Source organism: Diceros bicornis, chromosome X, assembly GCF_020826845.1.
Source record: "Diceros bicornis minor isolate mBicDic1 chromosome X, mDicBic1.mat.cur, whole genome shotgun sequence".
In the NCBI taxonomy this organism is placed as follows: domain Eukaryota; kingdom Metazoa; phylum Chordata; class Mammalia; order Perissodactyla; family Rhinocerotidae; genus Diceros; species Diceros bicornis.
The window spans coordinates 138267943-138335083 of record NC_080781.1 but is presented as its reverse complement, the minus strand read 5'-3'; the positions used below and the strand labels follow the sequence as shown (position 1 = coordinate 138335083).

Here is a 67141-nt window from a genome sequence, read left to right as displayed (position 1 = left end):
CTACAGCCTCTGATCTAGGGAGGACCAAGTCAATGTTCCACTGAGAGGCTGCTGGTCCCAGCCCATGTTCTGAGTTTGTTCCCTCACTGGTGCTGCTAAGTGCCAGTTGGCCAGCTTAGTCGTCAGCCTTTTTCTGAACAGAAGGGACAGGGACCACAGAGTTCCCAGAGGCTCTCCCCAACATGAATCCAAATGCAAAGACAAATGGACAGTAAGTAGGATTTATTGGTGGGCGTAAGGAGGAGGCAGTGCTGAAGCTCTCATGAGTGCAGGGCCCGCCATTTGTCCAGGGGGCCACGATTAGGGATGTATTTGACCCCACAGCCATCCGGGATGAGCCGCTTTTCAGCCACCATGTCTTCAAATTCATCCGCATTAAACTTAGTAAAACCCCACTTCTTGGAGATGTGGATCTAGGGAGAGACAGAGGTGAGTCAGGAGGCCTGGAGACTAGGGCGAGAAAAGGTGGGACCCAGCCTGCAGTGCTACTTACCTTCTGGCGGCCAGGGAACTTGAACTTGGCCCTGCGTAGGGCCTCAATCACATGCTCCTTGTTCTGCAGCTTGGTGCGGATGGACATGATGACTTGGCCAATGTGGACCCTAGCCACTGTGCCCTGGGGCTTTCCAAAGGCACCCCGCATACCTGTCTGGAGCCTAGATTGGGGACAGCAGGAGATCAAGACACGAAATGTCCACTGGAAAGGGCTGTCTCCAAGGTCCCTTAGGGCAACCCATACCAAGCAACAGGCTGCATACACTACCAAGGAGGCTGCTGTTCGCAGCCACTGCACACCATGCTCCCATGGGGAAAAGAGCACGGTCGGCTTAATTGACTGCAGAGAACCCTCAAAACAGAAATGACCAAAAACACACCATCCAGAGTCCCTACAAGTTGCCACTGGGCTCATCTGAAAGCCCTCCAACATGCAACCACCCGAATTTCCTGCTTGCTGGCAGATAGCTGTCACCAGGTTCAAACAAGCAGCTATGCCCTCAGAAGAACCTCCCTCCACCTGCTGCTCAGGGGCTGCATAGGCATAATGCTTTTTGTGTTTCTGGGAGCCAGTTCTGTTCATCTACGCAGTGGTGCAAGGGGAAAGCATCCACTGAAATACACTTGCCAGCCCTTGGCCTACCTTTGCTATGGGTGGTTAAGTCTGTTTATGTGGGGCCACCTCTTTGCCCTGACAAAAATAATCAAGCCCAACAAAGGCCTCAAGTTACGAGAAAATACCTGAAAAGGCCAAGAACCAGGACCCAGCTCACCTGTCAGCCCCGGCACAGGACAACATCTTGTTGATGCGGATGACGTGGAAGGGGTGGAGCCGCACTCGGATGTGAAAGCCATCTTTGCCACAGCTTTTCACCATGTACTTGTTGGCACAAATACGAGCAGCCTCCAGGGCTACGTAGGGGGAAAGGAAGGCAGCAGAGTGAGACACGAGGACACACAAGTACTTACCACGGCCCTCCCTGGCTCTCGGAGGACATCTGTATTGGCCGGGTGAATTTTGTATAGAGGCCTACAACTGGGTGCTCATGATTAACGAACTGGTAATTCCAGTAATTTGCATTCTGGGTCTGACTGAGAGAATACACAGAAGGGACTAGGCCTCACCTTCGGAGGAGAGCTGCTCATATTCATCTGACACCATGTGGCCACAGAGTGGGAACTCATCGACTTTTGCCTTCTTCCGTCCCAGATCAAAAATGCGGATCTTGGCATCTGAAAAAAAGCCCAGATAAGTGGTGGTCGGGGGGGGGGGGGGGGGGGGGGGCGCGGCATGGGAAATCGGGTCAGTGCAGCCAAACCAGTTTCGGAGCTCTTCCACTACTTACCAGGGACACCTCGGCAGAAGCGAGACTTTGGGTACGGCTTGTTCTTACAATACCGGTAACTGCAAAGGGGGAAAAACCCAAGTTTGCTAGGGATTCACAAGTGAACTCGAGAACAGGCACTTTGAATGCTCCCTCAAGTGAAGACCAAAGGACTGGGCAAGAGAGGGGTGACACATCAATCTCTAAACTGTCTCCATTCCTAGAAATTGCCTCTAAAGCACGACATGGTCTGAACAATGTGTTGAAAACGCAGAAGACATGCATGCTAGAAACACGGAAGTAAAAATATCTCCCTTTTTCCCTTATGGAACTTTAGACTTGCTCTAAGGCCAACACTTTGAAATAGTATCTCATTTCAAGGCACTGCTTACTACAAATTTGCTGCCTAACAGTAACACAGTTCATGCCATCCACCTAAAGACTTCTGGGCACGTGGCATTAAATCCGCCTCCGAGCCACGTGAAGGGCTCCCGGCGCCCCCTGCAGGGCACATGAGGCGGCTGAGCCCACTTTTCTGGGACAGCCCTTGGCGTCCGAGGAGACCACACGGCATGTCGCCCGGAAATAAACTGCGAATGGCACACAAAGGTCCCGAGAAGGCAGCGAGCATAAAAAGGCAACAACTTTCCAGGAAAGAAGGCGGGACGCAAGCTGGACGTCACTTCCAGCCCAAACTGGTGCAGCACATGCAGTCCACGGTCAATCCGCCAACCCAACAAAATGGGGGAAGGGCTAAACAGCGGCATGAACTTTTAAAGAAACGAATGATATAAAGACCTAAAACGACTCAGAAGGCACTGAGGAAAACGTGGAGTCTGTTCTCAGGACTGGAAAGCCGCACTAGGGAGGCCCCATCCCACAGCTGTTTTTAGCAGCCAAATACAGTTTTCTCTCCCTTTTCCCGGCAGCGAAACTGAATGGATACGGCACTCACCACCGGGCAGGGCGGCGGCCCATGGCGACACCAGGATCTTCACTGGCTAAAACAAAACAAACCAAGTCGGAACAGAAGACGAGAACAGGCCGCAAACCAACGGAGAGAAGCTGTAAACTAACCACCCAAGACCAGAGCAACAACTACTCACCGCGCCGAAGGGAAAGAGGCGCTCCCACGCCTGCGCATGCCTTATATAGGCGGTCTGTCTTCGCGCGTAGGAACCATAGAGTCCCGGCGAGGGCGAGTGGACGCTCTGTCACACTTCCCGACCATAGAGGTAGCGGCGCTCTGCGCCTGCGTGCGGGCGTGGCCCGGCACATGCGCAGAGCGGCGAGGTGGCCGGCCATGCTATCGCGGGGGGCCAGCTGACGAATGGGGCGTTGCCACATCCACAGGACAACCCAGCTTGTGGCCGGCCATGTTGGGTGTAGAACTCTTTCCCGAGGCTTTCCTGTAACTCTGAAGGACGTATGTTCCTAGAGTTGAAAAAAGGAAAGTACTCCCGAGTGGGGCTCATGACAGCCGCGCGCGTGTTCCCGGGAGTCGCGGAGACTGGAACACACTGTCCGTGCCTCCCTCTGGGCTCCAGGACCTGGCGGGGACGCACCTTACTGAAGCCTCAGCCCGCGTTCCTTTGTTGACGGAGAGGCCGGAGCGAGAGGCCCGCCCCCCCGTTCGCCCTGCCCTAACTGAAGAGTCCGCAGTAGGCTTTGCTGTGAGCCGTGCGCCATGTCCCGGTTCTCCGGAGGCCTAGGACAATCTGCAACCTCACGCGAGAGAAAGTCCGAGGAAAAGCCTCCACCGAGATCCAGGGCCCCCGAGCACCGTTGAGCCCGTCCTGCTCACCCTGACCCAGCAGAGAAAAGACTTCTGCTCCTCAGGGTGTCTTGGAGGAGGGTGGCAATCCCACCCAGATGGCAAAGTAGCACTGTCGCTCCTCCGGCTGCGCTCCAGTCCTGGCCTCTGAGAGCTGCCTTGCTCCACGCTCCTAGGAGCTTCCACCCTCCCAGGGCCCAGAATGTGCCTCCCCAACCCCACCCCGTGCCAAGGGTGTCTGGGATGGTTCTCTGTAAACCTTCGATCCCACCCAAACACACACACAAGAATAGTATCCAGAGAGGTGGGCAGAGCTAGTGCTTGAGTCACCAGGCATCGTGTGTCCACCAGAAGTGCCCACTCTTCCAGAAGTGCGGACAGCATGAAGGTAACAAAGTCTTCCCCGTGTCACTTGACAGATGTGGCCTGGCAGCGAGGGGATCCTATTCAAGCACACCTATATTTCTCCAGGAGAACTGTCACTTTAATAAACGGCCACAGGTCACTTTGGGAAGGTTTAGGAAGATTTGTGGTGTATCCTTCCAGCAGTGGGGCAGAGGAGTCTGCCCAGAGGACCTAGCCTCCGCTTGCATCTGGGGTCACTGGGTCTGGAAATGGTGAGAGGCTGTGACTCACGGCTAGGGCAACTCAAGTCAGGTTTTTGGCTCCCAGATCTAGAGCCTTTAGGGTTGTATACATTAAGCAGTGCTGCAGCAGGCTGCCCATCTATTTCATTTTTACAGACACTGATCTTTTCACAGCTTCTCAAGGATACAGGTGTTCTTGCTCTAATAGCTCTCTCAACACCTCACTTAAGAGCTGCTTCTGGACCTTCCCATGGAACATAGTCGAGGACTGGTATATTCAGGTCGAATGTGATCAGTTTACTCCAGAATTCCTCTACCTCATGCCAGGGCAATGCTGGCACTGAAACCGATGAACATCAGGCCACCAGTGAGTCCAAGTTTCCGTCAATCAACCAAGCGAGGTGCTAGACTTCTGACCAGCTGCATGTGCTAACACATTCAATCTGGAACCTCTGGTAACTGCACCTCTATCAGTGAATCCAGCCCCGTTGAGTCTCTTAGCTCACCTCCTTAGTCTAACACCCTAAGAATCCACTCCCACAAATATTCAAATAAGGTTCAGCTGGTAGATGTCCATCAAGTCTTGGAAATTTTTATTGATGTGTGAGCTGTTTCCTCCTGGGTCAGACTTTGTGTCTGTCCCCATGGAGATGTAGAGATTTGACACTAATTAAGGGCCTAATGGCAACAGAGGGTGGTTGCAGAGGGTATGGAGGACAACACATCTAGGCACCTGCCGTAGGCCAGGTAATGACACAGTCCGCAAGGGAGAGAACACCAGTTCCCCAGACACCAGAGGGAGTCACAAAGGGACTGGGGGCTTCTTGATTGTCAGCTTCAACTGAGGCCAACCAGATGTCCCAATTCCAGGTTTCAGGGTCCCACTCCTCCAACCGCTGCCCTGCCTTTCACATGAGGAACGTGGGGAGGCTAGGAGTTCAACTGACATTGGGATTCTGTAACCCTCACAATTAAACGATGCATTTGATTTTCAGCACCGTCAGCCCTGCAGGTACAGGAAGTCAGAGAATTTTTAGGGCTGTCTGTCGTGAAAGTTCTCTGGTTGTCATACTGTGACTTGAGCTGAGAGGTAAGGAACCTGAGCCTGTCATTTTTTCTCTGTGTACTCTCAGGTGCACTCGGGAATCGTCCCACGCCGCAGTCTTTATAGCCACCGTTACCGCCACGACAGTCCAGGGCAGCAGCCGCTCCAGCTCCCCAGGCACTTGCTGCAGTTGGCCCTTCACCCCAGTCAACCACAGGTGAGAGCCTGATGAATCGTGAGGCCCCTGCAGGCCACAGGGTGCCTCACACCCCACTTCCCGCTGGTGAGGAACTCGGCCCTGCACTCCAGCCCAAGGGCGGCATGACCATACCAATCCCAAAATTCCATCTTTGTGGGTCCGTCTTCTGGGACCACTTCCAGTACCAATTCTGTATCAGTCGGGTGTGAGTCAGGGTACAAAAAATATACAAAGTTTCTCAACAGAGGGAATTGAATGTGAGCGGTTGGTTACCCAGGGATTGGAGGGCTGAAGTGACAGAGATAATACAGGAAGAAGCTGCCGCCCCTAGAGCAAGGGGAAGAAGGCAAGAGGTTTGCGGCTTTGGAGGCCTAGAAGCCAGGCTGGAGGGGCGTTGAAGAGTCAGAGTCCAGATCTCTGAGTGAGGGCTGCTGCAATTTCTCAGGGAAGGAGGACGCAACATCATCAGCTGAGAGGTGGAACAGGGCAGGAGGTAATTTCCAAGGCACCATCTTCCAGGTCACTGATTCTTTCTTCAGTGGCATCTATTTGTGGTTTAATCCATCTGTTGAGATTTTTATTTCAATGACTGTGTTTTTTCCCCTTTACTTCTAAAGTTCTTGTTCTTTTTCAAATCTGCCTGGGCTTTTAAACTTATTCCTTTTTTTTTATTATTTTTTTGGTGAGGAAGACTAGCCCTGAGCTAACATCTGATGCTAATCCTCCTCTTTTTGCTGAGGAAGATTGGCCCTGGGCTAACATCTGTGCCCATCTTCCTCTACTTTATATGTGGGACACCTGCCACAGCATGGCTTGATGAGCGGTGCGTAGGTCCGTGCTCAGGATCTGAACCTGCGAACCCTGGGCCGCCAAAGCAGAGCATGCAAACCCAACCACTACACCACCGGGCAGGCCCCTAAAGTTATTCTTATCTTTTCGATTCCTTCTTTTGTATCTTTATTGTGTTGTGTCTCAGAGGCTATTGAAGAGTTGGGGAGTTGGAGTAGCTTTATATCACAATAGTGCAAACAATTTGTAATGATCCAAGAGAACTGCTCTCTGATCTCGTAAGAATTCAAAGGTATTGTCACTCTGTGTTTCAGAGTCCCCCCTGATTAAGCACAAGAGTGGAAGGTGGTTCTTTTTTTTCTTTTTTTAAACTTTATTTATTTATTTATTTTTCCCCCCAAAGCCCCAGTAGATAGTTGTATGTCACAGTTGCACATCCTTCTAGTTGCTGTACGTGGGACTCGGCCTCAGCATGGCCGGAGAAGCGGTGCGTCGGTGCGCGCCCGGGATCCAAACCCGGGCCGCCAGCAGCGGTGCGCGTGCACTTAACCGCTAAGCCACGGGGCCGGCCCAAGGAAGGTGGTTCTTTTTCTCACCTCTTGCCTTTATGATGTGCTGGCCCAAGGCCTGGGGGATATTCACCTGGGCTCACCTCTGTAGAGCAGAGCCCACAAAAGGGGATCAGGCTTGGAGCCCAACGTCCTTAATCTACGCCCTGCCTCGGCCACTTGCCAGCTAGTGATTCAGAACAAGCTAGCTACTCAACCGCCCTGTGTTGTGTTTTCCTCATTTCCTCATCTGGAGAATGGGGATAACAGTGCTACCAACCTCCGAGGGCTGCCATGAGGACGGGATGGGTGAGTCCAGGCACGTAGCAGACACTCACGGCCATTACCAAAAATTGTGTTATCTGGCCTCTGACGGTTACACCCTGGGAACGTCGACAGGGCCTGTCCTCTCTTTGACGGACCTGCTGATTCTCCATGAAGGTGGGAGGTGTCTTCAATTTGAGACTGCTGACCCATCTTCAGCAAGGCCTCTGGGAGTCCTGGGTGAGGGGAATCCTACGGTGAGGTGTCCCCTTCCAGGGAGGGTGAGTTTGTTCTGCCAGGAGCTCAGCAGTACAACCACGATGAGGGGCGGTTCCTCTCTCACCCAGGGGTTCGCTGAAGCCCCTCTGGCTGGTGCGGTGTGGGGGGAAGGCAGCCCCTGCTCATGGATGCTGGCGGCGGGGTGTGGGGGAGTTCTTTGCCTGCTCACTCAGACCCACACTCGGATGGGCCCACTTCTTTTTATATCTCTGTCCTTCCTTTTCGCCGTGGAAGTGACCCTTCAAGAGCACTGGTTTTAGGTGGGATCTCAGTTCTGCTCCCTCACCTTCTGAAGCCCGTTGTCCCCGAGCGCCTTGGAAACCCAGCCTGGCAGCTCCTCGAGGGGCCCCAGCCACAGCCCCCCGCTCACCCCTCTGTTTTCATTTGCTCTGTTTCCCCGGGGATTTCCCTCAGTTACCTGTGGGACACCTATGCATTTAAATAATGTAACTAAACTCTTCTCATTACATCTTTCCTTGTCTTTCTCCCAAACTGGACTGGCATCCCTGGAGAGCAGGGACTGGGTGTCTGAGTCCTGGCCTAGGCAGCACAGAGTCATGTGACCAACACACCCCTCCCAGGCCACAGTGACTGGGCCAGCAGGCCAGCCTGCCAGCCTGAGTCAACGGGAATTGGCAACGGAGAGTCGGAAATTCCACCCCGAGTCTCCCCTCACTCTGGTCACACATGGAAGGAGGCCTTTGTGCCCAAGACACACAACCCAGAAATCATCCATTGAGAGTTTAATCAATTTGGTCATATCAAAATGTATAACTTCTTGACTGCCCAAACCAGCAAGCCTAGTCTTTCAAGACAAGAGACAGACTGAGGGAAAATATTTGTAACATGCGTAACAAAGGACCAACAGCCCTGGTGTATGACAAGTAGGGTCTTTGGGGGAGGCAATTACGTAGTGTCTGTTAACATTTTAAATGCCCGTAGGTTTTGACCTGGAAATTCCACTTAGAGGTAATTATCCTACAGGGAGATTGACACATGTTCAAAACTGGTAGTTGCAGCATTAATATGAATAGCAAAAAAAAAAAAGGAAGAAGAGAAAGGGTAAAAGCACATCAGTTGGGGATTCATTATGTAGATGGTAGTACACGTATTTTATCAAATACCATGCTGCCAGAGAAGAAATGAGCTAGACGTTTAAAACGTGGACGGACGTGGAAGGCTTTCGAACACATATTGCTAAGTAAAAGAAAATCCCAATTAAATGTATAGGGTGTACGGGTTTTAAAACTGTGTGAATAACCATGTTGGGGATTGTGTAGAAGAATATAGTTAGAAGAGAGAAACAAAATTGTTAACGGTCTTGCTTAAAATAATGTTGTTTTGTATAAATGTTCAATTATGTGCTTTAAAAATATGCAGGGTGGTAATGTAAAATGGTACAGCGCCTGTGAAAGGCAATCTGGCAGTTTCTTTTCAAGCTAGGCATCCCCCTCCATAGGACTCAGCGATTGCACTCCTGGGCATTTATGCCAGAGAAATGGAAACTTATGATCACAGGAAGACCTGTACGCGAACGTTCATAGCAGGTTTATTTGTCGAAGCCTAAAACTGGGAGCAAGCAACATGTCCTTCAGTGGGGGACTGTTGAACACACTGTGGTAGATCCGCACCAAGGTCTATAGCCAGCAACACACAGGAAGAAGTCCTGCACTATTAATACATGCAACACTTTGGATGGATCTCAAGGGCATTATGAGTGGGAAAAAAAGCTCACCTCAGGTTACGTACTGCATGGTTCCATTGATGTAACAGTCTCCAAATGACAAAATTCTAGAGATGAGAATACGATACTGGTGCCATGGGTTGGGAGGAGGAGAGGGGAGGCTGTGGCTATGAAAGGTCAACAGGAGGGATCCTTGTGAGGGAACAAGCCGGACATTGATGGCAGTGGGGATCACTTGAATCTACACGCGTGGTGAAACCGCACAGAGTGCGCGCGCACACGCCCAAACCCACACCCAGACACGGATGAAACCCGGAGCAGCTCTCGGATGGCACCAATGCCGTTTCCTGCTGTGCGATCGCCCTAGATGCGCAAGATGCTGACCCTGGGGGAACCGCGGGAGGGGGCCCGGCCTCTCGGACGTGTTTTTATGTAAGTTCCGGTGAATGTAATCGCTTCAAACTACAAGCTCACACCAAAAGCACACAAGCAGGGCTTAGGCTGTACAGACAGGACGACTGGCGCGACTCTGCAGGGAGAGCCCCCGCTCTACCCGCGGGCACGTCTAGGACTCCCGCAGCCGGCCCGGCCCGACGGCGCAGAAAGGAGCGCGTGGGGGCGGCTTGTTTTGATTGGGCACAAGGAGTGTCCGTCAGACCAGAGGGGCTGGGCTTCCTCGGCGGCCTTGTGCGCGTGTCTCGTCACGAGCCGAGCCGAGCCGGGTCATTGGCGGAGCTAGCCGGAAAGGGTGGGCAGGAAGGCGGGGCGGGGCTTCCGGTAGGTGCTCTGAGCGGGCGTGAGGGGACGGATGCGCGGGCGGCCAGGGCTGGGCCCGACACGCCCGGACGAGGATCCGGCTCGCTTGTCACCGCCCTCCGCCCCTGGGCTCCGCCCCCCGCCCCTGCGGCCAGAGTCCCCGTTCCCCGAGACCCGGGAGCCCACGCCCTCTCCCCGCGGGAGGCCGAGGAGAAGCCTCGCCTGAGTCCAGGCCCCGAGAGACCGTGGGGGCTCCGTCGGGCGCCGCTCCCGGCAGGACTCTCCCCCACCATCCTGAGGGTGTCCGGCCCTCTAGACGGCCAGAGACAGTGTATGGGGGTCGCCAGGGGCCTGGTGAGGGGGGAAGGAGGGCGGCGACCCCACCGGGATGGCAAAGGGCACGGTCACTCCCTCTCCAGCTCCGCCCAGTCCTAGCCTCTGAGAGCTGCCTTGCTCCCCGCTCCTGGGAGCTTCCACCCTCCCAGGGCCCAGAATGTGCCCTGCCTCCACACACGCACACGCTCACTCCTTGCGCGGCCCACTGTGTTTCAGCGCCTCCTGAGTGTGTCCGGGGCGGTTCTCTGTAAACTGTGGCTCCCCCCTCACCCCCGTACACACAAGCGTAGTCTCCATCCAGGGAGAGGTGGGCAGAGCTGGGACCAGTACCCGGGGACGTGGTGCCTGCCAGAAGCGTCTGTCCGCGCTTCTAGAGGTGGGGACGGTGGGAAGGTAAAAGAGTCTTCCCTGTGCCATGGGACAGGTGTGGCCCGCTGGGACGGACTCCTGCCCAAGCACCCCGGTTCCCCAGGACGACCTGTGGTTGTGGCCATCAGCTCTGCCCGCCTGCCTCTCGCCTGGGGAGGTCAAAGTGAGCCCCGCAGAGAAAGCGCCTAGCTTCTCTGGAAGTGGGTGCGACCAGGAACCCTGCATCCCGGTGGTTCTCACGCCGGAGGGTGCGTGGGAACACCTGGTGGGCTTGTTGAAACCTGGGTCGCGGGGCCCCACCCCAGAGCCTCTGATCTTGAGGTGGGGCAGATCTGAGGTGGGGCCTGAGAACTTGCGACTCGCACAAGCTCCCGGGTGGTGCTGTGCTGCTGGTCCGGGAACCAACCACGCTGTGAGAAGTGCTGCTCTGCAGGCCTGAGATTCGTGGGTGTGTGCCCCCTGCCCTACCTGGGGCTGGCTTCTTGCAGGGTCCCGGCAGGTCTGGGGAACGCCAGCAGACTGCCAGCCCTCGAGAGATCTGGGGCTTCCCATTAAGCAGCACTCACCCTTCCCTGCCTGGGTGCGCTGGAGGCGCCGCAGCCCACAGCCCAGGGGAAAAGGTGTAGGGTTTGTACAGACAACATCGGGACATGTAGGAGGGAGGGGCGGAGATCAGGAGATCAGAGTAGTGTCTGGGAGTGGGGACGGAAAGAACTCGCTGATGAGGCACAGGAAAGACCCGAACGCGGAGCTCTCGAGTGGCAAAGGAACATGGGCCCCGAGACCGAGAACGTGGATTTGGGGGAGCATGGAGACCAGAAGGAGCGTTGTCTGCCGGGGAACTGCCCCAACAGTTGTCTGGTCTGTGGATGTGGCTGGCCCTCGAGATGGTGGGAAGCTGCCGCCGCCACCACCTTTCCTGCCAAACGTTCCTCACCAAGAGGGTCTCGCAGCTCCTGGGTGAGGCTGCCCGGCGGCACCCCCAAGCCCCCGACCCGACATACACACACCCCTCGCTTTGGCCAGTCTTTGCGGTGGCTGGTCTTTGTTCGGTTCCACGGTGCCTGTCATCTAGTTGGAGCAGCAGGTGAAATGCAGTGCCAGTCACCAGCCGCCATTTGTCCCCAGAGCGAGCGGTTGTGGGGCCCCAGCGCCGGAGCCTGTTCTGGCTGTGGGGTCAGATGGCGGAGTAGCCTTTGGCTTTCCTCTTCCTCATGGGTCACCGGGCTTTTCCTTGTCGTCTGGTTCAAGCTCTCTCTGCGTTAGTGATAGGAGCCCTGAGTCACATCTTGCTGCTGTTTTTTTCCCCACTTTGTCACTTGTCACTTGACTTTGTGGTTTGAGGTTTGTGTTTGGTCAGGCAGACGATTTTAGTGTTCATGTCATCAGACTTTCCAGGCTTTTCCTTACGGCTTCTGGGGTTTATCGACGGCTTGTTTGCTTCAGACTTACTTAGAGTGGCCTTCTCCATTTAAAGTCGTGCATTAGTTACCCGTTGCTGCAGAACACATTACCCCAAACGTAGTGCCTTAGCACGACTACCACTTGCAATCCCCCAAGTGTCTGAAGGACAGGATCCTAGAGGGCTTGGCTGGGAGGTTCTGGCTCAGGGTCTCTCACAGGCTACAGTCAAGACATCAGCTGGGGATGCAGCCATCTGGTCCCCCGGGGGTGGCGGTGGGGCCTGGGCTCTGCTTCCAAGATCACTCACGTGGCTGTGGCAGGGGCCTCATGCCTCCCCACGGGGCCTCTCCCTAGAGCTGCTCAGGGCAGGGCTCCCCCAGAGCCAGTGACCCAACAGAGACGGAGCAGGAGAGGGTGGCTCCAAGGTCGGAGCCGCAGTCATTTTATAACTTCATCTCTAAGTGACACCCCCTCACCGCTGCTGTACTTTTATGGGTGACAGAGGTCAGCCCTGGAATGGTGCGGGAGGGAACGACACCCACTAGGGCGTAGGTGGTTCACGTTCACGGCGAATGAGAGGGCTCTGAGGAGTGTCCTTGCTCCTGAACCTGGGTGTGGGACTCCTGGTCCGGCACCGACCCCTCAGGAACGCGTCCTTTGCCTAAGCCTGTGTTTGTAAGGGCAGAGAGTGGCTCTTTCCGTCTTTAAAGGGTTGCAAACAGAACACACAGACAGGAAGAAGAATACGCGACAGAGCCCCTGTGTGGCCCGAAAAGCCCACGGTGTGTGCTCTCTGCCCCTTGCAGAGGGGTTTGCAGCCCTGGTGGCGGTCCCAGCGAGTTGTGCAGCTCCGGCACAAGGGCAGGAAGCTCTTTCTCATCGCGGCAGCCAGCCCGCAGCCAGCCTGTTCAGCGCTAGTGTCGCGTGAGTCCCCACCCAGGCCCTGGCCCCAGGATGTTCCCCGACCTCCAAAGTCCCCACTCCCTCTCCTCCCCAGGGGCTGGAGCGGCGGCAGCTGCCCTGCCTGAGGCGGGGGTGACCTCTCTCTGCACCCAGGCACGGTCCCTCCGCTCCCCCCCCTCCCCTCCCTTCCCGTCTTCCACCATGCTGCCAGCAAAATGGGTGGGGGCAGGGAGTGGAGTGGTGTGGGCCACATTGTGGACGTGCAGGCCGACAAGCCCCTTTTCCTCAGTGACGGTGTCAGGTAGCCCTGTGCTGGGCTCTGGTGGCTCAGGTGGTGGCAGACGCCGGCCGGGGTGGGGCAGCCGAGTGTCCAGTTGGTCCCGGGAAGGAGCTCCCGCTGAGGCCAAAGGAGGCCCTTTGTGTCTTGTTTCCCTGGATACGCGCCTGCCCCAGCCTTCCTGACTGGGACTCGGAGATGACTTCCCGTATGGACAGCTAATCTTCGACAAAGGAGCCAAGAACATACAATGGAGAAAGGAAAGTCTCTTCAGTATGTGGTGTTGGGAAAACTGGACAGCCACATGCAAAAGAATGAGACCAGACCATACACCAAAATGAACTCAAAATGGATTAAAGACTTGACTGTAAGACCTGAAACCATCAAACTCCTAGAAGAGAACACAGGCAGTACACTCTTTGACATGTAGGGGAAACAAAGGAAAAAATAAACAGATGGTACTGCATCAAACTAAAAAGCTTCTGCACGGCAGAGGAAAAGATGACCTACCGACTGGGAGGAGATCTTTGCAAATCATATATCCGATAAGGGGTTAATCTTCAAAATATATGAAGAACTCATGCATCTCAACAACAACAAAAAGGCAAACAACCCAATCAAAACATGGGCCAAGGATCTGAACAGACATTTTTCCAAAGAAGATATACAGATGGCCACAGGCACATGAAAAGGTGCTCAACATCACTAATCCTCAGGGAAATGCAAATCAAAACCACAATGAGCTATCAATCACCTCAGTGCCCCTCAGAATGGCTATTGCTAACAAGACAAGAAATAACAAGTGTTGGCGAGGGTATGGAGAAAAGGGAACCTTGTGCACTGTTGGTGGGAATGCAAACTGGTGCAGCCACTATGGGAAACAGTATGGAGGCTCCTCAAAAAATTAAAACTAGAACTACCATATGATCCAGCAATTCCACTGCTGGGTAAATTCCTCTTTTGGATAAATACTTCCAAAGAACGCTAATTTGAAAAGATATATGCACCCCTACATTCATCACAGCATCATTCACAATGGCCAAGACACAACCAAACAACCAAAGTGCCCATCAACGGATGAGTTGATAAAGAAGATGTGGTATGTATACACATGGACTACTAGTCAGCCATAAAAAAAGACGAAATTGTGCCATTTGTGACAATACAGATGGACCTTGAGGGTATTGTGCTAAGCAGAGTAAGTCAGAGGGAGAAAGAGAAACACTGTTATGACTGCACTCATGTGGAAGATAGACAAACAAACGCACACATAGACATGGAGAACAGATTGGTGGTTACCAGGGGGTGGGGGGTGGGGCGAAAGGTGTAAAGGGGGACCTTTCTACGGTGACGGATGGAAACTAGACTTTTGGTGGTGAATGCGATGTGTGTATACAGAAGTCGAAATCTAATGACGTACACCTGAAATCTATATAATGTTATAAAGCAATGTGACCTCAGCTAAAAAAAAAGAGAGAGAAATGACTTCCCAGTGACGTGCTTGGTGGCTCTGAATTTGTCACACAGGTTCTGTGGGCGGTGAGTGCTTTTCCTGTTGGCTCTCGCTGCTGGGCAACACTGGGGCCATTGGCGACAGCTCCTGGCACTGTCTGAGGCCACCGTGCACCTCTTGAACCCGAGGACGGGGGGGTTTTGGGGGAACCGGGCTCTCGGTCTCCTGGGAGCAGAAGCAGAAGACTGAGGCAGTGCTTGCTGGGCCTTACCTCAGGGCTCGTGGCCATGGCTCGTGGGGACACCCCTCAGCCAGGGTGTCGGGCCACATGGCCCTGGGGCTCCCCTGGAGACGCTCAGGCCCGGTGAGACGCAGCCCCACACTCCTGGGCCACCTGACCACTGTCCTCACTGTCCCCCTGGCCTGTGACCGAGTAGAGCCGCCTTCCAGTCCCTCGGCCCTGGGCAGGAGGCACACCAAGGAGGGCTCAGCTTCCCTGCAGTCTTCCCTCTGAAGCAGCCTGCCCACGGAGGCCTGGGGGGCCGGATGGGCACTGGGTCCCCCTGGACCCTGCTCCCCAGCGCCCTTGCCCGGGGGAGCTCCTGCGAGTGGCCCGCTCTGGGGATGGGCACAGTCATGGCAGCAGCCAGACCCTGTCCCCACCCACCCGCCAGCCCACCTTCAGTGCCCATCTTTTTTTTTTTTTTTTGTGAGGAAGATCAGCCCTGAGCTAACATCTGATGCCAATCCTCCTCTTTTTGCCGAGGAAGATCAGTCCTGGGCTAACACCCGTACCCATCTTCCTCTAATTTATATGGGACGCCGCCACAGCATGGCTTGATGAGCGGTGCGTCGGTGCGCGTCCGGGATCCGAACCAGCGAACCCTCGGGCCGCCGCAGCAGAGTGCGCACACTTAACCGCTGTGCCACCGGGCCGGCCCCAGTGCCCATCTGTGGTCCTCACCCTCTCCGCGCAAGGACATGGGTGTTCTTCTCGCCGAGCACGGGGGCGTCTGTGCCCGGCCCATCCTCAGCAGGTGTGCAGACCCAAGGGCCACCCCCAACCCCGCCCACTGCTCTGCCATCTCTCAGCCCTGCTGCCCTGGCTGCGGCCTCATGGGGACCCGCCGTGACACCTGTGGGGGGTGGTGGAGGCGGCCGAAGCCAGCCTGACCTCTGAGCGGCACAGGGTCCTCCTGCCAGGTAACGCCCTCCCCGGAGACGCCTGCGGCCTGGGGAGGAGACTGGTGCCAGCAACTGGGCCTGCTCCCTGGGAGACATGTCCGCAGCTGGGCCGGGCCCGGGGCCCTGGGGTGGGATGAGCCCGCCCTGAGCGCAGCGCAACTGGAGGGCCCCGCGGCCGGCACCTGTCGCTCCGCACGCTCGCTGACCCTGACTTAGCGGCCGCCCTCTCCTCGGCCCACTGGCTCCATCGGGGTTCCACGGGGGCTGCCCTGGAGGGCCCTGGCCCCGTGCCCTGGAGTGGGGTGAGGCTGCCCGTGCTGGGGGGCCCTGCGGGAACCCCAATGGTCTCCAACTAACATTCCCCTTGTTGAAGTGCGGGGACTCCCTCACTGGCTGGTGGGTGGCAGCCCCACCCTGAGGGGTTCGGTGCTCCCCTTTCCTCACCTGGGTTCCCCCAGGAGGCTGGGGGGACAGGCATCAGGGAGGATCGGTTGTGGCCGGGGCAGGGGTGGAGGCTGGCTGTGGGGTGGGGGCGGTCAGCTCCGCCACCCCCTGCCCTGCCCTGCCTGGACTCAGACCAGGCAGGACCTGCAGGAAGCAGGGCTGCTCCCAACTGGGGCGACCAGCCGTTCCCTCCCCAGACTTAGTAGGTGAGATGGGGCCAGCCCGGGGAGGGCGTGTGGCCGGGAGCTCTCCTCTGTTCCTGGGCCCTGCTGGGGCCGGGCCACCACCCCTGCTGCCTCTGGGCGGGTGGCCAGGCCCCGACACTCGGTGCCGTGCGTGAGCCCAGCTGAGGGCCCAGGCCGTGCACCTCCCTGTCTGCTCCTAAGCAGCCGGGGTGTCCTCAGGGGATTTGTCCAGTGGGGTCGGGTGCCAGGCCGTTTGCCTCCAGCAGGATGGGGTCCCAGTGCAGTGCTCCTTTTCCTGGGGCCATCTGCCTGTCCTCCCCCGGAGCCCTGGCAGAGGCGGCGCCTGGGTCTCACTCCCTCCTGCTCCCTGCCTGGGCGGGCCTCAGGCTCAGGCCTGGTCTGACCCGTAGCCTCTATCCAGGGCTGTCCCCAGGGGCCTGTCCCCCCCTCCCCCCCGCCCCCCCGAGGTTGCCATCTTCCGCCCTGCTGCCCCACATGTGTCACGGCTGTCTGGGCGTGATGTGGCGTCTGGAGAGGGGACAGGATCTCCCGGTTAGGGTTAGCTCGGCTCAGCTCTGGGGCCCTTTTCCTGATGGGGCCCCAACAGGCGGGGGCTTGGAGAGGATGGGAGGCAGGACTCTCTCCTCTTGGCGGGATCGGCACAGGGAGGGGGCAGGAGGCTCTAGAGGGTGACTCAGGGGAGGGAGGGCCGCCCGGTGGGCGAGGGGAGAAGGGGGTGTCTCAGGGGGCCCTCTATCCCCCGCCAGTGCTAGACCTCTCTGGGCCTGGCTCTGCCTCCTCCTGCCCCCTCTCCAGCTGGGCAGCTTCTAGAAGCTTCCAGAGCGCACCTGCCTCCCTCCCCTCCCAGCCAGCCAGTGCAGTGGGGGAAGAGGTGAGCCAGGGGGCGGGGCCTGACTTCTTGTAGCTGTGTCCCGCCTGCGCCTGCTTTCCGGGGGCAGAGTCTCCAGCGACTGGCCACCAGGAGCGTGGGGCAGCATCCCAGCCCCAGGTACAGTAACAGTGAGGATCCAGTGCCACTTTCCTGCAGTTTAGTGGTTGCCCTTGCTGTGCCTGTTCCCCTTCCCATGCTGAGGACGTGGTGTGGTTAGAGCTGTTGGTCTTGGCCTTAGGGAGCTGCCCACTTGCCACTACCTTGTCCCCTCTCTCTACCCCTCTGTGACTCATGCGCTTTCTCACTAGGCCGTGGGCAAGATGTGATTGTGCCCTGGGCTCTGGGCTCATGCTGGTCCAAAAAGTGCTTCCAGAATGGGGCATGGCCAGCATGCCTGGAGCTGCCCAGTTGGGGAAGGAGACACAAGGCTGACGCTTCACTGGCTTTTGGGCCCTTCCCTGCATGTGGGGGTCAAGGTTGCCTGCTACCCAAGGCAGGGAGAGGGGTGACTGTGCGGGCCACAGTGGGGACATCAGATCTGTATGCAGAGGGCTGCAAAGCTGGGAGGACTTAGGTGGGGTGTTGGGCGATTTGTTTTGTTTTTTAGAGTAAGAGATGCTTGGGCAGGACATGAGAGGTAATGGACAGGATGTAGATGAGGGGATGGTTAAGAGAGAGTAGCCAGCCTGGTGGTGTAGCGGTTAAGTTCGCGAGTTCCACTTTTGCGGCCCGGGGTTCGCCAATTTGGATCCTGGGGGGGCCTACTCACTGCGCATCAAGCCATGCTAAGGCGGTGTCCCAGACAGAAGAGCTATAACTCTGCAACTATGATACACAACTATGTACTGGGGCTTTGGGGAGAAAAGGGAAAAAAGAGGAAGATTGGCAACCGATGTTACCACAGGGCCAATCTTCCTCAAAAAAAAAAAAAACAAAAAAAAAGGGGGCTGAGATCTCCCCAGTGCACTGATGGCAGTAGGGAACCATGGCAAGGCCAATTCAGGGAGGGAGGGCAGGATAGGCGAGGACACCTGAGGCCAGGGTGGGCATCAGGCAAAGTCTGTGGCCAGCAGGCAGTGCCTCGAATGTGTCCACCCACTGCCCCCTCCCACTGCCCCAGCACTTTGCCTCCTACAGACTGGCCATGGCCTGGCCTTCCCCTAGGATAGCATCTGTTCCTGGTACAGCCTGGGACAAGTGTACCAGCACCAGGCCCTGTTCTGGGGGCACTACACACCCCTTGCCCCACGTTGGTCTGAACCCAGGGAGGCATAGAGGAGGTGAGTGCCGATGGGGCCTCCTGGAGTCAAGGGGTGGGGCGAGGGTTGGGGGCAGCAGGAGCCCATGGATGCTTGGGCAGTGGAAGGGGCCGGGCCTGAAGGTCCTGCAGTCTGTGGCCTGGGCCAAGGCTTTGATCCACCCTGCAGGCACCCTTGCAAGAAAGGTAGAGCCACCCTCAGGAGAACGGAAGCAGAACTTTATTCCTCTTGGCTAGGGAAGAGAACTAGCGGGTGGGTGTGCACAGGACCCCCACCCCTCACCCCTCCCGGAACCAAAGAAGACAGGCAGAGCCACCAAACAGCTCCCTCTGCTCGCCTTTCTCCTTTGCCCAAGTGGAGGCAGGTGAGCGCAGGGCAGGGGAGGCTGCAGTGACAGGGTGGCCAGGGCTGGCCAGGGCTCCAGGGCTGAGGAGAGGAAGGGGGGCTGCTCGGGTGGTGGGGCAGGGGCAGGGGCACTTCTCGTCCTGGGAGTTGTCGGCCGGCATGGACACAGAGCTCAGGGCACGAGGACACGGTAGGGACTGCCTGGGATGTGCTCGTCGCCCCACTTGACCACCAGCGTGTACTCCCCCTTGTCCTTGAGCAGGTAGGAGACGCTGTAGAGCCGGCTGCCCACGTGCTTCACCAGGATCTCCTCGCAGGGCGTCCGGGGGCCGTGCACCCCCACCAGCAACATGTTGTTGCCTGGGGCAAGGGAAGGGGCCTCAGTCCCAGGTCCCAAGTCCCCTCCTTTCAGTTGCCACTGCACTGAACTCCTTCTCCTGTCCTGTATCCTCTCCTTCCCCTGACCTATTCCAGGGTGACAGCCCTTCCTAAAGATCTGCCAGCACTGCCACCCCCCAGGCCAGGACAGAAAACTCCAGTGCCTCTGAGGCACTTTCCTAAAGGGTAGAGGAGATGGCAGGGAGACCCCAATAGGAAGTGGCTCTAGAAGTGACAGCCACACCCCGAAAAGCATTCCCAGCCCACCTCACACCCCCCCTTCCTGTGTTCCCAGGCACTGGCCATCCTGTCTTATTTCTGGCCTTCTCTTTCTGGAAGGGCTGGGGCTGGGGGCCGGGGCCTGGGAGCCCACCTGCTTTGCTGCAGTCCACTGTGAAGCTGCTCTTCTGGCCCACGTAGGCCTTGCTCAACCCCAGGCCCTTGGCCAGCACCTTGCTGGCATCGGTGGGACCTGGGAGCGGTGCCCCATGCTGAGGGGCACTGGCAGTCTTGGTCAGGGAGTCCACGAACACCGATGATGTCTCATGGAGGCTGTGGTTGCTGACGAGACGGGGACCTGTGAGGCAGAGAAGGTAGGGCTAATAGGTGGCCTGAGTACCTGGCATTCGGTTGGGCACCAGCAGTCTAGTGCAGGGCTCACCTGTGACTTTGGCTTTGAAGGGGCTGCCCCCAATGTGGTAGGGACCGCCATACTTGATGGAGATGAGGTAGCTGCCAGGTGCCATGGGGGTGTAGGTAACGCGGTAGCCCTCAGGGCACTCCTGGCAATCCATCTTCACCTTGGAGGGCCCGTCGATGGTTACTGACAGGGCACCAGCTCCCGCGTTGCTTGTGTTCACGATAAACTCAGCTGGGCTCCCTGGGAGCACGGGAGGTCAGGCAGAGCTGGCCCGGCCCGTTTCCCCACCCCCATCCCCCTCCCTCCAGCATAGCCTTGTCACCTCTGTACACCTCCTGTCGTCACTGAGAGCTTAGAGGAGGGGCCCTAGAAGCCGTGTCCACATACCAGAAGCTGTACCCACTGACCTACCTGTGACGCCGCCTTCCAGGCCGGCACCATAGGCGGACACCAGGCCTGGGTCCCCTCCATGCCCAGGCTCCCCAACTCGGATCTTGAAGGGGCTTCCAGGGATGTGGGTGCCATTGAACTTGACATCAATCAGGTAGACACCATTCTCCCGTGGGATAAAGCGCACGGCGTACTTATCTGAGGAACAGAGCAGCCTGCTGTGGGCCTGGGGTCTCTCCCTCAAAACCAAACAAGTGGCATCTGTGAGGGGTGTCCCTTGCCCACCAGTGTGAGTCCAGCAGGTCCACACAGCCCACTCAGCTTCTTCTGGGGACTGTGCTGGGCACCCACACCCCGCAACACAGACCTCCTGAAGCCTGAGGGCTGAAGCTTTAGATGCCCGAGCAGCCCGCTACTGGGGCTCATTTGGACTGAAATCTTTTTTTTTTTTTTAAATAATTTTATTTATTTATTTATTTATTTATTTATTTTCCCTCAAAGCCCCAGTAGATAGTTGTATGTCATAGCTGCACATCCTTCTAGTAGCTGTATGTGGGATGTGGCCTCAGCATGGCCGGAGAAGCGGTGCATCGGTGCGCGCACCTGGGATCTGAACCCAGGCCGCCAGCGGCGGAGCGGGTGCACTTAACCGCTAAGCCACGGGGCCGGCCCTGGACTGAAATCTTTTATAAGCAAAATACCCGCCTTACTGCCTCCTTAGAAAGGCAACCGTGAAATGCCATATGCCCTGTGTGTTGACCGGGACTCGAGGTCACGCAGCTAGGAAAGGGCAGGACTAGGCTGTGAGACTAGTGAAACTTGGCCAAGCAGCTCCTCCCACTGCGGGCTGCCCCAGGCCTGCCTGTAAGTGCCATGCTCTGGCGAGAGCACTGAGCAGCCCCATGAATAGACTTTGGGTCTCTCCCTCAAGAGACTGCATCATACTCCCTGCGGAAGGCTCTCTTTTTCCTAGCAGCCATGGCTGCTGAGGCAGATCCCCAAGGGCTTGGGTCACGAGTTGGGGAAGGGTTGCCTGGCTGAAGGAGCCCAGGCATTTGGGCCCTGTCTCCGCTGCTTTCAGAATCTGTACCTTCCTTTTGCACTCTCAGCCTGCTTCCAGCCAGCTGGGCAGGCCCAGAGGCGGCCCACTGCTCCCAGCAGGGCCAGGGCAGAAATGGCTGGGTGGCTGGGCAGGGACAAGGCCTCACCTTGGTCGATCTCTGTGACATAGCACTCCTCCAGGGCTCCCGAGGGGCTGTGCACCTTGGCATCGATCGCCCCCTTGGCCCCGTTCAGGCTGACTGCAAAAGAGGCTGGCTGGTTGACCTTTAGCCCTGACTCCTGGAAGCACAGCAGACGTGGTTAGACAGGGCCGCTGGTGCTGGGGTGAGGGAGGGCAGGGCCCCAGAAGCAGGAGGCCCACAAGGCCGCACTTACCCATCTGGCGTCCAACTTGGTTTAAAGAGGGAGAGCCATTGATTCTCGAGGGGCAGCAAGCTACAGGCACACGCCCCCACCCCCAGACCCATGCACTGCAATCACACACCTGGCAGGCTGTCCCTCTTTAAACCTCAGCCCTGGTGCTCAAGGGGCACAGGCTTCTGTTCAAAGCCTTTAGACCTGAGACACGAGAAAAACTCCACACGGTGGGCAGGGGTGCTTCCTGCCGACCCCAAGTATGGGCTGCACCCGGCCAGAGCAGAGGCCCGGTGCCCTGAACTGGGCTGGACAGGTCGCTCAACACAGGGCCGAGGCCTGCTCCATGTGGCGGCTCTGGTCTGGCCGGGCCCAGGAGCCCCAGGTGGGCGGTTTCTCTCGGTGCCTCACCTGAAGACTAGAAACAGTAAGGCGGCGGGCGTCGCCAGACGGAGAAGCCACGGGCACCACGAAGGGGCTGTCGGGGATGTGCTCCTCGTTGAACTTGACTGAGACCTCGTAGTCACCTGGGCAGGAAGAGAGCACAGAGGTCATGCTGGGAAGCCCCCACTTGTCAGCGTTCGAGCCTCCTGCCTCCCACAAAGAGCCTGGGTTGCCCTGGGACCTCAAGGTGGAGGGTGGGAGCCAGGCGGGGCTGTCTGCGTAGAATCAGACCAACACCCACCCCTGGGCGCCACCTCTCCTGACCCCAGCCAGGCCCTCAGTACCTGGCTCCTGGACCACATAGGCCACACCACAGGAGCCGTCCTTGCGGTCCTCGAAGGAGATCTCGGCCTTGCTAGGGCCCTCAACAGCAATGGCCAAGCCTCCAGCACCAGCTTCCCTGGTCCAAATGCTGAATTCAGCTGTGGGAAAGCAATGTGTCCTCATGGAGGGCTGCTCCCCTGGCCTCAGCACCTCCAAGCACAGCTGAGATCAGCGTGTCTTCTCACTATTTCGTCCACCCCTCAGCCCCCAGCCCCGCACAGGAGAGTAAGAGCCTGGCGGGAAGCAAGCCTACCTGGCACTCCGGCTTCAGCCCTCTCCAGGCCAGGGCCCCCGGCACGGACCTTGTGAGCTCCCCCTTCCCCCAGGGGCCCCACGGTGAACTGGAAGGGGCTCCCAGGCACGTGCTGTCCCTTGTACTTGACGCTGACAGTGTGCATGCCCATCTCGGCGGGCACAAAGCGGATGCAGTAGGTATGGTTCTCCCCTTCCACGATCTCAGCCTCGTGGCTCTTCCCCGATGGGCTAGTCACCTGGGCTGTCATGTCCTGGATGCTAATTTCTGTAAGTGGGGGACGGCCTGGTGAGCAGGAGCCCTGGTATCCAACCCCTCTGCTTGGGGCCGGCTATGGCTGGCACCCAAGACTCCCCCAGACTCCTCCCTGGCTCCCTAGATTTCCTACCAGGGATCTTCAGACTGAGGTCACAATGACTGCCAACATTGGCCACTGAAGGGGCCCGTCGCCTGCGTGTGATGCTCTCTTTCACCCGGCCCTCACCTGTCACTTTCACGGAGAAGGGGCTGCCTGCAGGAGGAAGGCACAGCCCACGGCCCACACAAGTTACATTCTGCAGGTGGGCCCTGAGGTGTGGCAAGGAGGGTGGCCCAGCCAGGGGGAGGGGCATGGGTGCTGCACTCACCAGGCACATGCTGGTCAGCGAACTTGATGTTGATGATGTAGTTTCCAGGCTCCGTGGGGCAATAGGTGACCCTGCATGTGCCATCCTCCAGGTCTTCTGTATTGATGTCCACCTTGCTGGGGCCCTCGATGGACAGGCTGAGCCCGCCGTAGCCTGCAGGAGGGACACTCCTGAGCTAGGGGACCAAGCACAGTGGTCTCACCCTGGCTGGCAGGCCACCACCGCCTACCTGCATCACGAGTGTCGATGATAAACTCTGCGGGCTCAAAGGTGTGGCCTTCGTGGAGGCCCTGGCCTGAGACCCGCACACGGCTGGCATCCCCAATCTCTGACTGGCTGATCACCACGGGGATGGGGCTGCTTGCCACGTGCTGGCCATTCTTCTTCACGTGTACCAGGTGCTCCCCTGTCTCCTTGGGCACAAATGAGATCCCTGGGCACAGGGTGGGGCTGTCAGCCAGGGAAAGGTGTGCAGCCCCTAGCCTCCCTCCTTTGCAGAAGGCCTCTTACCCACGTGGCCGTTGCGCAGCCGCTTCAGCAGACAGGGCTCCTCCCGGCCCGAGGGCGGCACCACAGTGGCCGTCAGTAGGCTGAGGTCCGTCTCCGAGATATTGATGGGGATGTCAGCGGCAGAGCCCACCTTCAGGTGGGACATGCGCATCGAGTCGTCACCTGGCAGGGGACAGTCACTGCATGTCCAGGCATGGAGGGAGACTGCACCCACCCTGCTTTTGTCACTTCTCCCAGTGCCACCCACCTGTGACCCTGGCGGTGAAGGGGCTGCCCGGGATGTGCTGCTCATTGTATTTGACCAGGATGCTGTAGTCGCCAGGCAGCACGGGCAGGTAGGAGACGCTACACGTCCCATCCTGGTTGTCGGTGCAGCTGATTTCTGCTTTGGATGGGCCCTCGATGGCCAGGGACAAGCCCCCTGGAGAAAGTGACGGGTGAGGGTGGGAATTGCACCCAGGGACACTGAACCAATGAGGAGGAGCTCCACTAGGTAAACAGGGCCAGCATGGTGGGGCAGGGAGCCCCCTTCGGGGAGCATCTCCCACGTCCTGCAGCACACAGGCAGATCAGGACTAGAGCTGCTGCTCACCCTCTCCCGCGTCCTTGGTGTTGACAGTGAAGACGGCAGGCTTGTTCACCACTCCGTGAGTGAGGCCAGGCCCATAGGCGGTGACGTGGCCACAGTTGACGTAATCCACGTAGAACTGCAGGGGGCTTCCTGAGGCAGGCAGAGGGGCCCCATGGAATGGGAGCCTTCTGTCGCCCCCAGGTCCTCCCTTGAGCCCTGGGCCCCTGTGAGGTGGTGGCGGCATGATGTGGGGCGCACCTGGGATATGCATGTTGTCATAGCGGATGTCCATCTCATGCAGGCCTGCCTCGCTGGGTGCATAGCGCACAGTCACAGTGCCATCCTTGTTGTCAGTGATGGCCGGCTGCGCCACCTTGCCCGAGGGCATCCGCACCTCCCCTGCAGGGCAGCGGGGCCGGGATCAGGGCAGCCCACTGGCACACCCTGGCCTCTGAGGCTCCCGAGCTCCTTTCCACTCCCACTTACCAGTGATCTCACCCTTCTTGATGGTGAAGGGGATGACGAGGTCGAAGGGCCTCAGGCTGGTGACATCCAGCCCATTGACGCCAACCAGGGGTCTCTCTGGGGCCTGCAGTGGAGAAAGAGAGCCCAAGTAAGGGACTGCAGGAGGGGAGGGAGTCCCAGGCGGGAGGATCTGGGGTCCCTCCTCACAGGTGGCAGAATGGGGTCTCACGGAACATCCAGCTGGCCAGCCCCCAAGTGTCCCCTGGGAGGAAGCAGGCCAGGCCATACCCAGGTCTGCTGGCCACCCTGGGCATAGGTGTACGGTGGGGCCAGTTGCTGAGGCCGCAGTGGGGGCTGTGCTGTGGGCTGGTCTCCAGCCAGAGCCTGCAGAGCAATGCACAAGAGCTGGAGACTCTGTCGTCACAGGGAACCCCGGGGGGGATAGGCCAGGCCCTGCCCAGTGCCCTCCCCCCAAGCCCCTCCTTACCGTCACTTGGAAGGGGCTGTTGGGCACGTGCTCACCACCAAAGCGCACGCAGATGACGTATTTGCCTGGCTGGGGGGCGGTGTAGAAGATGTCAAAGGTGCCATCCTCGTTCTCTACCACATCCACGTCCACCTCAGAGCCGTCGGGTGTGCACACGGTGCAGGTCACCTTGCCTTTGCCTGCCGCCTTGGTGTCCACGGTGATCACTGTTTCCTCCCCTATCTGGATGGTGGGGCCGATGCCAGCACCTGGTGGGGCAGGGTGGGTCCCCAAAGGGGGGCCAGCATGTGAGCTTGTTGCTCAGGCCACTCTGGTCCGCCTGCCGCCCACCCAGGCCTCTTACTGCCACCACCAAGCACAGCCAGGCCTCCCGCCCCCGCCCCCCAAGCTGGGATGGTGAGTGGTTTCTCAGAAGGCAGGAAAGGTTCCCCTGAGCCACCTCAAGCCAGGGAGTCCTATCTTGGGGGTAGCCCCGACGTGGGAAAGGCCTGATAGGTGGCACCCAGGTGTCTGCGAGGAAGGAAGAGCCTGGAGGCCCATGAGGCCACTGCCGCCATCAGGGCACAAGCTTTTGCTGCCACACCCTCCCCCCCCCCCCCCGCCAACTCGGTCTCAGCCAGTGCCATGGATCACACTGACCAACACCAGCGCTCTGGCTGGGCCCCAGCTGCCTTTGCCCCCACGGCCTGGCCCTGGCCCTGGCCCTGGCCCCAGTGCTATGTGCAGACGCGGTGAGGCAGAGTCCTGCTGCAGCGTGGGGGGACGTGACACTTGCCTCCCGCCCCCAGGCCTGAAGGTGAAACTGGAGTTTCCTGACAACTGAGAATGCTCGCTCAACCAGAGGGGAGGCTCACAATGAGGGATGGCCGGGCATGGCCCGGTGCAGGCAGGGAGCTGGGAGCAGGGAAGCAGGGAGGCAACGGGGTTAGCACCCGAGCAGCACAGCACAGCAGGCAGTGGCAGCACCCAGGGGGAACAGGGACAGGAGGCCCAAGCCACAGCCACCGCCACTAGGTTGCAAGGGCAGAGCAGCTGAGCAGCCTCCAGGGCCCCAGAGTGCCCGAGGAAAGGAGAGGGACAGTGACGTTATGATCTGGGCTCAGCCGTGGAGGCTTGGGGGGCTGTGGGTTGTGAGGCCTGGCAGCGAGAGTGCTTTCTGTAGCCCGGCCCTCGCCAGGGAAGCAGCCAGGAGCACCGAACCCACTCAAGGGCTAAGTTCAAGGCACCCCCCCGGCCAGCGTGCCACTGAGCTCCCCCATCAGCCGAGGGCTCCTGCTGTGCTACTAGGCTCCATGCTGGCCTCCTGCAGCTCCCATGAGCTCTAGACCTGGCTGCCTGCTGCCCACCATGCCCTGGGAGGCCTCACCCCACACCTGCCCACACCTGTTCTCCCCAGCTCAGAACCTGGACCCCACCATCTAGCTAGTGGCTCAGACCCCGGCTCCCCACATTCCCGACCCAGCACCCAGCCCATCAGCAGGTCTTGGCTGCTCCTCGCTCAAGCCCCAATGCCACCAGCCTGGCCCAAGCCACTTCTCCAACTGGTCCAAAAGTGACTTTGGCTCCCCAACTGGGCTCTCTGCCTCCATTCTGCACACAGTGGCCAGATAAACTGAGACTACTCCCTTAGCCAAGTCTTGACCCTGTCCCTGGTCTCCAAGGCCCTGTCCCCCTGCCCTAGGCACACGTCTGTCACCTCAGATCCTGAGACCTGCTCCACAAAGCTGGTGAGTCCCTGCCACGAATCCCTAGCCACCCTCTCACTCTCTCCCAAGCCACCTCACCCAAGCTCCCAGCCTGCAGCTTTCAGAGGCTCCCAAGTAGTTGTCGCCTTGTATCAGTGTCCCTAGTGTCCCTGGCTGGGGCTGGCTCTCCCCTCCCATGCCCAAGCAGGAGAACCTCCATGCCTGGTTGGGGCCACCTGAATAACGTCACTGCTGTGGGAATAGGGGGAGGGAAGGAGGCGGGGAGGGCGGGTGGGCCACCGAGTGCACTTTGGGGCTCTGAGGCTGGGCCACGCCCCGCCATGCTGGCCGCCCAAGCAGTCAACGCTGGTGCTACTGCACTACCAGCCAGCCCCACCCGCTCATGCAGCCTGCACCTCCCCCGGCCTGGGACGCAGAGGCCCCTGGGAGGTGGGGATGAGGGTCTGTGGATCTGGCCAGGGCTGGGGACTCCCACTGGTCGGAGGAGACCCCTTGTCCCCTTAGCCCATGGAGGAGCCCTTGACACGGAAGGAGGAAGCGAGAAGGAAGGGCCTGCTGCCCGCCCCTGGGGCTTCCCCAGGGTGCCAAGATCCCCAGACCCCCAGTGGGGTGCCTCACAGGACGCACCTCACCCCAAAGCTCTCAGCTGCAACCCGACTTCTCAGATTGGGAAACAGCGGCCCAGAGAGGGGGAGGGCCAGAGCGCTCATGCTCAGCTCCGGAGGCCTCCCTGGGCCCTAACCCTTAAGTCCCCCGCTCTGTCCCTGCCAAGAGCTGCAGCTGGAACTATCCTGGGAATCAGCACGGAAGAGGAAAGGAAGCTGCCCTCTGGGCAGGAGGGGCATTGGGAGTGGCCCCAGCAAGCAGCTTACCTAGCCCGTGACCTCCGATTGACACTGAGGTGAGAGGGCAGAGAGCAAGGAGAAAGGTCAGGTGAGTCACTCAAGGGGGCGGCCCCCACTCCCACACGCCGCCCCAAGCAGCGAGCCCTTGCACACAGGCACACCCAAGCCCCGTGCTGAGCGCCGCGGCCGCTGGCGGGCTGGCTCACCTGTGACCGTGCACTTGCTGGCATCCCCAGTGGGCACGGCCCGGACGCGGTACGGGGAGAAGGGAATCTCATCGCCACCATACTTGATGAGGATGGTGTAGCGGCCCGTGACATCTGGCACATAGGCCACCGTGTACGTGCCATCGTGGTTGTCTTGGATGTGTGTCTTTTTGGGCTTGCCCTCAGGGTCCTGTGTGGCATAGCACAGGGAAGGTGGTTGGCCCAAGGCCAGCAGGCCCAGGACCCTCTCAGAAGAGCGAGCACCACAGCTCCGCGGCAGCAGGGACAACCTCTGAGCCGCTCAACAGCCACAGCCGCAAACAGCTGCCTGCATCTGCCACTGTCCTTTACTTCCCCATGGGCAAAATCCAGAAGAGAAGCCCCAAAATGCCTAACACTCCCCCATGTGACAACAGGCAGGGCCAGGGAGCTTGGCGCCCATCCCGCTTTATCACCATGAGCACCTCTCGGCTCCCACCCTCCGCCCCAGGGCCTGCCCCAGAACCGAGCTCCCCTGGAAGATGTCAGCATCCTAGTGTTATACCTGGCCCACGAGAATGTGACAGGTGGGCAAGTTGAGGCACTAAGGACTTTGGTAACGCCCTCAAAGTCAGCAGCGAGTGTGTGCATGTGTGGGGAAGCCCAGGCCTGTCACCACCACCCTAGACGCGGGAGACCTGCCCTCACTGGCATGGCCCCCGAGGGAGAGCAGAGAGCCGGACTGGCCCACCCGGGACTGGCCCACCCGCCTCAGCTAAATGTCACACGCTGCACACCGCTCCGATCTGGGCCCCTCCCTCCCTCACCTTCCCCATGCCCTGAGCTGCGCTCCAGCAGGGCCCGGGAGCCACCCAGGCGGCCAGCTCACCGTGATCTGGACAGCCAGCAGACCCTCTCCTGCGTCCTTCGCATCAATAGTGAACTCCACAGGCAGGCTGGCGGGCACGCCCGTGGTGTTGAGCCCGGGGCCACTGGCCTTCACCTTGCTGGCATCATGCGTAGGCAGCACCTTGACCTTGAAGGGGCTATTGGGCCAGGGTGTTGTGAGTGGTCAGGAAGGTTCTTGGCAACCAGCCCAGTCCCCTCCCCACAGGCAGTGAGCCCTGCCTCTTACCTGCGGGGCACCTCCTCTTCCCCATATAGCACTGAAATGCTGTAGGGCCCCTCTCGGCTGGGCACATAGTTGACAGTCTGGGTGCCATCGGCATTGTCCACCACATCCACCGGCTCCACCAGGCCTGGCCCCAGTCCCAGAGACAGAGACTCAGGCAGTCCCCTGGGCCCCCAGCCCCACCAAACCAGAGGGCCAGGAAGAACTCAGCTGTGCCCCCAGCCCCCACCCCAGGCCTAGACCTCACTTTGCTTTCATCTGCCCATCCCCAGAAATGGCCCTGAGCCTCTGTGACTCCAGACACTAATCTGGGGGCAATCTTGGACCCTTGCCCTCCCTCCCACCACATCTGTTCAGTGGCCAGGTCCTGTCTGTTCTACCTCCTTCTGGGTCCCCTGCTCCTGGGCACTGGCTCCGCTGTCACCTGAGGCTCTTCCTTCTACTGCCTGCACACCTGTCCCAGCCTCCACACACTGGGCCTCCGGTCTCCTCCCTTGGCCCCCCTCAAAGAGGACTCTGCCCTCCCGACCCCCTGCGCCCAGGCGTGGGAACACTCACCTTTGGGTCCCTGCACTTTGACCTGTAGTGGGGCCACACCGGCCTTGCTCGTGTCCACTTGGAAGGACTGAGGCAGGTTGGCACGGACCATGCCTGGGCTCAGGCCAGGCCCAGAGCACTTGACCTTGGATGCGTCTGTCACATCATGCACAGGGACCTTGAAAGGACTGCCTGGTGGGAGAAGAGGGATGGCAGCTATATGAGAAAGAGCAAAGAGCGAGTGGGTGGTCCCAGCCTGGTATCGACCTACCTGCCTCCTTACCTGGCACTTGGTGGCCGCCGTAGGTGACATTAAGGCTGTAGGTGCCGGCCTCATAGGGGATGTACTCGACTGAGCAGCTGCCATCCTTGTTATCCATGCAAGACATTTTAGCCTCGGAGGGGCCCTCTACGGCCAGGCCCAGGCCCCCCGTGCCAGCTCCCCTGGTCCAAAGAGACAGCCCATTACTCCCTGGGGTTCTAAGACCCATCGTGGCTCCTGCCTCTCAGGTGCTTGCTCACCTCGTCTCCACAGTGAACTTGTTGGGCTTGTTGGTGGTGCCACTCTGGATGCCTGGCCCGTGGACATGCACTCGGGTGGGGTCACAGCCCTCAGTCACGGGCACCTGGAAGGGGCTGCTGGGCACAGGGCTGCCGTCATAGGTCACGTCCACAGAGTGGAGTCCTGGAGGAAAGCAGGCCAGATCAGGAAGAGCCCAGGCTGCCCTACCCCATCCCCCGTCCCTCGGGAGCCCCAGCACACACCCTCCTCATAAGGTGTGTATTCCACTTTATATGTGCCATCACCACAGTCCTGCACGTAGGTCTCGGTCAGGTTGCCTGAGGGGTTGGCTACACGAGCCTTAACGTGCGGCCCTCCAGTCTGCGTCAGAGCCCGGGCATCCACACTGAACTCAGTGGTGGCCTCTCGGAAGACACCTGCAGGGGGGGCATGGGGAGGAGGCATGGGGCTCCAGGAGCCCTGAGGGCCCTGGCTCCTCCCTGCTCCCATTGCCCACAGTGGGGCCTCTCACCTTGGCCCTCGATCCCAGGCCCATAGCACTGGATGCCCGAGGTGTCCACCGCAGGCTCCACCTGCAGCTTGCTGGGGAAGTTGGGCACAGGCTGGCCGCCGTACTTGATGGTGACAGTGTAGGCCCCAGGGCAAAGGGGGATGTAGGTGATGGTGTGCGTGCCATCACCGTGGTCCTGGATGTGCACCTCTGCTGGCAGCCCTGCCTCGGATCGGATCTCGATGGTCAGCTCTGCACTGCCAGCGCTCGAGCAGTCCACGTGGAACTGGCCTGCCTCACCGGCAGTGGCCCGCTCCAGCCCAGGGCCTGAGCACTTGACCTTGGATGCGTCAAAGCAGGGAACCACGTGGGCCTTGAATGGGGAGCCAGGGATGTGGGTGTCAGCAAAGAGAATGTTGATGTTGTAGTCCCCAGGCTCGGTAGGCACATAAGACACGGAGCATGTGCCGTCCCCATTGTCCAGGCACTCAAGCTGGGCCTCGCAGGGGCCCTCCACCGTCAGGCCCAGGCCGCCGGTGCCGGCACCCTTGGTATCGATGGTGAAGCGAGCAGGGGAGCCTGCACTGCCGCCCTGCAGCCCCGGCCCAAACGCCTTCACCTGAGGGAGGAGGGGCAGGTCAGGAGCCAAAGCCAAGCCACCTCCCTGACCCTTGACCCTAGAGCCCCAGCCTGACCTTCCATCTACCTTTTCTTGTTCTAGCTTCCTTCCCCCACTAGACAGGGGCACAAGCAGGCCTGGGTGGGGCCATCGGTCATAAGGACAAAAATGAGAAAGGGCGAGGGCAAGTCCGGAGAAGATGGGATGGCCCCCCCCCGTACACCAATTACCTTGCTAGGCTTGGTGGGGGGCACCGCTTCCAGAGGAAAGGGGCTGCCGGGCACAGGCATGCCATCGTAGGTCACCTCAACCTCGTAGGGCCCCTCCTCACGGGGCACAAAGCGCACCACACTGTTGTCAGCCCCCAGGCCTGGCTCCACCTTGCACGGCACTGGTGTGCCTGAGGGGCCCACAATCTTGGACGCCACTTTGCCTTGGCCACCAGCGCCCTTGGACTTGACAGTGAACTCCTGGTCTTTGCCAACGTCCACCTCTGTTGAGATGAAGAGAGGAGGGAGAGAACTGTGATGCCTGGCCCAGGCAGCCCCTGGGGCACCCTCAGTGACTGTGACAAGGGCCCCAGTGACTTACTCTCTCCCAGGCCGGACACCTTGATCTTGCTGAGGTCCAGGCTTGGAGACACCCCCACTGAGAACGGGCTTTTGGGGATAGGATCTCCTCCGTAAGTGACGTTGACGCCCACTGGGCCCTGGGAGGGGTGCAGAAGAGCAGAGTCATGGGTCATGACCCTGGTCACCCTGGCCTACAGCTTCTCCATGGTGTGGGGGGGGAGTCAGAGAGCACTGGCTTTGCTCCCTGACCCCCGGCCTTCTAAGCCTGCTCTCTTCCAGGTGGGAAATGAGAGTGGGCAGGAAGCCCCTTGGATTAGTCCACCCAGCCCACCATGCAAGGAAGCCCATGAGCTCAGTGGGTATAGTGAAGGGGTGCAGCTGCAGTGAGTCAAGGTAGCTACCTGCTGCACAGGAGTGTACTTGACTGTGTAGGTGTTGTCATGGTGGTCAATGACGTCCACATCACGCACTGTGTCCCCCTTGGCCAACCCCGAGAACTGGACGTCCAGCTTGCCTTTGCCAGCAGCTTTGGCATTGACCGTGAAGTGGGTGGGTTTGCCAAGCTCGATACCTGAGGAGACACGGCAACCGTGTAGGGGCACCTCGTCTCAACCCCCTTGAGGCCCCTCAACCTCCCCACAGGGGACTTGGTCTCACCTGTGCGACTGAGGCCTGGGCCCTCGGCCTTCACCTTGCTGGCATCATGGGAGGGCTCCACTTTGACCCGGATGGGGCTGGTGGGTGTGGCCTGCAGCAGGCAGGAGGAGAAGGGCTGAGAGGAGAGCAGCACCCCAATACCCAGTGGTATTAGGGGCTGGGAGCAGCACCACCCACCTGGTCAGCAAAGAGGACCATGATGGTGTAGCTGCCAGCCCCACGGGGTGTGTACTTGACTGTGAAGGTGTCATTGTCATTGCGGATGATGTCAAAGTCGATGTCGGCCTCAGCGGGGCCCACCACACCAGGGGCACACTTGATGCCGATGCTGACGTCACCTGTGGCAGGGCAGGGAGCGGAGGCTGGGAACTCATGGAGACGCCTCACCCACTTACCCCCCCACCCACCCATGGCAGGGCCTCACCCTGGCCGGCCTCCGTGCAGTCCACAGTGAAGTAGGTGGGCTCATGAGCCTTGAGCCCCGTCTTGGCCACTCCTGGGCCATACACCTTGACCTTGTTTGGGTGGCTGCCGGCTCCCACGTTCACCTGCAGGGCACAGGAGCAAGTACAAAGGCATGAGCAGCCTGGAGGAGAGGCAGGGGCTTCTTTACTCATTGCCGGCAGGCACGCAAAATGGTGCAATCCCCTGCGGAAGTAGTCTGGTGATTCCTCAAACGATTAAACATCAACTGGCCATATGTTGGTGCAGTTCCACTCTTAGGTATCTTATCTACCCAGAGAAATGAGATCACTCGTCCACCAAACACTTGTACCTGAATGTTCACAGTGACACTATTCACAATAGCCCAAAGGTAAAACATCCCAAACGTCTATCAACTGATGGACGGATGGATACACAATGTGTGGTCTCTCCAGACAACGGAATCTTATTCGGCCCGAAAAGGAATGAAGCGCTGATTCGTGCTGCCCCATGGATGACCCACAGTGAAAACATGACGCTAAGGGAAAGCAGCCAGACACGAGAGGCCACCTCTTGATCATATGACTCCATCTGTAGGAAGTCTCCAGAATAGGCAAACCTCTATGGACAGGGAGCCCAGGAGTGGTTGCCTGGCTGCTGGGGCAGGGGGAAGTTGGGGGGTAGAGGAGTTTCTTTTGGGATGATGAGAACGTCCTCACCTTCGATTGTGGGGTGGCTGCACAACTCTGAATGTATTCAAAGCTATTGAGTTGTACACTTAAAATGGGTGAACTGTACGGTATTGCAGTTTTACCAAATAGAGCTAGACACAAAGCAAGCAGGTGGCCTAGGGAGATGGGTTAAAGGCCGGCTCACCCGGAAGGGGCTGTTGGGGATGCTGACGCCTCCCCAGGACACCATGGCCGTGTGCTTCACAGGCTTCCTGGGCACGTAGGAGCAGCTGTAAGTGCCATTGCCGTTGTCCTTGACTGACGCCTCCACAGGGCAGCCCTCATTGTCCTGGAAAGCAGGCAGGAGCAGGTGGGCCTGTTGGTCAGTGCCCCAGCCTCAGCACTTGCGCACCCTGCCCCCACCATAGGTGGATACCTCACCTGGACTTGGACCCGGAGAGGGGCCTTCCCGCCGTGCTTGGCATCCACTGTGAACTCTGCCGGCTTGTTGACAGCCACACCAGTCTTTTCCAATCCAGGCCCACGTGCCTTTACCTGATGGGAAGCCACCCAGATCTCAGGGGACCAAGTGCAGGCCAAGTGCAGGACACAGAGTGGCAGGAGCACACTGCTGGGGATACCAGCCCAGGGCCTGGGCCCCTCCCCAGCCAAACCCCCAAGCAGAGGCAGAAGGGGGCTGAGACCCAGGCCAGCGGCATGTGCCCTTTACCCTGTCTGGGTGGAAGTCCTGGGGCGCCTCACGGATGTCAGCCATGAAGGGGCTGAGGCGGATGTCCTCGCTGTTGCACAGCACATGCACAGCATACTCGCCAGCCTCCTGGGGCCAGTAGCGCACATCACAGGAACCATCACCCTTGTCGTCACATTCGATCTTGGCCTGTGACGGGCCCTCCACCGAGAAGCCTGACAACAGCCACCAACTCCATCAGCACCCTGGAGCCTCAGGGGTGTGGCCCTCACCACTCTCTGCCCCCAGGTGCCCACACCACAGCCTCCAACTTACCCAGGGTGCCCACATCGTCCCCAATGGCCTCCACCACGAAGTCTGCTGACTTGCCAACAACGCCGCCCTCCAGCCCAGGGCCCCAGGCCCGAACCTTCTGATTGCCACACTCGGTGCCCACCTTCACCTCAAAGGGACTGCGAAGAGACAGCCACATAGTAGAATGCTGAGGGGCACCTCCTTGGAGGGGGCTGGCCTGAGACCAGCAGGGGGAGAAGTGCATTGGCTCTGAGCACTCTGCCTGGGGCCTCACCTACGCCCGATGTTCTGGCCGCCCCACGTGATGGTGACAGTGTATGTGCCAGGGACCATGGGATAATACTCGAAGCCATAGATGCCATCCCCCAGGTCCTTCTGCTTCACACGCTCCTCACCCTCTGCCAGAGACAAGGGAGGGCCTCAGGCCTGCCCAGCAGCAGCCCTAGGGCTGCCACCACCCACCCCAGCAGCAGGCCAACTTACTGGGACCCTTCACAGTGACCTTCAGCTCCCCGCTGCCTGCGCCCTTGGTGTACACCTTGAAGTCGGCAGTCTCCTTCACTCGTACACCCTTGGGCTGAAGGCCCCGGCCAACAGCACGGCAGGCACCTGGGTTACAGGCTGCGGGCAGAGGGCCGGCTGAGTCACTGGGAGCTGGTGCTGGGTGACCCCTCCCTTGTGTCCCACAGGGCTGGGCATCAGGATGGGGATCCCTCAGAACTTGGCCCCACAGGATGGCGAGGGACACCCAAGAAAGAACTGGAAGGGGCTGTGACTCCAGAACCTGTGGCCCAGGCCAGGACATGGCAGGCCTCCTCCTCCCTGCTCCACCCCAGCCCCCAGCTCCCCGCCCAGCCCACCCCTTCCCTCCCAGAGGAAGACAGATCCAAGTACCGTTGACCCTGTGGGCAGAGCAGAGAGCAGCAGGTTTCTAGATAGCTGGAGCGAGCTCTTCCAAAGGTGAAAGCGTGGAGAGAGAGAGAGAGACACGGAAAGGGGCAACAAGAGGAGGAAGGACCCCAGCAGGGAGGAAAGAGAGCGTGCCCAGACAGTGGAAGCACAGAGACCTAGGGCGCCAGGGTGGGGGGTGCTGGAGGGGGACCCGCCCCTGCTGCCCCCTCCCTTGGGAGGCCTAGGGCACAGCACTCCAGCAGGGGGCACCAGGACTGGCCTACCTTGGCCAACAGTGACAATATAGGGGCTGCGAGGGATGGGCACACCAGCAAACGTGACATGCACTGTGTGGACACCCTCCATGGTGGGCTGGTAGCTGCAGCGATATGTGCTGTCGCCTCGGGCCTCCAGCTGAGGCTCCACAGTGCCCTTCTGTCCTGCAGGGTCCTGGATCACGACCTCCACCTCACCTGTGCCAGCTCCTGCCACAAGGTACCGGCTCAGCTCCCAGAGCCTCCAGGCTGCTCCTGGGCCCCAGCAGCTCTCCTCCCAGACCTGCTGGCCTTGGCAACCTCCCCTCACCTGCTGTGAAGATTTCAAAGTAGGTGGTCTTATTGGCGATGTTGCCGCTGGGCTCCAGGCCAGGGCCCTGGGCAGTCACTTTGCTGGCATCACCCTGGGACTTGTCCACATACACCTCAAAGGGGCTCTTGGCGATATGCTGGCCAGCAAAGAGTACAGTGACCTGTTCCCAGGAGGGGCAGGCCATGAGAGCTGGGCTGAGACTCTCCAGCCACTGCCCCCTCCACCAGCCTCCCCACGGGCTGAGGGCTCACCTTGTGAGTCCCCGTCACCTCGGGGACGTACCAGACAGAGAAGGTACGGTTCTTGTCATTATTGGCGGTAACCTTTGCCTGTGGTGGGAAGAAGCCCATGAGCCTTTGCTAAGAGTGGCCCCTCCATTTGGAGTGCCCTGCCGCCTGCCTGCGGCCCTACCTCCTCCTGGTGTCCGGCTGGGTCCTCCACGTACACCAGCACCTCCCCCTGGCCGGCACTCCTGGTCTCCACGGTGAACTCTGCCCGCTTCTTCACCATATTGCCCGTGGGCTCGATGCCTGCAGAGGAGGGTGAGGAAGCCATAGGCCGGCTGTTAGGGTTGCCACCTCACCCCTCCATCCCCTCACCCTTCAGGAGCACCTCCCTCTGCAGGCTCGGTGCCCCTCCCTGCCATACCCGTCAGGCACATCCTGAACTGACTGAGTCAGCTCAGTGTAAACTGCGGCACATGGAGCCTGGCCTTGGGCCCCAGCTGCACTCTTGCTGTGGACAGGCCTGGGCCTGTTTTTTGGAACACTCACTCGGGTTTGTCTGGGCCCTTGCTCCTACATGACACCCTGGCTGGGTTTCATCTCCATTTACAGTAAAGCAGCCGGGTCCTCCCTCCCTGAACACGTTCCACCTCAGGCTTATGTGATGTGGGGAACTTAGCAGCCCAGTGGCCAGTTGTGACCAGCCCTGACCCACTCCTATCTGACCATCAGGGGGCACCTGATAACCTCGCCACTATGCGACTGAAGACTCCCTGGGACCTCTAAGTGCAGAGAGGACACTGTCCTACAGAGAGGAGGTCAGCACACAGGAGAGCCCCGGCCCGGCTCCCTCACCTGGCCCATAGGCTCGGGCTTTCTTCGGGTTCAGTTTGGGCCGCAGGGGAGCCCCTGGCTTCAGCTTGGCCTTGGGGAACTGGGACAGGTAGGTCATGACAGAATGCTCATCCACATTGGGGTCCACAATCTCCTCGGGGGTGATCACCTGTCACAGGCAGAATACAGGAGCCATTTGGCCTCCAAGCCTCAAGTTCCTGGGATATGACACCTCTCCCCACTGGGACCACAGCCCCCAGGCAGCCAGGCAGGAGTGTACCTGAGGGATGCCCAGCCAGTCATCGGCCTGCTGCATGGCTTCCCGTGCATTGTTCACAGGCTTGCTGGCATCCCAGGAGTCCCAGTCAGGGCACAGGCCTGTGGTGCAAGGAAGGCTGTGAGTCTAGGGGGCTGCAGCACCCCCTTGCAGGCCGTCCCCTCCACTCCACCCACAGACGGCCCCAGCTCCAGCCCCCCGCCTTCCGTTCCCACACCCCTCACCCGGGGCACAACTATCAACAAGGGCGCCCAGGGCCCTGCCACTCTGCCAGTCCCGACTGAAGTTGGTGATGGGCAGCTGTGGCAGCTTGTTCTGGATCCAGCCCAGGAGCCTCTGCTTGGGTGTCTGCTTCTTGGCTTCCTCATCCTCCTCCTCATCCCACATGGGCATGGAGATGGAGTAGTGCAGGATCAGGGTCCAGATGAGGCCCAAGATCAGCTTCAGGTTCCCGTCCACAATGGCCTTGCTGTCTGTGAAGAAAAGGAGGGGCACCGCTGGGCAGGCGGGGGGCCACCCCTGTGTCCCCGCACGTGCGCGCGCTCACACACACACACACACACACAGGCTTGGGGGGTACACACACAGGGCATCAGGCCACTCCCAGGCAGTGGAGAGTATGGCAGCATGGGGAGCCCCAGGGAGGAGAGAGAGGCCCCCTGTGGGGTATAGTAAGGGATTCAGAGGTGAAGGAGACTTCTGGGGGAAGGGGAGATACCCACAGATGCAGGGTGACAATACAGCACAATGAGGGGGTGCTGCCAGAAGCCCTGGGGCCAGGTGGGCCCAGAGGACCCAGGATGCAGACAGGGCTGGGTAAGCCTCTGGAGGAGCCCTCTCCCCCAAAGATGGCTCTGGAGAGTGAACGGGATGAGGGTTTTGTAGCTGCCCAAGTAGGGGCACACTGCTCATCTCTAGGGGTCTCCAGGGAATGGAGAGGAGGAATGGCCCAGTCCCTGCGGGCCTAGCTGCCAGGGCCTCTGACCTGGCCCTGGAAGGGGAGGAGGGCTGGGGCTTAGGCTGAGGAAGAGGAAGACCGGCGGGTGGGGTGGTTGGGAAATACAACTGTTGCCCCAGGGTGGGCGGCATGAGGCAGCCATGAGGCAGAGGAAGCGGAGGCGTTGGGCAAGGACCCTTTGGGTGGAGGGTGTGAGCCCCACCCCCCACTTCCTTAGTGCTCTCCCACGCCCCGCAGAGCCAAGCTGGGAGTCCAGCAGCAGGCCTGGCACAATGGAGGGGCCGGGAGCCCAAAGGAACCAGTAGTTGAGCTGCATGGCCCTGACTCACTGGGGACCAGCAGGGATGGCCTGCCAGCCAGGATGACAGGCAGGACACATTTCAGGGGGCTCTCTCACCCAGCCTGAGGAAGAGGAGTGCAGAGCCAGTGAGCCTGGGTTGGATGCCCAGGCCCCAGCTTGGGAACTAGGGTGGCAGAGGCCATGGGTGGGGTCCCCGAGTCCTGCTGCCTCAGCAGAGCCTGCCCAGCCACTGCCCGCCCTCCTCACCACCTAACGGGCCACTGGGCCTCACTCAGGCAGGCAGCCACCAAGCTCACCACAGGGGAAGTGGTTAGGGCGGACACTCTGCACCCTGTTACCATGGCAACCCCTCCGGCTCTGGGCCCCGCCCAAGGCCCTTCTGGGTTTCAGCCTCCTCAAGAGATGGGGGGCTGGAGGTGAGGCTCTGAGAACGGGTGGGCTTGTCTTTGGAATCCCTGCTAGTGTCCGTGGCCCCCCCCACCATAATCAAGAGAAAACACTTGTCTAGTGAGTCAACTTGGGGTTGAGAAGAGAATGGATGCCACCAAAAGAGCCATCAATGGCAGGTGGCCTCCGAATCTAACAGGCAGCATGTTGAGAACCAGCTGAGCCACTCAAAGCAGCGTGGACTCCCTGTTCCCAGGCTGGGGTTGGTCCCAGTTCTGCATCTCTGCCTTGCAGAAGTCCCCATATGGCGGGCTGGAGGATAAAGATGCGGCTTCAGGGTAGGGGTGACTGGATGGTTCAGAGAAGACCAAGGGCACAGGACCATCCTCGGCTTCCCAACAGGCCCCCACCCCCAGAGTCCTGGGTCCAGCATAAGAGCCCTCAGGAGGCCTGAGGCCCGCCTGCTGCTGTGACCCCTGAGGGAACACACTAGATCAAGCTCATCAGCCCTGGTGGGTCTGTCTGGGCCCTCCCCCTGGTCCATAGGAGGCCAGCCTAGGCCCTCCCCATCCCTCTCACAAAAAAGGGAGGGAAGGACCGGGGCCCAGGGTTGGGAGACTGCCTAGTTGGATGGCCCCGCCCCATCCCACCCCCTTTCCCCAGCCCCTGGGCCAGCCTGCCCCCTCCCTCCCCTAATCACTGCTGCTTTCCAACATTTTTTTGCCTTATATGGCAAAGCTCTGGGAACTAGGCCTGCTCCAGCCAGCTCACAAGAGGAGGAGAAGAAGGGAGGAGGGAGGAGAAGACCCCCCCCCAGACAGCTGGGGTGTGGCCTGCCTCCCCACATCCGGTTGCCCCCCCACCCAAGGCTCAGAGATGACTCAGCTTGGCTAGACTGAAGCTGGAACTGGGGGGTGGGCCTCAGCCTCGAATGGCATTCCAAAGAAAGACGTGGGTCCCTTGAGACCTGCCCTCTGAGTCGTTGGGGGCACCTGATTTTTGGTCCCTCACTTTCTCAGGCTCAGCATGGACCGTGCCAGGGCCATATGGACAACTGGAAGGCTTCTTTCAATTCTGAAGAAAACTCATGCCCCTTCTTCTCTCCCTGTTGCACATTCCCCCGAAGGCACCAGTTCTGGTGCCTGTGCCTGAGGGGCCCTCATCTTGAGAAGAGCCTGGGATGCTACAGTAGGCCCGGCCAATGAAGCCTCACCAACCCAGTGAGCCCAGCGCACGCTGGAGTACCTCCCAACCAATTCCTGCATTCTAGATGCACAAAAGTGGGAGCAAGAGTCTGGTCTAAGATCAGCAGTAACTTGGTGTCTAAGCATGCTACAAGCTGACACCCAGACTCATCTCTGGTGCCGTTTTGCTAGCTATGGTCCCCTCCGGTCCCCTAAGCTCCCTGGGGAAAATCTAAACTGGGGGTTGGAGCCATCTCCAGTGGGGGGCCCATCTTCCAGGGCCAGAAAAAGCCAAGAGTCCTAGACAATGGGACCCACGATCTCCAACCGGTTTAGGAACCACAGGGGCGCCAGAAGGCCCTCTCCAAATTGCTGTAGGGGGTGGAGAGCCCAGGCCTCCCCCTCCTCAGGGATGGGGCGCTGGGCGCAGGGCCAGAGCCTGGCCAGTGCCCGTCCGTCCCCCACCACGGCCCCTCCCCCGTAAGCCCCCGCCCCAGGCCCTCTCCCACCGCAGGCTCAGCGGCGGGGGCGTGGTCTGCGGAGGATGTGAGCTCAGCCTGGGCGTGGGCCAGCCGGGGTGGGGCGGGTGGGGGCGCGTAGCGGTTCGCACTGCCGGGCCGGCCTGCCTGCGCGCCTTTGTTCTCGAGGCCCGCGCGAAGCCAGGTGGCCCGCGGGCCCCTGGGACAGTGCTGTGGCTTAGGGGGGTGGCTGGGAGGGGTCGGCCAAGGGAAGATGGGAGGACACGCGGAGCCCCCACCCTCGCCCTCCCAGCGCCACAGGGCGGCCCGTGCCCTCACCGATGGACACAAGCTTGATGCTCTCACGATCCAGGAATTCAAGCGCCACCGACACGTTTTCGAGCTGCATCTGGCGGAACGTGGGCCTCTGGTTGTGCTTGCGGTGCATCTTCTTCTGGCTGAGCACCTCGAGCAGCGCGATGAGCCGCAGCCCGTCGCTCAGGTCCGTCTGCAGGTTGGCGATGCGTTTGCTCACGCACTTGAGGTGCTCATTGCACCAGCGCGTGAACGTGTTCTGCTGGATCTTCTTCCAAGGCGCGTCCTCCGCCAGGTCCTTCTCTGTGGCCGGCATCTCGGCGTCTCGCGTGTCAGCGCCACTGCTCGGAGCCGCGCCTGCTGCGCTCTGGCCCGCCCGGGAGTGGGAGCTACTCATTTTGAGGCGCGAGGAGCCGAGGGGCGGTGCTGCAGCCTAGGCAAGGGGACGGCCCTTTAATTAAAGTCGCAGGCACTTCAGCGCGCACGGGGCGATGCAGACAGCGGAGGTTGTGCTGTGGAGAGAGTGAGCCCTTTAAATGCGGGCGTGGGGCGGAGCTAGGGGTGTGGCTGCAGTGAGGCGGGGCCGCAGGGTTGGGCTTCGGGGGCCGCACCCGCCCCACCCCGCCCGTTGGAATGCCCCTCTTAGCCCCCTGCGCCCCAGCTGTTTTCACCCGATCCCCACCCCCAGCTCTGGGGAGGGTCGTTTGGACCGGAAGGGGGCAAGGACACACCCAAACCCCACGGTCTCACACTAGCACTGCAGGAAACACTGCAGCGAGGAAGGGCTGCCAGAGCGAGGCAAGGCTGAGCAGTGTCTGGCGCTGGACCACTTGGCTTCCAGCGGGCACGCCATACAAGAGACTTTCCCTCCCCAAGGCCCCTGCAGGGGGTGGGGTGGCTCACCCTCCCTGAGTCACGTGGGCTTCGCCCCGTCCCAGCAGCCCCCGCCACTCCCCTGCCACTCCGCCCTCACCCCCGGCCCGTTCCCAGGCTCCAGCGCCTGGGGTTTCCCGGCCGCGCCCCGGGAGCAGCGGGAAAGGGCCAGATTCTAAGAGCGAGTCCTTGGACAGCGCGGTCCCGGGCCAGGCGCCCCTGCGAGCGCTTTGCGCGCGTGCGCCACGCCAGGGAGGCGGCTGCCGGCGGGGCCCGGACCCTAAGCCGCCCCCCAAACCTCCTGCCGCAGGCCGGCCGGTGGCTCTGCACGGCCCTGGCCTGCGCACCTGCGCCCGCGGGTCCCCATCGCCTCCCTCCGTCCCTCCACGCTCCACCGGGAGGAAATGGGGCAGTGGCCCAGGAGGCCGCCAAGCACTCCAGGAGCAAACAGCCTTGGAAGGGGCCGGACGTGCCAATAGGCACTGGCACGGGGCGCCGTGTGATGCGTGCAGAGACAGCGAGTGTCCGCCTGACCCACCATGACGTCGACCTGGGGCACTGGGGGTTTCCTCTCCTGTCAGAATGGCCCCTGAGCCCAGTGTGACCCAGGAGGCGGCCAGGCAGGGTCAGGAGGGCCCTTCCAGACCCACAGGGACCTGCTCGGGGGTTCCAACAAGCTTTCGCAGTCTCTCAGCACCTGGGTCTGGGTGGGCTTCAGGGTCGTGGTAGTGCACAGGGGACCCTGAGGACTGAGGGGGGGACCATGGAAGGCTGCCAAGGCCTGCTGAGGAGCCTGGACTGTGTTCCTAGGGCAATGGGGAGCTATTTGCTCAAAATTAATTTTCTGGTAGATAACTCGGGAGACAGAGGCCAGCAAAAGCACAGGGGCACAAGGCCTATTGGGGACACTCACTGCCACCCTCTTCAGTCAAAAGAAGTCATCCTACCCATGGCTTCATCCCCAGAGTGGACTCACTCCTCCCAGTCCTGTATACCTCTCCTCTCCAGAATGTTCACTTCTTTACATTTTTTTTCCAGAAAGGCATGTCTCTGTCCCTTCTGCTTGATTCTTAGATTGAGCTGCAGACTAGTAGTCATTAAGTTATCTGCTAAAGACCAGTGGGAAAGGAGGCCCTGGGGCAGCAGTATGTCATGCCCAAAGATGGCTGACTTGCCTAGCCCTGGGTGACTGCATGACCCGTGGTAGGGCTGTGGAGCCAGGCAGCATCTGCTCTGCCCTCCAGCATGCTCACTTCGGGGCTGCCTGTCATCCCACTGGTTTTTCCTTACCAATGGTGGGTAAGGGGGGGTCCAAAGTCATTTCCCAGTCTGAGGCCCACCTCCTGCGCACTCTCCCCTCTCCTGACCCCTTTCAGACACACCTGTAGAAAACTCCACACCACAGGGGCTGGGAATTGGGGTGGAGGTAGGAGGGAGGGCTGCAGGCCCCATTCAAGATGGGCTGAGAGTTGTCCTTCTGGCCCCTGCCCCACTGGAAAGCAATTCCCAAGGACAGAATTACACCTAGAATTGATTTTCTCTCCACTAAGTGCCATCCAACTGGGTCATCTGTGTTCATTCCTTAATATCTTCAGAGAGCAGGGAAACTGAGTCAGAGTAACTGACCAGTAGTTAACTCTAGCAGACTGGAGGACAGAAGCTGGGTGTTCTGGCTTCCAGCCCTAGGCTTTCCCTATTTGGGGGATGACAAAGGCTGGGGGTGTAGAGGGTTCCTGTCCCTAGGGGATATAGTATCACCACCAGATGGCGCCCCATCCCAAAGCCCCCAGATCAGCAGTCCTTGGAAGCCAAAATCCAGCTCTTTCATATTTTCCCTTATTTGGAGTAGATTCTTGGATGTTAGACACACCCCGCCCCCACCCCCCACCCCCAGCCCTAAAACACCAGGCCAGGTCCTCCCACGGCGGGGCGTGGGGTGGGGGCTTCAGCTGGCGAGGAAATCTACAGAATGGCACAGTGAGAAGAGACCTGGACTGGCAAGGCAAGTCCAGGTACAGCAGGTGAGAGCACTCACTGCCTGAGCTCCCACCTTGACCGGGCAGCCTGGAGCACATGCAGGTGGGCCTGCCAGCGGACTTCACCTACTTTTCCTGGACCTGGGGGGCATGGGAATCTAGGACGTTGCTGCTCACATCCTGGCTAGTGGGGAACATCCAGCTCAGCGCCAACCTGGTACAGGGCCCACGGCCCAGGGCCCAGCCCGAGAATCTGGCCTGTCCGAGGAGCCCCTGCTTCCTGTGCCTGGCTGCACCCTTGCCCTGGTCCCCATGGAGCACAGCAGCCCCAGAACCAACTCCCCTGTGCCTAAGGCAGCTGGTGCCATGAAGACTGGTGCAAGTGAGGAACCCACTGTCACCCTCCCAGGGGGCACACTGGCTGCGAAGTGTTCTTCCAGGTGGCCACTCATCCTCAGCCCACACAATGTCTTGCCCTCTGGGCCCTTCTTTCCCAGTCTTGCAGTGACCAGCTCCTGGGCACCCACGCGAGCCCATATCCTGCCAAACGCTCAGATATCCTCTCTCAGGAACCCCCATGGCCTTGGGCTCCCACACTCCTGGGCACAGACACAGATTCGCGGGTAAACTAGGAAAGGCAGCCCCTGGGCACTGCACTCACAGGGGCCGCGGGCGCCTCCACTGCGCTTACCACCCCAGCTGCACCTGGCCTGGGCCTGGGTGCGCGCCGGCGCCTGCGTTCTCGGGGCCTCTCCGCCTGCCTTCGCCACCCCCGTCCCCGGTCCCCGAGCAGCGCGGAGACAGTCCCGCGCGGAGCCCGGCCGCGGAGGCCTCACCTGCTGTCTCTGCGGGCGGCCGGCGACCGCGCGGTGGCGCCTGGCTTGCCTTTGCGCCCGCGCCCGCGCCCGGCGCCTCGGGGCTCCGCTGGCGTCCGCTGCGCGCCGCGCGCCTCCACGCGAATGGGCTGCCGCCGCCCGCCTTCTTGTTGGCCGCACCCCCGCCCCGCGCCCGCCCCGCGCACGGCCCGGCCCGGCCCGGCCCGGCGAGAAAGCCTTAATTGGTAAAATCGCCCAGGAGCCGGGGGGCGGGGGCGCGCCGTGAGCTCCAGCGCCCGGACCGCCTGGCGACGCCGCCCCCCCCTCACCCCCGGATGACCTCACCTCCCAGCGAGGGCCGCGAGGGGTGGGGTGGGGTCGCCTCAAGAGCTCGCGGGGTCTGCAGGGCCCACGTCTCAGCCCAGCCAGAAAAGCCACCTCCTCCAGGGAGCCGCCCACAGTCACGGCCTTCTGACTTTGCCCCAAACTTGGGCTGGCCAGGCAAGTTGGATTCTGCCCTCTGGGGTTGGGGCACAACAGGCCATTGCAGGTGTTCACTGAGTGCCTACCACCCACAAGACCACAGTGGGGCAGGGACCCGGACCCCGGGATGAGCAAGTATCCCCGCTGCTGCTGATTTGGTCCCTGCTGGGTGCCAAGCCTGGCCTGGGAGCGGGCAGCAGAGACGTACTGAACTCTCAGGAGCACAATTAGGTGCAGTCCCAAAGTCTGGGAGCGTGCAGTGGGTTGCAGCCAAAGAGCCAAGTGTTCGTGAACTGGGTGGGCACAGCCACGCCCTGGCACTGCCAGGCTCCCTCTTCCTCTTCTATGTGCCCATTTCCTGGTAGCTTCAGATGTAGCTCAATTGTCACTTCCTTGGGGAAGGCCACATAAAGCAGTGTCACTTTAACATTTTGCCCACAAGCCCCAATAAGAACTACATTTGACATCCTGAGCCCAGCTGTGCAAGCACACATACACAGATTGACAGAAATAACTGAGACAAACGATCCAGAAAAGGAGACTTTCTCTCACTACCCAAAAAGCACTTGGTATTTTCTATTCTACTCTACTTCATTAGAAGAGAGAAAGAAAAGAAGGGAGGGAGGCAGGAAGAAATTTGGTTACACCTGCTAAATGCATTTGGCCATCTACAGTTGAACACTGACAGGAAGGCGCTGATTGCCCTCCAGGCCTCCCTGCAGCCACTGCTGCCTTTGTTAGCTCTGCTTGCAATGACCTTTCCACCTTGACTCACAGTGGGATCTCCTAGCAGTGCCAGGGGCTCCATGTCCCTCCCTGCTCCCTCTGGTGGGAACCCCCCCCCACTGCTGGGGTGAGCAGTGGGTTATGGTCACTTGATAGGTGAGTGGCCTGAGTTCAGGTCCATGAGGTGGCTGTTCTTCAAGGAGGGAGACCCACCTACCACAGGCATTGCAGTCGGAGCCAGGGGTACAATAGGTGGGGGGCACAAACAAGGCGGTGGCCATGTGGCTGGATCTTTGGCCCCCACCTCCATTTAAATCCTCTCTTTACACTACTGCCTCCCTCCCACTGCACACACACTCCAAAACACACAAAACATGCGCAGCTCTTGGTTTCTACTTCTTCCAGGTTTAAGGGGAATGAAGGTTTGTATAGCACCAGCTGTTCCCTGGTGAAGATCCTAATCAATTAAAGACCTTTTCTCCTGTGTTGAAGGTTTTGGAAAACCGCTAGAATCAGCTACATTCCTGCTGCTAAGGCAGGCCGAATCCCCAACTGGTCGTGCCAGCAGTACCAAGATGAACTGCTGTGTTCTAGGGTGGGTCACAAGGCATTCTTGGAGACGCATTTGGTCCACTGACCACTCCCCATTTTATATTGATTGTAATTGTGACAATCTTCCACATATTAATTTTCACAATAATCATCATCTTATGACTTTTGTTACTATCTGAGCAATGTTTCAAAGCATTCAAATACCAAGCGAAACTCAAAGGATCTTTAACATCCTTGAAGAGAAAAGTTAAGTTTTGTATTGTACTAATGTATTAAGATTCTGACCTTAAAGAAAACATTAATAGCTCAGTGAACAACTGGCTCCTTGGACATGGATGCTGACAAATGTATTCATGTTGGTATTATTTTCCCCTATAACTTTCAATCTTGCTGGGATTCCAAGTTATACTATGTACTGCTTAGGAGCCATTGCCCATCCTTGAAAGAGAAACTGTCTTCTTATTCTTGACTTGGAATCTGTGGCTTCCTAACCCTTTTCACCTCAGCTGTGGTTCCAGAGAAATTCCTCTTCTTTTTTAACTCTGCCCACCCTTCCCAGGAAGACTCCCCTGGAGGCCACAGATTCCCCCAACAGGCCCTCTGATGACACGGTACCCGCGCTGGCCACACTGGCCAGGTCATTGCCCCGAGGACTAGGTACTCCCCCATGCCATCCATGGGAGAATCGGGCCCTTGGGCAAGCCTTCTCCCTCTCCTGATTCCCCCTCTGTGTGATGGAATGGTGCAGGCCTCTCAGCACTGATGGGCAAGGGCTCGCATGGTTTCTGGTGGTCTGGGACAGGTCTGCACTGCGATGGGGCTGGACCTGGGCTCCAGGTGCTAACCGGGTGGGCGCAGGGGACCATTGCAGTTCAGTCTCCTGGGGCCATCCATGGTGGGACCTCATAGCAGGGCAACGGGGGGGTCATAAAAGGCAGAGTGCCGAGGCAGGTGCTGGGAGAGGGGGTGTTCCTTGGGGAGAAAGCAAACCTAGAATTCCTTGACCTCATAAGGAAACAACTTGGATCCACATGGGGAGGGGTGGCATGGGGGAGGACTGGGCCTCCGGGACAGGGGCCAGCACCACAGAAGGCTTGGAGAGGTGCTGGGGAGTCTGATCTTGCCAAAACTCAAAATTCCAGGAGGCAGCTTCTGAGCAGCCCAGAGCCCAAACGCCATCTCCCTCCTTGCTCTGAAAGATAAGCAGCAAGCCCCTGCTGTGCCCAGGGTTCTCCCCCCTCTACAGCCATGCACGTGTCTGGGGACCCACACACCTCCTCCTCCTATTCCGGGAGACAGAGCAGGCCTCGCCTTTACTCTAAAACCTGGCCCACAGCAACTCTTCTGAGGGTCTTTGTGTGGGGTCAAACCAGGACCCCATCTCCTCACCACTCCCTGTGTGGCTACCTCTTCTCCACCCGCTGAGCAAACCTCCATGGAGAACTGCTCTGTGACCCTCACTAGCTAGGCAGCCAGCCTGGGTCTGAGCAGAGCCATCCTCTCTTCTTCTCCCCTTATCACCTGTTGTCATTTGAGACCAGGGACAGCTCCTCATCACCCCGTGCTCCCAGTTCTGGGCCTGCCTGGGGAGGGGCACCTCAGTTGGCCCCATACTCTATCAGTTGGCTTGGTTTAGAACATGGTTATCACCTCCTTTCCAATTTCCACAGGACAGTTCTTTACTGACCAAGGCCCTCACCAACTCCTAGTGAAGGTCCAGCCACCTTGGCAGGCCATGGCAGCCTTCCATGGTCCCCGCTCAGTCTTCTGGCCCCCCTGTCCTCAGGGCCCCCTCTGGACTACCAGGACCCTGAAGCCTACCCAGACCCAGGTGCTGAGAGCCTGCGAAAGCTTGTTGGAACCCCCGAGCAGGTCCCTGTGGGTCTGGAAGGGCCCTCCTGACCCTGCCTGGCCGCCTCCTGGGTCACACTAAGCTCAGGGGCCATTCTGACAGGAGAGGAAACCCCCAGTGCCCCAGGTGGACGTCATGGTGGGTCAGGCGGACACTCGCTGTCTCTGCACGCATCACACGGCGCCCCGTGCCAGTGCCTATTGGCACGTCCGGCCCCTTCCAAGGCTGTTTGCTCCTGGAGTGCTTGGCGGCCTCCTGGGCCACTGCCCCATTTCCTCCCGGTGGAGCGTGGAGGGACGGAGGGAGGCGGTGGGGACCCGCGGGTGCAGGTGCGCAGGCCAGGGCCGTGCAGAGCCACCGGCCGGCCTGCGGCAGGGGGTTTGGGGGGCGGCTTAGGGTCCGGGCCCCGCCGGCAGCCGCCTCCCTGGCGTGGCGCACGCGCGCAAAGCGCTCGCAGGGGCGCCTGGCCCGGGACCGCGCTGTCCAAGGACTCGCTCTTAGGATCTGGCACTTTCCCGCTGCTCTCGGGGCGTGGCCGGGGAACCCCAGGCGCTGGAGCCTGGGAACGGGCCGGGGGTGAGGGCGGAGTGGCGGAGGCCGTAGGGACGGAGTGAAGCCCACGTGACTCAGGGAGAGCAAGCACCCCAAACGCGCCGGCCCTGGCCGGCTCCCACATCCTGGCTAGTTTCTGCCGGTTCGCCTCGCGCAGACCCCGCCCCTCCTCGCTTCTCGCCGGAACACGCCAGCGGGTGACATATTGCCTCGCCAACCCCACCCCGCTCTCAAGTCCCGGCAGGTCTACGCCCATTCCCCTTGCGCGCGGTCCCCGCCCCTCCTCACTTCTCGCCCAGAAGCACCAGCGAGTGATGTCTCCTGGTTCGCCGGCCCCACCCCTTCCCCCGGGCACACTTCCCCGCCCGCTCCCACGGCCGGACCGGTCTGAGCCGCTTGGGCTCCCGCGCACGCCCCGCCCCTCTTTCGCCTTTAGCCAATCCTGCCTGTTTGAGACGTCTGGGCTCGCCAGCCCCGCCCCTCCCGCTCCCACGATCGGACCGGTCTATTCCGGCTGCTCCCCGCGGCCTGGCTCCGCCCCACGCAGCGCGCGCAGCTCGCAGAGCCAGCGTCCAGGGCGCGAATGTGACGCAGGCGTGACGCGGACGCAGGCGTGACGCGAGCGCAGCCGCTCCCGAGGCAGCCGTAGCTTGGTCTGTGTCTCCAGGCCCGAGTCGCCCCCAGGCTTCAGCCGCGCACCATGGACGATTACGCGGTCTTGTCGGACGCCGAGCTGGCTGCCGTGCTGCGCCAGTACAACATTCCACACGGGCCTGTCGTGGGTACGCGGTGGCAGGCCACCTCCCCGCGCTCCGCCCTCGCGTCCCCTTCCGGGACCCCCTCCCCGCGCTGCCCCCGGGCTCCCAGCCCGCCCCCCTGACCGCCCCGCACCCCGTGTTTGGCCAGGTTCCACGCGCAAGCTCTACGAAAAGAAAATCTTCGAGTACGAGACCCAAAGGCGGAGGCTGTCGCCTCCAAACTCTTCCACATCGTCTTTCTCCTACCGGTTCTCGGGTGAGGCCCCCGACCCAGAGCCCCATCTGGCGGCCCGTGGGGACAGGGTTTGGGCGACGGGGAGAACAGAGTCGCGAGGGTGTGGCAGGAACGCTGGCCGGGAGGGACACGGGAAAAAGGGAGGGGAGCCTTGAGGGCAAATGGTCGTGGCCCCCTCATTCAGACTTAGATTCAGCCTCCGTGGACTCGGACATGTACGATCTGCCCAAGAAAGAGGACGCCTTACTTTACCAGAGCAAGGGTAAGGCAGGCGTGGGGTGGGCACCCTGACACCTTCATTCCACTCCCTCAGGGACCCCAGTATCAGGGAGAACCTGAGACCTCAACCCCCGCCGTCCCTCAGCAGCCCTGGAGGGGAGAAACCATGTCACAGGCCCCAAAGTGGGATTCAGATTAGGGCCATCGGGCCAGGCGGGGATACCGCTGCCCGCTCTGCTACTGCTGCCCCCTTCCTAAGGCTATAATGATGACTACTATGAGGAGAGTTACTTGAGCACCAGGACTTACGGGGAGCCTGAGTCTGTGGGCACGTCCAAGGGCTTCCGCCAGCCCTCGGCTTCACTCTCAGACGCTGACACCTTTCACCACCAGGTGAGCCGGCTGTCGGGTTGTCTGTAGTTGTGTACAACCTGAGGGGGTCAGAGCTGGGTTTGGCTAAGTCAAGGGGGCAAATGGTGTCTCCCAAGCCTCCAGGGAGAGGTGGGGTCAGCAGACACCTGCCTGGTCAGGGCCCTCGGCGGGCTGTCAGAACTGTTTGACTGGAGCATACGGGACATGCCCTGCACCCTGGTCTTGGATCTAGCTTTGAGCTTATTTTGAGAATCCTGGGGCAGAAAGTAGGGTGCAGGCAGCCAGGACAGTCACTGAGCAAGTGGCCAGGGCCCAGGGAATGAAGGCCAGGAACTCAGAAGGGTTCTGGAGTATGGCAGGGCCTGGGCCTCTAAGCAATGGGCGGGATAGGCCAGCAGGGGAAGTTTGGACTGAGGGATGTGACAGGGCCACACTGACCCTGCCAGCCTTTCTCCTCATCCTGATTCTTTTCTATAGGTGCGTGATGACAGTCTTTTCTCTTCTGAAGAGGAGAGTAAAGATAGGTGAGTGGTAGGGAGGGCCAGGGGCTGGGCTGATTCTGGGCCCAGGCCCTCCTGGCCCATCTGCTCCCTCTTTGCCTCAGGGAATGCCCCATGTATGGCCGGGACAGTGCCTACCAGAGCATCGCGCACTACCGCCCCGTTTCCAGCATCTCCAGAAGCTCCCTGGGCCTGTCCTATTACCCCACATCCTCCTCCACCTCTCCTGTGTCCTCATCCTCAGCTCCCCACCCTTCATGGCTCACCCGCCGTGCCATCCGGCCAGAAAAGCAGGCCCCTGGGGCTCTGGGCCAGGATTGCCAGGTCCCGCTCTGGGGCCAGATGCTCCTGTTCCTGGTCTTTGCAGCCTTCCTGCTCTTTGTTTACTACTCCATGCAGGCTGACGATGGCAACCCCTTCTGAATGGAGCCCTGAGGGTCTGGCTTCGGGGCCAGCTGCTCTCGGGAGGGAGTCCTGGCTGACTGCATTAGCAGTGTTTGCTGGGGGGCTGTGGGGGGGTGCTTCTCTGTGTGTTCTAGCTTGGGGGTGCTGGGCCTGGCCCAGGGCAGTGCTTGCTCCCCCTGCCTTGTCCTGCCTTGTTTTGAGAGGGAGGCAGCCCGCCCAGGCCCTCTATGGCATAGTGGGCCTGGGCAGGCCTTCCTCCGGAGCCTCCTGGCCCCACTTGCCTCTGATCCTTAGGGCCCGGGAGGGTAAGACCCTTCTCCTGGAGAGGAGAATGTGGTTGTTGTTGTCATTGCATGCCTCCTTGTCACCTCTTTGGGGGGATTAACCAAAGGCCACCCTGACTTTGTTTTCGTGGACACACAATAAAAAGACCATTTATTTTTAAAAGTGTGGGCTCTTTCTGCTGGGAGAGGGTTGGGCTCCCCTGGCTCGGGGCCTCTGAGCTTTGGTCTCCAGAATCACCATCTGGCTTCGTGGGTTCCCCCTTTTGGCCTTGGCCTAGGAATCACATCCTACCCGTGAATCAAAGCACATTGGTGCTTTGCTTGATGGGGTATGTTCCCTGACTCATAACTCAAAGCTCTGGTAATCATGAGAATAACTATGGCACCATGGAGCGTGGAGAGCCCACCCCAAGTGCAGGCAAGGCTGCCTATGCACAGCCTGCTGTGGATCTTTTACCCGGGACAAGCGGATGCCAACCCCAGTGTCCAAGGGTGGGAGATGGTTAGGAAGCAAAGCATGTGCTTGGCTGCCGCCGTTTCTTCCAGGAAGCTGCTTGTTTTATTTATTTTTTTGTGTGTGTGAGGAAGATCAGCCCTGAGTTAACATCCATGCCAATCCTTCTCTTTTTGCTGAGGAAGACTGGCCCTGGGCTAACATCTGTGCCCACCTTCCTCCACTTTATGTGGAACGCAGCCACAACATGGCCTGACAAGCGGTGCGTCGGTGCGCACCCGGGATCCGAACCTGGGCCGCCAGCAGCGGAGCGTGAGCACTTAACCACTACGCGCCACGGGGCCTGCCCCGAAAGCTGCTTGTTTTAATGACACGGGGGAAGGCACACCACACTCTGAAATGCCCCATCACCTGGGGGTAATCCGAGTCCTCACCTGACTATATTCACACTCATTTCCAGGTGTTTTGCTGTGGGTCTTTTGTAATCATCAAAGTTTACATATGTTTTAAAGCAGGTGCTGAGGAAACCCAGGGTAGAATGCCACGTGAGGCTGTGCATCCTGGCCCTACACTGCCAGCAGAGGGCAGGAAAGCACCGGGGGGCAGGCAGCTGCTCCACACAGGCAGGTGGGAAGCAGAGGCATGGCCAGGGCTTCTCTGATGGGTGGGACCCTGGCATCGGGCCCTGGCATCAGACCCTCACCTCTGGCCGGCTCCTTGCCACAGGACTTGGTGGGCCTGGCCTCTTGCCTGGCAGCACAACCATGGGCTCCTGAGCCTTTAGGGGCGCTCAGCTGTCTCTGGCCACAGGGTGAGCTCGGGTCAGGGCCGGGACTGGGACGCTCCTACCTCTGGCTCCTGGCGGTTTTTTGCTGTGTCCGAGTCTCTCCCCACGTTCCTTTGGTGTGTTTTCCTAAAAGTAACACATGCTTTTTCTGCATTTAAAATATACAGAAAAGAATGAAAAAAATGAATTGCTTCTAATTTTCTCACCACTACCACAGTCTCAGCTTTACTTGTTTGCCGCAAGCTCCCACCTGGCTCGTCCCTCAGTGCCCAGCCACCTGTGGTGTGGATTCCCCAGGCCCCCAGCCTCTGCCCCTGGCTATCCCAGTTCAAGGGCTGAGGCCTGGATGCTCCCTGGTGGGTGGTGGGCCTGGGCAGGGGGTGCTGCCTCTTCATGGGTGATCTGATGGTCAGATCAATGAGCCGGGGGGAGGGGTGGCAGAACCCCAGAGGGACAAGTGACGGAGCTCGTTTTAGCAACTGATTTCAAATCAAATACGTTGACAGAAGGGACTGACCATGCTTGCGAGTATAGCTCCCCCACAAGCAGTCACTATCTGGAACTGCTGTTGGGCTGGAGCCCCACGGGGTCTGGGTAGAGAGGCAAGTAGAGCCTGGTGAACCCCACATGGGGCCTGGGGAAGTGGCAAGGTTGACATGCCAACGGTCTGGAGTAGCTGGGGTGGAGAGAAGGGACAGCACAAGAGGAAAGTTAGCTGGGACATCCCAAGGAAGGGGAGAAAGATGGCATGGCTTCTGGATGGAATGGCCCTCCCTAGGCCTCAGGTCCTCCAACTATTGCAGAAAAAAGGGGGAGGCTAGGTATGCTGGGCAACCACTGTGGTGTCTGGCAGGAGAGAAGAGAAGACAGGGAGGAAACAGTTGCCACCCGTGTGACAGTCTCCCCCTTTTCATTCATTTATTCCCCAAGGTTGTGTCGGTCCATTCATCACCTTGCTAGATGGAGGATTGCTGAGGGCTCCCCTCTTGAGCCTCCTGTCCCAGGGCTCTGAGACACTCCCCTCCCAAGGAGTCCTGATAGCTCCCAAGGGCTCAGGGCCTTCTCAAGACTCTCTTTCAGGATTGGTCCCAATCCCCAGGGCTCCTGCACCTTTCTGGTGCTCTTGAGGGCTCTCTGCCACCCCCCTACTCCCATGCTCTGGCCAAACCCCAGGGCTCTGGAAACCCATAAGGGCACCTGAATGTTCCCTAGTGTTCTGGGTGCCCCAACCCAAAGGTTTTCGAGGGCTCCGTGGGCCCCCCACAGAACCCCAAGCTTCCAAGTCTCCACCTAGTGCTTTCCAGGGCTCTGGTAGTACCTTCCTCGAGATCTCCGAGGGAGCCCCACCTCCTGAAAGCCCCCAAGGACTCTGGGGTCCCCGCGCAGGGCAACTGAGGGCTCCAGGGTTCTCCCCAGAGCTCCAGACTATCTTCCCCTCCCCTTCTTCCCCCAACGGCTCCTGGTGCTGCAGGACACCGCAGGGGGCAGCAGCTGCATGGTCCAGGGGACTTCTGCTACACTGCCTCAGGGGTGCCACCGTATCCAGGCCCTGCCAAGGTGAAGAGGAGCTTGAGGGGCCCAGGACCAGGCATTGGAGCGGGTTGAGTGGGCCGCTGCCAGCAGAGCTGAGCTGCATCCTAGGGTGGGGGAACCGGGTGGAGCCCTGAAGCCATCCTCCTGACACGCCCTTTGACATCGTCCCAGCCCCGCCCCCATCAGGTCCAGGGGAAACAGTGACAGCACTGGGCAGGCCCAGGGATGCCCCTGCCTTGACCCTCACTCTGCGCCAGAGCCAGATGCTCAAACTAGAGAGGGCGCCTCCTGGGCTGAGTGGGTCCCAGTGCCCAGCAGTCACCCTTCCAAGAAAACAGTCCAAGGGGTGCACAGCCTGTGGCTCCATAAGAATGAACCACCTTGGGCCCCAAGGGCAAAAAGGACATGAAAGTGGCACTGGATCCTCACTGTTACTGTACCTGGGGCTGGGATGCTGCCCCACGCTCCTGGTGGCCAGTCGCTGGAGACTCTGCCCCCGGAAAGCAGGCGCAGGCGGGACACAGCTACAAGAAGTCAGGCCCCGCCCCCTGGCCCACCTCTTCCCCCACTGCACTGGCTGGCTGGGAGGGGAGGGAGGCAGGTGCGCTCTGGAAGCTTCTAGAAGCTGCCCAGCTGGAGAGGGGGCAGGAGGAGGCAGAGCCAGGCCCAGAGAGGTCTAGCACTGGCGGGGGATAGAGGGCCCCCTGAGACACCCCCTTCTCCCCTCGCCCACCGGGCGGCCCTCCCTCCCCTGAGTCACCCTCTAGAGCCTCCTGCCCCCTCCCTGTGCCGATCCCGCCAAGAGGAGAGAGTCCTGCCTCCCATCCTCTCCAAGCCCCCGCCTGTTGGGGCCCCATCAGGAAAAGGGCCCCAGAGCTGAGCCGAGCTAACCCTAACCGGGAGATCCTGTCCCCTCTCCAGACGCCACATCACGCCCAGGCAGCCGTGACACATGTGGGGCAGCAGGGCGGAAGATGGCAACCTCGGCGGGGCGGGGGGGAGGGGGGGACAGGCCCCTGGGGACAGCCCTGGATAGAGGCTACGGGTCAGACCAGGCCTGAGCCTGAGGCCCGCCCAGGCAGGGAGCAGGAGGGAGTGAGACCCAGGCGCCGCCTCTGCCAGGGCTCCGGGGGAGGACAGGCAGATGGCCCCAGGAAAAGGAGCACTGCACTGGGACCCCATCCTGCTGGAGGCAAACGGCCTGGCACCCGACCCCACTGGACAAATCCCCTGAGGACACCCCGGCTGCTTAGGAGCAGACAGGGAGGTGCACGGCCTGGGCCCTCAGCTGGGCTCACGCACGGCACCGAGTGTCGGGGCCTGGCCACCCGCCCAGAGGCAGCAGGGGTGGTGGCCCGGCCCCAGCAGGGCCCAGGAACAGAGGAGAGCTCCCGGCCACACGCCCTCCCCGGGCTGGCCCCATCTCACCTACTAAGTCTGGGGAGGGAACGGCTGGTCGCCCCAGTTGGGAGCAGCCCTGCTTCCTGCAGGTCCTGCCTGGTCTGAGTCCAGGCAGGGCAGGGCAGGGGGTGGCGGAGCTGACCGCCCCCACCCCACAGCCAGCCTCCACCCCTGCCCCGGCCACAACCGATCCTCCCTGATGCCTGTCCCCCCAGCCTCCTGGGGGAACCCAGGTGAGGAAAGGGGAGCACCGAACCCCTCAGGGTGGGGCTGCCACCCACCAGCCAGTGAGGGAGTCCCCGCACTTCAACAAGGGGAATGTTAGTTGGAGACCATTGGGGTTCCCGCAGGGCCCCCCAGCACGGGCAGCCTCACCCCACTCCAGGGCACGGGGCCAGGGCCCTCCAGGGCAGCCCCCGTGGAACCCCGATGGAGCCAGTGGGCCGAGGAGAGGGCGGCCGCTAAGTCAGGGTCAGCGAGCGTGCGGAGCGACAGGTGCCGGCCGCGGGGCCCTCCAGTTGCGCTGCGCTCAGGGCGGGCTCATCCCACCCCAGGGCCCCGGGCCCGGCCCAGCTGCGGACATGTCTCCCAGGGAGCAGGCCCAGTTGCTGGCACCAGTCTCCTCCCCAGGCCGCAGGCGTCTCCGGGGAGGGCGTTACCTGGCAGGAGGACCCTGTGCCGCTCAGAGGTCAGGCTGGCTTCGGCCGCCTCCACCACCCCCCACAGGTGTCACGGCGGGTCCCCATGAGGCCGCAGCCAGGGCAGCAGGGCTGAGAGATGGCAGAGCAGTGGGCGGGGTTGGGGGTGGCCCTTGGGTCTGCACACCTGCTGAGGATGGGCCGGGCACAGACGCCCCCGTGCTCGGCGAGAAGAACACCCATGTCCTTGCGCGGAGAGGGTGAGGACCACAGATGGGCACTGGGGCCGGCCCGGTGGCACAGCGGTTAAGTGTGCGCACTCTGCTGCGGCGGCCCGAGGGTTCGCTGGTTCGGATCCCGGACGCGCACCGACGCACCGCTCATCAAGCCATGCTGTGGCGGCGTCCCATATAAATTAGAGGAAGATGGGTACGGGTGTTAGCCCAGGACTGATCTTCCTCGGCAAAAAGAGGAGGATTGGCATCAGATGTTAGCTCAGGGCTGATCTTCCTCACAAAAAAAAAAAAAAAAGATGGGCACTGAAGGTGGGCTGGCGGGTGGGTGGGGACAGGGTCTGGCTGCTGCCATGACTGTGCCCATCCCCAGAGCGGGCCACTCGCAGGAGCTCCCCCGGGCAAGGGCGCTGGGGAGCAGGGTCCAGGGGGACCCAGTGCCCATCCGGCCCCCCAGGCCTCCGTGGGCAGGCTGCTTCAGAGGGAAGACTGCAGGGAAGCTGAGCCCTCCTTGGTGTGCCTCCTGCCCAGGGCCGAGGGACTGGAAGGCGGCTCTACTCGGTCACAGGCCAGGGGGACAGTGAGGACAGTGGTCAGGTGGCCCAGGAGTGTGGGGCTGCGTCTCACCGGGCCTGAGCGTCTCCAGGGGAGCCCCAGGGCCATGTGGCCCGACACCCTGGCTGAGGGGTGTCCCCACGAGCCATGGCCACGAGCCCTGAGGTAAGGCCCAGCAAGCACTGCCTCAGTCTTCTGCTTCTGCTCCCAGGAGACCGAGAGCCCGGTTCCCCCAAAACCCCCCCGTCCTCGGGTTCAAGAGGTGCACGGTGGCCTCAGACAGTGCCAGGAGCTGTCGCCAATGGCCCCAGTGTTGCCCAGCAGCGAGAGCCAACAGGAAAAGCACTCACCGCCCACAGAACCTGTGTGACAAATTCAGAGCCACCAAGCACGTCACTGGGAAGTCATTTCTCTCTCTTTTTTTTTAGCTGAGGTCACATTGCTTTATAACATTATATAGATTTCAGGTGTACGTCATTAGATTTCGACTTCTGTATACACACATCGCATTCACCACCAAAAGTCTAGTTTCCATCCGTCACCGTAGAAAGGTCCCCCTTTACACCTTTCGCCCCACCCCCCACCCCCTGGTAACCACCAATCTGTTCTCCATGTCTATGTGTGCGTTTGTTTGTCTATCTTCCACATGAGTGCAGTCATAACAGTGTTTCTCTTTCTCCCTCTGACTTACTCTGCTTAGCACAATACCCTCAAGGTCCATCTGTATTGTCACAAATGGCACAATTTCGTCTTTTTTTATGGCTGACTAGTAGTCCATGTGTATACATACCACATCTTCTTTATCAACTCATCCGTTGATGGGCACTTTGGTTGTTTGGTTGTGTCTTGGCCATTGTGAATGATGCTGTGATGAATGTAGGGGTGCATATATCTTTTCAAATTAGCGTTCTTTGGAAGTATTTATCCAAAAGAGGAATTTACCCAGCAGTGGAATTGCTGGATCATATGGTAGTTCTAGTTTTAATTTTTTGAGGAGCCTCCATACTGTTTCCCATAGTGGCTGCACCAGTTTGCATTCCCACCAACAGTGCACAAGGTTCCCTTTTCTCCATACCCTCGCCAACACTTGTTATTTCTTGTCTTGTTAGCAATAGCCATTCTGAGGGGCACTGAGGTGATTGATAGCTCATTGTGGTTTTGATTTGCATTTCCCTGAGGATTAGTGATGTTGAGCACCTTTTCATGTGCCTGTGGCCATCTGTATATCTTCTTTGGAAAAATGTCTGTTCAGATCCTTGGCCCATGTTTTGATTGGGTTGTTTGCCTTTTTGTTGTTGTTGAGATGCATGAGTTCTTCATATATTTTGAAGATTAACCCCTTATCGGATATATGATTTGCAAAGATCTCCTCCCAGTCGGTAGGTCATCTTTTCCTCTGCCGTGCAGAAGCTTTTTAGTTTGATGCAGTACCATCTGTTTATTTTTTCCTTTGTTTCCCCTACATGTCAAAGAGTGTACTGCCTGTGTTCTCTTCTAGGAGTTTGATGGTTTCAGGTCTTACAGTCAAGTCTTTAATCCATTTTGAGTTCATTTTGGTGTATGGTCTGGTCTCATTCTTTTGCATGTGGCTGTCCAGTTTTCCCAACACCACATACTGAAGAGACTTTCCTTTCTCCATTGTATGTTCTTGGCTCCTTTGTCGAAGATTAGCTGTCCATACGGGAAGTCATCTCCGAGTCCCAGTCAGGAAGGCTGGGGCAGGCGCGTATCCAGGGAAACAAGACACAAAGGGCCTCCTTTGGCCTCAGCGGGAGCTCCTTCCCGGGACCAACTGGACACTCGGCTGCCCCACCCCGGCCGGCGTCTGCCACCACCTGAGCCACCAGAGCCCAGCACAGGGCTACCTGACACCGTCACTGAGGAAAAGGGGCTTGTCGGCCTGCACGTCCACAATGTGGCCCACACCACTCCACTCCCTGCCCCCACCCATTTTGCTGGCAGCATGGTGGAAGACGGGAAGGGAGGGGAGGGGGGGGAGCGGAGGGACCGTGCCTGGGTGCAGAGAGAGGTCACCCCCGCCTCAGGCAGGGCAGCTGCCGCCGCTCCAGCCCCTGGGGAGGAGAGGGAGTGGGGACTTTGGAGGTCGGGGAACATCCTGGGGCCAGGGCCTGGGTGGGGACTCACGCGACACTAGCGCTGAACAGGCTGGCTGCGGGCTGGCTGCCGCGATGAGAAAGAGCTTCCTGCCCTTGTGCCGGAGCTGCACAACTCGCTGGGACCGCCACCAGGGCTGCAAACCCCTCTGCAAGGGGCAGAGAGCACACACCGTGGGCTTTTCGGGCCACACAGGGGCTCTGTCGCGTATTCTTCTTCCTGTCTGTGTGTTCTGTTTGCAACCCTTTAAAGACGGAAAGAGCCACTCTCTGCCCTTACAAACACAGGCTTAGGCAAAGGACGCGTTCCTGAGGGGTCGGTGCCGGACCAGGAGTCCCACACCCAGGTTCAGGAGCAAGGACACTCCTCAGAGCCCTCTCATTCGCCGTGAACGTGAACCACCTACGCCCTAGTGGGTGTCGTTCCCTCCCGCACCATTCCAGGGCTGACCTCTGTCACCCATAAAAGTACAGCAGCGGTGAGGGGGTGTCACTTAGAGATGAAGTTATAAAATGACTGCGGCTCCGACCTTGGAGCCACCCTCTCCTGCTCCGTCTCTGTTGGGTCACTGGCTCTGGGGGAGCCCTGCCCTGAGCAGCTCTAGGGAGAGGCCCCGTGGGGAGGCATGAGGCCCCTGCCACAGCCACGTGAGTGATCTTGGAAGCAGAGCCCAGGCCCCACCGCCACCCCCGGGGGACCAGATGGCTGCATCCCCAGCTGATGTCTTGACTGTAGCCTGTGAGAGACCCTGAGCCAGAACCTCCCAGCCAAGCCCTCTAGGATCCTGTCCTTCAGACACTTGGGGGATTGCAAGTGGTAGTCGTGCTAAGGCACTACGTTTGGGGTAATGTGTTCTGCAGCAACGGGTAACTAATGCACGACTTTAAATGGAGAAGGCCACTCTAAGTAAGTCTGAAGCAAACAAGCCGTCGATAAACCCCAGAAGCCGTAAGGAAAAGCCTGGAAAGTCTGATGACATGAACACTAAAATCGTCTGCCTGACCAAACACAAACCTCAAACCACAAAGTCAAGTGACAAGTGACAAAGTGGGGAAAAAAACAGCAGCAAGATGTGACTCAGGGCTCCTATCACTAACGCAGAGAGAGCTTGAACCAGACGACAAGGAAAAGCCCGGTGACCCATGAGGAAGAGGAAAGCCAAAGGCTACTCCGCCATCTGACCCCACAGCCAGAACAGGCTCCGGCGCTGGGGCCCCACAACCGCTCGCTCTGGGGACAAATGGCGGCTGGTGACTGGCACTGCATTTCACCTGCTGCTCCAACTAGATGACAGGCACCGTGGAACCGAACAAAGACCAGCCACCGCAAAGACTGGCCAAAGCGAGGGGTGTGTGTATGTCGGGTCGGGGGCTTGGGGGTGCCGCCGGGCAGCCTCACCCAGGAGCTGCGAGACCCTCTTGGTGAGGAACGTTTGGCAGGAAAGGTGGTGGCGGCGGCAGCTTCCCACCATCTCGAGGGCCAGCCACATCCACAGACCAGACAACTGTTGGGGCAGTTCCCCGGCAGACAACGCTCCTTCTGGTCTCCATGCTCCCCCAAATCCACGTTCTCGGTCTCGGGGCCCATGTTCCTTTGCCACTCGAGAGCTCCGCGTTCGGGTCTTTCCTGTGCCTCATCAGCGAGTTCTTTCCGTCCCCACTCCCAGACACTACTCTGATCTCCTGATCTCCGCCCCTCCCTCCTACATGTCCCGATGTTGTCTGTACAAACCCTACACCTTTTCCCCTGGGCTGTGGGCTGCGGCGCCTCCAGCGCACCCAGGCAGGGAAGGGTGAGTGCTGCTTAATGGGAAGCCCCAGATCTCTCGAGGGCTGGCAGTCTGCTGGCGTTCCCCAGACCTGCCGGGACCCTGCAAGAAGCCAGCCCCAGGTAGGGCAGGGGGCACACACCCACGAATCTCAGGCCTGCAGAGCAGCACTTCTCACAGCGTGGTTGGTTCCCGGACCAGCAGCACAGCACCACCCGGGAGCTTGTGCGAGTCGCAAGTTCTCAGGCCCCACCTCAGATCTGCCCCACCTCAAGATCAGAGGCTCTGGGGTGGGGCCCCGCGACCCAGGTTTCAACAAGCCCACCAGGTGTTCCCACGCACCCTCCGGCGTGAGAACCACCGGGATGCAGGGTTCCTGGTCGCACCCACTTCCAGAGAAGCTAGGCGCTTTCTCTGCGGGGCTCACTTTGACCTCCCCAGGCGAGAGGCAGGCGGGCAGAGCTGATGGCCACAACCACAGGTCGTCCTGGGGAACCGGGGTGCTTGGGCAGGAGTCCGTCCCAGCGGGCCACACCTGTCCCATGGCACAGGGAAGACTCTTTTACCTTCCCACCGTCCCCACCTCTAGAAGCGCGGACAGACGCTTCTGGCAGGCACCACGTCCCCGGGTACTGGTCCCAGCTCTGCCCACCTCTCCCTGGATGGAGACTACGCTTGTGTGTACGGGGGTGAGGGGGGAGCCACAGTTTACAGAGAACCGCCCCGGACACACTCAGGAGGCGCTGAAACACAGTGGGCCGCGCAAGGAGTGAGCGTGTGCGTGTGTGGAGGCAGGGCACATTCTGGGCCCTGGGAGGGTGGAAGCTCCCAGGAGCGGGGAGCAAGGCAGCTCTCAGAGGCTAGGACTGGGCGGAGCTGGAGAGGGAGTGACCGTGCCCTTTGCCATCCCGGTGGGGTCGCCGCCCTCCTTCCCCCCTCACCAGGCCCCTGGCGACCCCCATACACTGTCTCTGGCCGTCTAGAGGGCCGGACACCCTCAGGATGGTGGGGGAGAGTCCTGCCGGGAGCGGCGCCCGACGGAGCCCCCACGGTCTCTCGGGGCCTGGACTCAGGCGAGGCTTCTCCTCGGCCTCCCGCGGGGAGAGGGCGTGGGCTCCCGGGTCTCGGGGAACGGGGACTCTGGCCGCAGGGGCGGGGGGCGGAGCCCAGGGGCGGAGGGCGGTGACAAGCGAGCCGGATCCTCGTCCGGGCGTGTCGGGCCCAGCCCTGGCCGCCCGCGCATCCGTCCCCTCACGCCCGCTCAGAGCACCTACCGGAAGCCCCGCCCCGCCTTCCTGCCCACCCTTTCCGGCTAGCTCCGCCAATGACCCGGCTCGGCTCGGCTCGTGACGAGACACGCGCACAAGGCCGCCGAGGAAGCCCAGCCCCTCTGGTCTGACGGACACTCCTTGTGCCCAATCAAAACAAGCCGCCCCCACGCGCTCCTTTCTGCGCCGTCGGGCCGGGCCGGCTGCGGGAGTCCTAGACGTGCCCGCGGGTAGAGCGGGGGCTCTCCCTGCAGAGTCGCGCCAGTCGTCCTGTCTGTACAGCCTAAGCCCTGCTTGTGTGCTTTTGGTGTGAGCTTGTAGTTTGAAGCGATTACATTCACCGGAACTTACATAAAAACACGTCCGAGAGGCCGGGCCCCCTCCCGCGGTTCCCCCAGGGTCAGCATCTTGCGCATCTAGGGCGATCGCACAGCAGGAAACGGCATTGGTGCCATCCGAGAGCTGCTCCGGGTTTCATCCGTGTCTGGGTGTGGGTTTGGGCGTGTGCGCGCGCACTCTGTGCGGTTTCACCACGCGTGTAGATTCAAGTGATCCCCACTGCCATCAATGTCCGGCTTGTTCCCTCACAAGGATCCCTCCTGTTGACCTTTCATAGCCACAGCCTCCCCTCTCCTCCTCCCAACCCATGGCACCAGTATCGTATTCTCATCTCTAGAATTTTGTCATTTGGAGACTGTTACATCAATGGAACCATGCAGTACGTAACCTGAGGTGAGCTTTTTTTCCCACTCATAATGCCCTTGAGATCCATCCAAAGTGTTGCATGTATTAATAGTGCAGGACTTCTTCCTGTGTGTTGCTGGCTATAGACCTTGGTGCGGATCTACCACAGTGTGTTCAACAGTCCCCCACTGAAGGACATGTTGCTTGCTCCCAGTTTTAGGCTTCGACAAATAAACCTGCTATGAACGTTCGCGTACAGGTCTTCCTGTGATCATAAGTTTCCATTTCTCTGGCATAAATGCCCAGGAGTGCAATCGCTGAGTCCTATGGAGGGGGATGCCTAGCTTGAAAAGAAACTGCCAGATTGCCTTTCACAGGCGCTGTACCATTTTACATTACCACCCTGCATATTTTTAAAGCACATAATTGAACATTTATACAAAACAACATTATTTTAAGCAAGACCGTTAACAATTTTGTTTCTCTCTTCTAACTATATTCTTCTACACAATCCCCAACATGGTTATTCACACAGTTTTAAAACCCGTACACCCTATACATTTAATTGGGATTTTCTTTTACTTAGCAATATGTGTTCGAAAGCCTTCCACGTCCGTCCACGTTTTAAACGTCTAGCTCATTTCTTCTCTGGCAGCATGGTATTTGATAAAATACGTGTACTACCATCTACATAATGAATCCCCAACTGATGTGCTTTTACCCTTTCTCTTCTTCCTTTTTTTTTTTTGCTATTCATATTAATGCTGCAACTACCAGTTTTGAACATGTGTCAATCTCCCTGTAGGATAATTACCTCTAAGTGGAATTTCCAGGTCAAAACCTACGGGCATTTAAAATGTTAACAGACACTACGTAATTGCCTCCCCCAAAGACCCTACTTGTCATACACCAGGGCTGTTGGTCCTTTGTTACGCATGTTACAAATATTTTCCCTCAGTCTGTCTCTTGTCTTGAAAGACTAGGCTTGCTGGTTTGGGCAGTCAAGAAGTTATACATTTTGATATGACCAAATTGATTAAACTCTCAATGGATGATTTCTGGGTTGTGTGTCTTGGGCACAAAGGCCTCCTTCCATGTGTGACCAGAGTGAGGGGAGACTCGGGGTGGAATTTCCGACTCTCCGTTGCCAATTCCCGTTGACTCAGGCTGGCAGGCTGGCCTGCTGGCCCAGTCACTGTGGCCTGGGAGGGGTGTGTTGGTCACATGACTCTGTGCTGCCTAGGCCAGGACTCAGACACCCAGTCCCTGCTCTCCAGGGATGCCAGTCCAGTTTGGGAGAAAGACAAGGAAAGATGTAATGAGAAGAGTTTAGTTACATTATTTAAATGCATAGGTGTCCCACAGGTAACTGAGGGAAATCCCCGGGGAAACAGAGCAAATGAAAACAGAGGGGTGAGCGGGGGGCTGTGGCTGGGGCCCCTCGAGGAGCTGCCAGGCTGGGTTTCCAAGGCGCTCGGGGACAACGGGCTTCAGAAGGTGAGGGAGCAGAACTGAGATCCCACCTAAAACCAGTGCTCTTGAAGGGTCACTTCCACGGCGAAAAGGAAGGACAGAGATATAAAAAGAAGTGGGCCCATCCGAGTGTGGGTCTGAGTGAGCAGGCAAAGAACTCCCCCACACCCCGCCGCCAGCATCCATGAGCAGGGGCTGCCTTCCCCCCACACCGCACCAGCCAGAGGGGCTTCAGCGAACCCCTGGGTGAGAGAGGAACCGCCCCTCATCGTGGTTGTACTGCTGAGCTCCTGGCAGAACAAACTCACCCTCCCTGGAAGGGGACACCTCACCGTAGGATTCCCCTCACCCAGGACTCCCAGAGGCCTTGCTGAAGATGGGTCAGCAGTCTCAAATTGAAGACACCTCCCACCTTCATGGAGAATCAGCAGGTCCGTCAAAGAGAGGACAGGCCCTGTCGACGTTCCCAGGGTGTAACCGTCAGAGGCCAGATAACACAATTTTTGGTAATGGCCGTGAGTGTCTGCTACGTGCCTGGACTCACCCATCCCGTCCTCATGGCAGCCCTCGGAGGTTGGTAGCACTGTTATCCCCATTCTCCAGATGAGGAAATGAGGAAAACACAACACAGGGCGGTTGAGTAGCTAGCTTGTTCTGAATCACTAGCTGGCAAGTGGCCGAGGCAGGGCGTAGATTAAGGACGTTGGGCTCCAAGCCTGATCCCCTTTTGTGGGCTCTGCTCTACAGAGGTGAGCCCAGGTGAATATCCCCCAGGCCTTGGGCCAGCACATCATAAAGGCAAGAGGTGAGAAAAAGAACCACCTTCCTTGGGCCGGCCCCGTGGCTTAGCGGTTAAGTGCACGCGCACCGCTGCTGGCGGCCCGGGTTTGGATCCCGGGCGCGCACCGACGCACCGCTTCTCCGGCCATGCTGAGGCCGAGTCCCACGTACAGCAACTAGAAGGATGTGCAACTGTGACATACAACTATCTACTGGGGCTTTGGGGGGAAAAATAAATAAATAAATAAAGTTTAAAAAAAGAAAAAAAAGAACCACCTTCCACTCTTGTGCTTAATCAGGGGGGACTCTGAAACACAGAGTGACAATACCTTTGAATTCTTACGAGATCAGAGAGCAGTTCTCTTGGATCATTACAAATTGTTTGCACTATTGTGATATAAAGCTACTCCAACTCCCCAACTCTTCAATAGCCTCTGAGACACAACACAATAAAGATACAAAAGAAGGAATCGAAAAGATAAGAATAACTTTAGGGGCCTGCCCGGTGGTGTAGTGGTTGGGTTTGCATGCTCTGCTTTGGCGGCCCAGGGTTCGCAGGTTCAGATCCTGAGCACGGACCTACGCACCGCTCATCAAGCCATGCTGTGGCAGGTGTCCCACATATAAAGTAGAGGAAGATGGGCACAGATGTTAGCCCAGGGCCAATCTTCCTCAGCAAAAAGAGGAGGATTAGCATCAGATGTTAGCTCAGGGCTAGTCTTCCTCACCAAAAAAATAATAAAAAAAAAGGAATAAGTTTAAAAGCCCAGGCAGATTTGAAAAAGAACAAGAACTTTAGAAGTAAAGGGGAAAAAACACAGTCATTGAAATAAAAATCTCAACAGATGGATTAAACCACAAATAGATGCCACTGAAGAAAGAATCAGTGACCTGGAAGATGGTGCCTTGGAAATTACCTCCTGCCCTGTTCCACCTCTCAGCTGATGATGTTGCGTCCTCCTTCCCTGAGAAATTGCAGCAGCCCTCACTCAGAGATCTGGACTCTGACTCTTCAACGCCCCTCCAGCCTGGCTTCTAGGCCTCCAAAGCCGCAAACCTCTTGCCTTCTTCCCCTTGCTCTAGGGGCGGCAGCTTCTTCCTGTATTATCTCTGTCACTTCAGCCCTCCAATCCCTGGGTAACCAACCGCTCACATTCAATTCCCTCTGTTGAGAAACTTTGTATATTTTTTGTACCCTGACTCACACCCGACTGATACAGAATTGGTACTGGAAGTGGTCCCAGAAGACGGACCCACAAAGATGGAATTTTGGGATTGGTATGGTCATGCCGCCCTTGGGCTGGAGTGCAGGGCCGAGTTCCTCACCAGCGGGAAGTGGGGTGTGAGGCACCCTGTGGCCTGCAGGGGCCTCACGATTCATCAGGCTCTCACCTGTGGTTGACTGGGGTGAAGGGCCAACTGCAGCAAGTGCCTGGGGAGCTGGAGCGGCTGCTGCCCTGGACTGTCGTGGCGGTAACGGTGGCTATAAAGACTGCGGCGTGGGACGATTCCCGAGTGCACCTGAGAGTACACAGAGAAAAAATGACAGGCTCAGGTTCCTTACCTCTCAGCTCAAGTCACAGTATGACAACCAGAGAACTTTCACGACAGACAGCCCTAAAAATTCTCTGACTTCCTGTACCTGCAGGGCTGACGGTGCTGAAAATCAAATGCATCGTTTAATTGTGAGGGTTACAGAATCCCAATGTCAGTTGAACTCCTAGCCTCCCCACGTTCCTCATGTGAAAGGCAGGGCAGCGGTTGGAGGA

At 59.3% G+C, this 67141-nt stretch overlaps 3 protein-coding genes and 1 non-coding gene across 9 annotated transcripts; 1 reads left to right on the top strand and 3 right to left on the bottom strand.

The window, feature by feature from the left end:
- Positions 1 to 205: 205 nt before the first annotated feature.
- Positions 206 to 2885, bottom strand: RPL10 (ribosomal protein L10). Of its 2 annotated transcripts, none has more exons than XM_058535008.1 (6): positions 2776 to 2885; positions 1842 to 1900; positions 1621 to 1728; positions 1269 to 1407; positions 494 to 656; positions 206 to 413 (listed from the first exon to the last, which is right to left on the bottom strand). In XM_058535008.1, exons 1-6 carry the CDS (start codon positions 2796 to 2798, stop codon positions 261 to 263), a joined length of 645 nt encoding a protein of 214 aa, XP_058390991.1. In that variant the 5' UTR covers positions 2799 to 2885; the 3' UTR covers positions 206 to 260. The 2 variants fall into 2 exon arrangements, with proteins under 2 accessions (XP_058390991.1, XP_058390990.1); XM_058535007.1 differs by lacking the exon at positions 2776 to 2885 and adding an exon at positions 2504 to 2618.
- On the bottom strand, positions 706 to 841 carry LOC131401541 (small nucleolar RNA SNORA70). Its single transcript, XR_009217735.1, has one exon. It is a non-coding gene; the product is annotated as a small nucleolar RNA SNORA70 (small nucleolar RNA).
- A 15764-nt stretch (positions 2886 to 18649) lies between the features above and the next one.
- On the bottom strand, positions 18650 to 41572 carry FLNA (filamin A). Of its 5 annotated transcripts, none has more exons than XM_058534996.1 (47): positions 41106 to 41572; positions 37703 to 37951; positions 37482 to 37579; positions 37223 to 37370; positions 36555 to 36673; positions 36395 to 36472; positions 36141 to 36303; positions 35840 to 36040; positions 35148 to 35324; positions 34939 to 35062; positions 34686 to 34822; positions 34392 to 34585; positions 34103 to 34216; positions 33867 to 34010; positions 32992 to 33115; positions 32745 to 32905; positions 32568 to 32658; positions 32312 to 32481; positions 31930 to 32047; positions 31569 to 31831; positions 30741 to 31338; positions 30472 to 30645; positions 30229 to 30391; positions 29990 to 30150; positions 29728 to 29898; positions 29173 to 29296; positions 28927 to 29083; positions 28059 to 28248; positions 27880 to 27903; positions 25302 to 25549; positions 25103 to 25198; positions 24836 to 24938; positions 24608 to 24748; positions 24371 to 24499; positions 24026 to 24199; positions 23779 to 23940; positions 23498 to 23701; positions 23269 to 23421; positions 23031 to 23153; positions 22643 to 22909; positions 22350 to 22487; positions 22033 to 22148; positions 21414 to 21546; positions 20227 to 20403; positions 19837 to 20055; positions 19549 to 19752; positions 18650 to 19157 (listed from the first exon to the last, which is right to left on the bottom strand). In XM_058534996.1, the coding sequence occupies exons 1-47, from the start codon at positions 41476 to 41478 to the stop codon at positions 18970 to 18972; spliced, it is 7983 nt and encodes a 2660-aa protein (XP_058390979.1). In that variant the 5' UTR covers positions 41479 to 41572; the 3' UTR covers positions 18650 to 18969. The 5 variants fall into 5 exon arrangements, with proteins under 5 accessions (XP_058390979.1, XP_058390983.1, XP_058390981.1 ...); XM_058535000.1 differs by having other exon boundaries at positions 30741 to 31092; XM_058534998.1 differs by having other exon boundaries at positions 35148 to 35285.
- Positions 41573 to 49444: 7872 nt separating this feature from the next.
- Positions 49445 to 51846, top strand: EMD (emerin). The gene is made up of 6 exons (XM_058535006.1): positions 49445 to 49692; positions 49817 to 49924; positions 50088 to 50165; positions 50382 to 50515; positions 50972 to 51018; positions 51099 to 51846. Exons 1-6 carry the CDS (start codon positions 49611 to 49613, stop codon positions 51415 to 51417), a joined length of 768 nt encoding a protein of 255 aa, XP_058390989.1. The 5' UTR covers positions 49445 to 49610; the 3' UTR covers positions 51418 to 51846.
- The last annotated feature ends 15295 nt before the right edge of the window (positions 51847 to 67141 follow it).

Bases quoted from the DNA above. Each gene is read 5' to 3' on its own strand.
- FLNA (XM_058534996.1), bottom strand. From the start codon at position 41,478: ATGAGTAGCTCCCACTCCCGGGCGGGCCAGAGCGCAGCAGGCGCGGCT. The intron at 36,674-37,222 runs GTGAGGGAGCCG...CCTCCTCTGCAG, and splicing joins AGCCCGAGCCTATGGGCCAG to GCATCGAGCCCACGGGCAAT. The intron at 30,646-30,740 runs GTGAGAGGCCCC...CCCCCCCTGCAG, and splicing joins GCCTGGGATCGAGGGCCAAG to GTGTCTTCCGAGAGGCCACC.
- RPL10 (XM_058535007.1), bottom strand. From the start codon at position 2,529: ATGTGCTGCACCAGTTTGGGCTGGAA. The intron at 1,901-2,503 runs GTGACGTCCAGC...CCCCCTTTGCAG, and splicing joins TGCACCAGTTTGGGCTGGAA to TTACCGGTATTGTAAGAACA. The intron at 657-1,268 runs GTGAGCTGGGTC...TCCCCAATCTAG, and splicing joins TCCTGTGCCGGGGCTGACAG to GCTCCAGACAGGTATGCGGG.
- EMD (XM_058535006.1), top strand. From the start codon at position 49,611: ATGGACGATTACGCGGTCTTGTCGGACGCCGAGCTGGCTGCCGTGCTG. The intron at 49,925-50,087 runs GTGAGGCCCCCG...CCCCTCATTCAG, and splicing joins TTTCTCCTACCGGTTCTCGG to ACTTAGATTCAGCCTCCGTG. The intron at 51,019-51,098 runs GTGAGTGGTAGG...TCTTTGCCTCAG, and splicing joins GAAGAGGAGAGTAAAGATAG to GGAATGCCCCATGTATGGCC.